Source organism: Ruditapes philippinarum, unplaced genomic scaffold, assembly GCF_026571515.1.
Source record: "Ruditapes philippinarum isolate M1 unplaced genomic scaffold, ASM2657151v2 ctg3955_1_1_1_1, whole genome shotgun sequence".
Lineage (NCBI taxonomy): Eukaryota > Metazoa > Mollusca > Bivalvia > Venerida > Veneridae > Ruditapes > Ruditapes philippinarum.
Genome location: NW_026852939.1, coordinates 4,251 through 76,339, shown reverse-complemented (window position 1 = coordinate 76,339; position 72,089 = coordinate 4,251). Strand labels below are relative to the sequence as shown.

The window sequence follows — 72,089 nt, the reverse complement described above, 5'->3', positions numbered from 1 at the left end:
TTTCTTTTTTGACATTAAAATTTGAAAGGCTTTCTTTAAATTTTGTGTACTGGCAGAATTTAACAGAAAGTACGGAAAATATGTTTGACTGCAGTGAAAAATAAATTTTTATAGTGAAAATACGGAAAATGAAAATACGCATTTTATTTCATCATTATTTCTCAGTATTTCATTATAAGTATATTATAAATACAACATTCCCTATTAAATAATCTTCATTCATATGGATAATTTCAAGTTTACCCATCAATTGCCATTTTATTTATACTTAAGTATTACACTTTTATCCCTTTTTTCATAGTAGCTTGGTAATAGTATGGAGTGCACTTATAGGAATGGTGATGACAATGGAATTTCTGTCTGTTATAAATTAAACTCAAGAATGAAGCCATGCAGATGACACTGTAGCTCATGTCATACCAATATACAACCACTTGCTTGCACCTAGGCAAATTGTCTAGGTAATTTATGACACTTTACTGTTGTCTTTGTTAATTTCTCACCTGCTGTATTTTAGGTTCTTAGTAAAAAAAGACAGTTATTTAAAAATTATTTTTACCATATGTGCTTATAATGATCACCTGATATGATATTTAAATAAAATGTCTGAGTTATTGAATTATTATTATGATTATACATTAATAACTGTCAACTAAATTGAGATTTCTGTAGTATTTTAAGGCAAAAAAACTCATCTTTGTAGTATTTGCCATTATTTTCCTCTTTTGGGAGTATTTTCCAGGCCGGTAAATACCCTGGTTTATTTATGTGCTATCTCACAATGACTTACTTCCAAAGGTGCTTTACTTTTTAAGTAAATGTGTGATTTTTTTAGAGTGTGAGTACAATACAATACTTTGCTTCTATACATGTAAATATGTGCTTTCTATACATGTAAATATGTGCTTTTTTAAGGGAAGGAGTCTGGTAGACTATATTGACCATGTGAAACTAGCCTAACTGACTTCTGTTGTGTAAATTTTTTTTATTACATTGTTGTTCATACTTTATAAAGATTTCAATAAGATGTGGGACACAATGTATTGATTTTCTTTATGTATAAACTTTTTCTGCCCAAAGTCATCATAACTACAGAGTTTTTTGTGTAAATATTGAAATTTTGTTTGTTTTTTTAAATAAAAGAAAATGAATTCACAAAATCTTGTTTTATATGTTATTTATTGACATGCTTATACCCAACTAAAATGTATTTAACACAAACAAGTGGTATGACAAGCGTATTGTTCAATAGATCAGTTTAGTTTCCAGTTAAACTTGAAATGAGCCGTGTCATGACAAAACCAACATAATGGGTTTGCGACCAGCATGGATCCAGACCAGCCTGCGCATCCGCACAGTCTGATCATGGTCCATGCTGTTGGCTATCCATTTCTTTACTTGTTATAGGGTCTGTAAGCGAACAGCATGGATCCTGATCAGACTGCGCAGATGCGAAGGCTGGTCTGGATCCATGCTGGTCACAAACCCATTATGTTGGTTTTGTCGTGACACGGCTCAAATATAAAAAAAGTTTGAACATAACATCACAGCATTGAGTCAAATAAGTAGAAACAACAAAATACTGTTTATTTCTTTCAATGAAGGACTTACAAGTGTCATATTAAACCTTACCAAATGTTTGATATTCATTTTGACAAAAATTTAAATTGATTTTAAAGTAAGTTTCCCAGTGTACAACTAACACTTAGTATGTTGCTATTCAGCCATCACTGTCTTTAATCAGAACCAGGACATGAAATGATTGGCTCCTGGAATAGAGTCAACAAGGCACAGACAGTCCAGATTTGATTAATTGTTCCAAATAGAGATACTGGAATGGCCTGGTCAAATATGTGGAAATTTTTTATTTTATTGATGGCTCTCTCAACATGTATTCTCTCAGCAGCAATACTTTGGGTCTGAAACACTTCAATGTCTGTCATTTGCCCATACTTTCCAAGAAACGGTGGGATATTCAGTCGTACTCGTTTCTCATCCAATAAGTCCTGGATATCAAACCCTTTGTCTGCCATTAAACTGTCACCCTCATTAAAAGGAAGATCTAAGAATCCACTCCTGATGGTAATTTCTCTATCTGATATACTACCATGGTACAATTGGCTAACAAATGTAATACTACCACAGGGGGCGATGCCAATTAAGCCCTTCAATGTATTTGTGCTTTTATAGTTACTGTATGTTTGACTTTTCAACAACAATGAAGAAGGCATATTCACTTTTATTTCTGTACAGTCTATGATTGCACGAGTAGATGGATATTTCATTTTGAATGAACTGGGCATAGACTTGTCTACCATCTCACGTGAAGGCCAGATAATCAATGTTCCTAGCCTTAAATAACAAAAGTTTGCCCATGAAATAATTATGTTGCTGACAGTGGAAACAGAAATGTTAAAACGCCTTGCAAGATCCATTTCAAATAATCCTAATTTAATTCTGCATAAAAAAAGGAAAAACTGATTTGAAGGAGACAATTTTCTTGACCTAGTTTTCCTTTCGACATCCCTTACAACATTTTCTTTCTCTTGAACAACTGAAATATTTTCTCCATTTTCACCTGGATTTAGAAGCCCAAGTACCACATTAAAAACATCTTGAGATTGAAATCCTGTATAAAATGGAAATTCCTGTGGCTTCAAATTTTCAACACAGAAAACAGACTGATTCAGATCATCTTGAAGAGCTTGGTTATCAGTAACGAGCTTAAGCTGCCTCTGTTCCAAGAAAGCAATTTTGTTTTCAAGTAATTTTATATGCTCAATCATGTAATTATTTTGCAGTTCAACTTCACAAGTCTGAATTTCAGTCATAGGGTTTACATTTTCCTTATTTAAGTCACTTAAGGTGTCACTTTCACTGTTAATTTCAACAGCTTGGGGCATCTGATCATCTTCCGTTAAGTTAATGGTCTTGTTTATCTGCATCTTGTTTTGTGGTCTTGTACGAGTTGGCTTGTATATGTGCTTTATGTCCTTCCAGCATTCGAATATTGTTGGCACAGCTCCAGTCAACAGACACCTTCTTTTACCGTAACCCGACACTTCTGTCATATCTGTAGGAAAGTGAAGGGAGCATACCACTGTAGAGCTGTTAACCTGAAAAATAGTGTTTTGTTTTGTTTAATTAGTTGTACATTGCAAAGTAAGAATGTATATGACAGTTAATTGAGAAAATATATAAAACTAGGGAAATATTGGTTTTGAAAAAGAAAGATCTAACACAATATTCAGTGATGTTTCTCTTAAACAGTGTGGGATTAAAATCTGTATATATGTTATGGCAAATTTTATACAGATTTATATTTGGTCACAGCATACTAATGAACAAATCTTCTAACTTTTCTGGCATTTTTTAATATTTATTTTAATACGATTTGTTTTCAATGCTTCCTGTACAGCCATAACCTAATGAACCAATAACTGTTTAAAAAACACACACACTATTTCTACCTTGAAAAATTCTCCTTCACTTCGTCTTATTTTCTGTAACCACACCTCCCGCAAAGGATTGCCAATTGGGGGGAATCTATGATAGCTGGGTTTGCCATGGCCTTCTATCACTTCGTAGCCTGTTGTATGACAATGTGGCACACAGCATATGCGTTTACACTGAAAAATAAAATTTTGATATTATAAGGCTGTCCTACAACAATTGTAATGGCTTTCATTAATATATATATGTGAAGTTGGTTGAATGAAATCTACAAAAGACTAGCAATATTTTAATATTATTCAAATTTCTAATACAATGTAAGCTAACATTAGTCTGAATAATTTAACAGAAAACAGCTTATTTGATGTTATTTGTTTGTTTTGATAAAATCACTATACTCTACTGGGGATACGGACAAAGTCCCCCCCCCCCCCGGACGAAAAATGACAAGGTGGACAAAAGCCCCCCCATGAATTTTCCACATACATGTAGGACAAAAGCCCCCCCATAAAAAAGTAAAGGTAGGACAAAAGCCCACCCCCCATGGTCCATCACATTTACATGTAGTGTCAATGAATGAATATCTGCCTTTTTTCAATTAATTTGGTTATTTCATCATCCACCAGAACAGAGTGAAGGCTCTTTGTCAGCAGTTCAACAAGGGTGAGAAGACTATGGCACAATTTCTGTATGCCATGTCACAATGTATCATTTTGAACAAATTAACAAAATAAACAATTTTATTGAAAAAACATGCATATACAAATACATGTATATGTTTTCTATTTGTTAATTAAATATATATAACAAAATAACCAAATTAATTGAAAAAAGGCAGATATTAATTAATTGACACTAAATGTAAATGTGATGGACCATGAGGGGGGGGGGGCTTTTGTCCTACCTTTACTTTTTTATTGGGGGGGGGGGCTTTTGTCCTATGTGGAAAATTCATGGGGGGGGGGGCTTTTGTCCACCTTGTCATTTTTAGATGGGGGGGGGGGCTTTCGTCCGGGGGGGGGGGCTTTTGTCCTACACTCAATATATGATTTATTTCCCTTACCATAAAGTAAGTTTTTGTACATAAAAATATACCTTTTGTTTCTTGGAGATCCATGTTTATCTGATGCTGACTGTGGTAAGGTAATAGTAATTGGTGTGGCAATGTAGATCTCTTCTGATTCTTCAGAGAATTGACAGTAGTTGTGGTCTAAGCTATAGTCTAGGTCCATCTTGAATCAGCCTACAAAAACATTGAAATCATGATTTGTGTAACACTTTTTCTCGATCAATAATTTTATACAAGAGCCTACTGCAGATGTTTTTAAATAATTTATTTCTATCATATAGTAAAATTCACACAACGATCCAAAGAGCGTTATCGGATTTTTTTTTATTTACTATGCATGTCGCGAAAACATGTGACATTCATAATGTTTTAGCGTTAGACGCGATTCGATATAAAACCGAAATAAAATTACTCTGGATAACAATCGAGTACTGCCATAAAAATTGATATAAGTCGTAATACTACCTACAAGAATTTCCAATAGCCCTGTTTTCGAGTTTTTATGACAGCTTCGCCATATTTTGCAGTAGTCCTCATTTGACGTCACACAAAGGGAGGTAATTTGCGACCCGCTTATTTGGAAGAGTGTGATGTTGAAAATAATTTCAGTAGAACTTCACAGATGGTTTAAGTTTGTAAAAAGACTTACAGTTTTGCGTTTTTGCTAATCTGTATTTTTTATCAAATTTTGATAGGGGTGTAAATTCTAACTGAGAATGGCCGTGAAGCTGAATAGAATCCCTATGAATTTCGAAATATATCTTTATATGAACGTCACCACAAATTCGCATTCTGAAGATTCCTTCATTGCAAGTTTCTATCCAGTTCCGTAGCTTCAAAACACCTGAATGACATGACTCCTACACGTATGTAGTTATGATGATCCAGATTTTTTAAACTGTTAACAATCCGTCTCTTTATTAAAACATTGTTAAATTTGTGGATTTATCTGGGTTAGCAAATGAAATATGTAAATGAAACACATCATAATTCAGCATGTTCCAAATCCATAATTCAAGAACGGCCCATCAATTTTAGTTGTTAACATCACAATGTGAATGTTTAACTCTTGAAAATGGATTCCTGACGAAAAAAACTTTCAACAACAATTTACGAAATATATGACGTAACAAAAATGCCTCGCGCTTCCAGTTGCGGCATTGACAGAGGGCGGTTAGGCCAATGTAACCTCAAACAAATAATTTCAAGCGTTGAGATAAATATGCCTTGATTGCATTTTAAATAATTTTTGTAAACCCAAATTTTGCAACTTAACTGTAAAAATTACACCTCCAATTCATATATTAATAATAAAACTTGCGATAACATTTAAATATTTTTAAACTCACTTAATGACATGAATCTATAACAGTACAATACTTCTTCCATTAATTACATATATATAACATTCGTTTTGATTTTATGTTTTTAAACTATTTTATATATTTCTCAGAAATGATTTCCCTACATATTATCCCTTATTATTAAAGACTTCTGTTAATCCTACTCTTTAAGTTACAAAATATACAATACGCGTTTTTTTTCTGCCGCGAAAAATATGCTAGATCAATTGTTTTTTCACTGAATCTTTTCAAATTTTAGGAAGGCTAAAATTATTGAGATTCTCTTTGACTCGACCTCCCCTTCATATTAACATAATAATTATATGTAACACTTTGAGTCTGCAATAAAAACCGCACTTATTGTCGCTTATTGAACACTCCAATTCAAACTTAATTTTAATAATATCAAATCACTGCCGGTATTTCTGGACATTTTGTTGAATTGTGAGACGGAAAGATAAATCTGTATTTACGAGCTTAAAGTGTATAGGCCTACGTTTGATTGCTTAAACTAGAAAGCGTGATATTATATTCTTATAATTTACAATTTCCTCGGACGCGAGTCTGTGTTCTCTCGTTAGCGAGGGGGTAAGTTAAAGTAGACACTGTGGTAACAAGCAAACCAATGCTGAACGTATAGTGAATCAGTTCTCTTTTCTATATATTTCTTGTCAGATTTGCATGATAATGTATTATTTGTTAGCGATTTCTTGTGAAGGAAAGGTTTAGCACACAAACATCGCACCCGAAATAAGAAGGGTAACATATTTTTGTATCTCATCGAACCTGGTCAATTCTAATTATTTTTGAATAGACGTGACACATATTAATGGACAGAATTCAGACAACTACAGAATTATGTAAATTAAACATTAATTAGCGAATAACCATTTTATAGTCTTCTAGCTAGTGTTCCCGCTCCCCTTCGACGAGTTGCGGTATTCAAGATAGGCGCTTGATTGATTTAAACATATTTTATTGCCAAAAATAAGACATATACATACATGTAGACAGTTACAATACAATGACATGACATATTTGGCAAAAGGGTTGACCCACAAGTTCTCTCAACATTAGCAACGGGTCTTCCCTGATGCAATAAATTACAATAATTTATTTTACAAGAATGACTATCAGTTAGATAGAAGTAACAAAACTCACACATATATAGTACTTGGCTTTAAAAATGATTTTAGGTAAGAAAGAGCAATAAAAATGATTAGGTGTACATGTTCTCTAGCTTGAATGGTATAGAACGATGTTAGCTGATTTTTATATATTTGCGTTACAATGACTTAGACATCATGTACATTTGCCGAAAATAACAAAAACAAAAATAGATTTTGAGAAAATGAAATATAGAAGAAAAAAAATAGAAGAAGAAAGGAAAGAATCTTGTCTATTGTTTTGCAAAAATGAAAGAAAAATACATTAATATTTATTGGGATTGTGCTTGTTTGTTTTCAAAATCAAAAGCGTTTGCTTACTTTTATGAAATGCTGAACAGTCAAAAATATTTTATTATTATTTTCTAAAGACAACTCTTTGTTACCAACTAAAAGTAATTGGACATTTAAAGGGTGAAATTGCCTTAATTCGTTAAAAAGATCAATTCTCTCATTTCGATATTTCGGACAAGTAAACAAAAAATGGTTAACATCTTCTATCACATAGCCGCACGAACATTTTGCATCCTGTGACAAATGATTGCAGAATAAGTGGAAATTTAAGTTACTGCATGCATTTCTCTGAGAGTTTTCTTTCACCTGTAAGGTACCATTTTGGAGTGTCTGTAGATCGAAAGGTTGATTTTTTTAATAGAGATTTAAAATGTGACAGAGTTTCTACAGATCTTGTTTCAGGTTGCAAGTTGTTCCATAGCATTACGGACGAAGGCACAAAAGAAGAAGAAAATATATGAGTCCGTCTGTTTAAAGTTGCAAAGTCTTCTGAGTTTCTAAGATTGTATGGTGTTGTATTATGAACTCTTTCTGGAAAAATATTACTTAAATAATCAGGAACGTCTCCATTATGAATTCTATATGTTAAAATAAGTTTTTGGTACGTTCTTCTATCAGATAGTGAGAGCCAATTAATTTCTTTATATAAATTTTGGAGAGAAACTGAACGGGTTAGGCCGCTTACGATTCTGGCTTCCTCATGCTGTATTTTATCTAATGTATCTTTTTCATAATTTGTACACCCACCCCAGACTACAGAAGCATATTCTAAAAGAGGTCTAAGAAATGAAATGTAAATTTGGTTTAGGGTTTCCCTGTTAAGGGAATATTTCAATTTTCTCATTGTACCTAGTAATTTAGAAGCCGATAATGTTATACTTTTAATATGATCGTGCCATTTTCCATTAGAACTAAACGTTAAGCCTAAATGTTTATGACTTTCAACAAATTTTACCGGTATGCTATCAAATTGTAATTTTGGATTGTGAACGTTGGATTGTAAAGTAAAAATAATCGCTTCTGTTTTGTTAGGATTAAAATCTACAAGCCATTTTTTAGACCATAAGTTTATCAAAGCTAAATCATGATTAATAATTCCTTCTAGATCGATTAATGATGATGTTGTACAAGACAAAGAGGTGTCGTCTGCAAATAAACGAGTTATACATAGCAAATTTTCTACAATATCATTAACGTAAACAAGGAAGAATAACGGCCCAAGCACCGAGCCTTGGGGGACCTCTGCGTTTACAGTCAGTGGTTGTGATAAAGAAGACCCTACAAAGACCTTTTGACTTCTATTAATTAGATAACTTTCAAACCATTTCAACAAGTTACCTTTGATACCATTTTTCTGAAGTTTCAGAAGTAAACCCTTGTGCCATACTCTGTCAAACGCTTTAGATATGTCACAAAACACTACACAAGTAAATGTTCTATCATCTAAAGATTTAACTATTTGGTGATATATATCTAATAATTGAAAAATCGTTGAATGACCTTGAAGGAACCCTGACTGTTTTGAATAAATCAAATTATTGGCTATTAAATGATTGTATATATGTTTTTATTTCATGCTTTCCAGTGTTTTATTGTAATATATCAGATGATTATATTCTGATAAACCACTAGTGAAATTTATAAAATATAATTTTCACTGTAGCCGGACTATATCTGAATGCGGATGAAAAGAAAAACATAACTAAATGGAATAACAGGCAGAAATAAATGCTGTCCTTCGTAAATTTTGCTTCTTTTGGAAAAGAAAGTAGATGTCACCATACATCATGTTAAAAATGTAACAAAATTAGAGAAATTTAACAGAACTATATTTCAAAATTATTGATGTGACGTCATGATGTGATGACGTCACAAAGGAGAATGCGCGACGTTACGCGGCAAAATCAGTAAAAAATACTTGAAATCACTTAAAAAGCATGAAATAAAAAGAAAATTTATTTGCTTTACATATACGATTGAAATATATTTCATTCGTGAACACCAGCTATTATATTTTCACTCGTGGCTACGCCACTCGTGAAAATATTGCATCTGGTGTTCACTCAGTGAAATTATATTTCAATCTTACATGCAAAACAAACCTATATAAAAATATCCTCTATATAAACAATTCTCTCCATTAATTTTCCTATTCAACTTAATAATGAAATCGGACGATAATTTGAAGTTAAACATAGGGGTTTACACACAGTACTATATATATTTTTGAGCAATTTATGACTAATAAGATCTTCACCGACTGCCTTATTAACATCTAAATTCCTTATAATATCAATTATTTCGTTTTCGATTATAGCTATTTCAGAAATATTACAATGCGTGTAATCATCTAAAGTGGGAAGGGTCTTGTCCGTATCGTTTAAATGAGAAATGGACGCAAAATATTTGTTTAAGCAATTGGCCTTCTCTAAGTCTAAGAAATATAATGATTCTGTTCCATCGTTATTTGTAGTCTTCAAAGGCGGAATAATTTCTGAAGATCTTTCTGTTTTTATGAACTGGCGTATTAACTTCCAATATTGTTTAGGATTATTTGCATTTGTTTCTATTAAAGTGTTCTCTAAATTAGAATAAAACTTTTCTTTGGCATTTTTCTTTAGGTTGTTTAATTTGTTCCTTAAATGTTTATACATTGTCCAATGGTTAGTATTTTTTGTAGAAATTGCTATTGATTTTTGTCTATCCCTTTTTCTTGAATATAATCTAATTTTAGAGTCGTACCATGTATCATACGGCCGAATTGTTACTTCTTTATGTGGAATAAATTTCTCCGTAATTTCGATTAACTTTTCTGTAAATAGAACAGCACCATCGTCAATATTCATATTATTAATAAAATTCCAATTTGTATTTGATATACAGTTATTTAAACTATTAAAATCAGCTTTATTGTATAACCAGACTTTTCTTTTTATTGTTTTATGACATCTTAAAGGAGATTTTAAAAATATATTTGTTGCTTTATGGTCGCTAATGTTAGAAGGAACTGGTAACACGTCACTGTGTAAACATATTAAACCATCAGATATGAGTATAGGGTCTATAAGTGTAGATGTTGAATTTGTTACTCTAGTTGGAGACGAAATAACATTTGTAAGATTGTATAAAAGCATGATTTGTTTAAGATAGGTATTGTCTATTAGTTGGTTCTCATTTATGTCACCTACAATTGCTATGTTTTCATATTTATCTAAAGCATTGTCAATCATTATTCCAAAATCATTCCAGAAAGCTACGGGTTTGCTGGGAGCTCTATATACACAACAAAGTAAAAAGGAAATTGCACGCGCTTGATTGAAAAGCTATCTAATCAAATCACTTCATTATCCTTTTTCTCTTAAAAAGAATATAAAAATACGACAGTATGTCATGGTAATTATAGAAATATTTGTGTGTTAGAATTAATAAAGCGGTTACTGATATTTTCACTTCAAATGATTTTGATTATTTTAAATAATGGTTTGCTAGTAAAATTGTCTTTTTGACACCAACTTTGTTTTCATTTTTCATTTTAATGAGAACATTTAGCTATTGATCAGTAAGTAATTAAGAATAATCATTTTTTGTATAATTACCGAGTACATTTCACGCTAATTGTGAGACGAACCCTAAATGACGTCTATATGGGCGCCGCCATTTTGAAATGGACGTCACGTCAGGTTACAACGTAAGTCAACGGGGAAAAATATAATTTTAACATTTCGACCATAATATGAAAAAGGCAAAGCCTCAAAGCGAGCTCGATGTACTTTTAACGTGAAATAGTATGAAATAATCGCTCATTTTTATTTCAAATGCAGTGACGAGTGCGTGTGACGTCACACGTACTGTGTTAAATATGGCTCCGCCCCTGTCGTTAAATGAATAACGAGTTTTGAAAACGTTGATAAAACTTTGTTTGTTTATTTTATTTCACTCTATAATTTTTCAAGCGAAATAAAGATAATTAAAAGTGCAATAAATGTAAAACTTAACTCGTTTGCGACATTAAAATAGCGTACTTGATTTGATTGTTTTGCACGTGCTGTTTGGCGCTACATTGTGACGTCACGTAAACAATACTTTAAACGTCTGTACAGCGTTAACGACTGATTAAAAGATATTGGTGTTCGGATTCATTTTCTTAGTTATACCATTTTCTTTCATTCTAAATAGTTTTCACAACAAAATTCGACAAAAAAATATTTTTATTTATCAGATTTTTCAAACAAAATGGCGCCTTCAATTTTCATTTTACATTTTCCGTTTTAAAACTGTCATTCGATATTTTATACACAGCTTCCGTTATTCTGGTTCCCTGTCCAATTATGGGTCCCATTAGACGTGCGCGGGTGATTAGTCTACACATCCGTTTTCAGTCATAATTCCTCAGTTTTTATCGTTATCTTTAAATTCGAAAAGTTGCGATGTGTCCAATTCGGTACTTCGGACGAAAGTTTTCAAAACCATCACTTAGCAGGTACTCGCGTTACCGTAAAGCTCGCTTTGCGAGCAGGCCCTTCGGGCCAGCTCGTCGAGCTCGCTAATATGAAAAAGGCAAAGCCTCAAAGCGAGCTCGATGTACTAAATAGTATACATGTATGAAAACTTAAAACGTTTGCGACATTAAAATAGCGTACTTGATTCGTTTGTTTTGCACGTGCTGTTTGTCGCTACATTGTGACGTCACGTAAACAATACTTTAAACGTCTGTACAGCGTTAACGACTGAATAAAAGATATTGGTGCTCGGATTCATTTTCTTAGTTAGACCATTTTCTTTCATTCTAGATAGTTTTCACAACAAAATTCGTCAAAAAATTGTTTTTTTTTATCAGATTTCAAACAAAATGGCGCCTTCGATTTCGATATTTTATACACAGCTTCCGTTATTCTGGTTCCCTGTCCAATTATGGTTCCCATAGACGTGCGCGGGTGACCAGTCTACACATCCGTTTTCAGTCAGAATTCCTCGGTTTTTATCGTTATCTGTAAATTCGAAAGGTTGTGATGTGTCCAATTCGGTACTTTGGACGAAAGTTTTCAAAACCATCAATTAGCAGGTACTCGCGTTACCGCAAAGCTCGCTTTGCGAGCAGGCCCTTCGGGCCAGCTCGTCGAGCTCGCTATTAATGACTTTATGAAAAAATTGAAAAACATGCCTAGAGATAGTGACGTCAGGGTTAACATGACATTAATTTAAATGATTTTACTATTATATTAAATAAAAAATGAAATGTTCAAATTTGATGGGACAGACTATAGTGAAATTTATAAAATATAATTTTCACTGTAGCCGGGCTATATCTGAATGCGGATGAAAAGAACATCATAACTAAATGGAATAACAAGCAAAAATAAATGCCGTCATACGTAAATTTTGATTCTTTAGGAAAAGAAAGCCGATGTCACCATACTTCATGTTAAAAATGTAACAAAATTAGAGAAAATTTAACAGCACTATATATCAAAATTGATGATCTGACTTCATGAAGTATTGTCGTCATACAGGAGAATGCGCAAAGTTACGCAGCAAAATCAGTAAAAATACACTTAAAAGCATGAAATAAAAAGATAATTAATTTGTTTTACATGTAAGATTGAAATTTATTTCATTCGTGAACACCAGCTATTATCTTTTCACTCGTGGCTACGCCACTCGTGAAAATATTGTATCTGGTGTTCACTCAGTGAAATTATATTTCAATCTTTCATGCAAAACAAACAAATATCCTCTATGTAAACTTCTTAAAGCACATAACTTTTCTTTAACATTGTAAAATATGATAAACAAATATGCGTGTGTGTATTAAGTTTATTGAATACATTTCAAGGAATATGTTAAAGTGCTACTTCCGACTGAAATTGATGCCCTTTCATGGATTGTTTATTAACACCTACAAAATATATCTGACTAAGCCATGTTTTGTATTTTCCAAACATGAAAAAACTGCACCGCGGACAGTTCCAAAAATCATAAGATGAGTAATATTATTCACATATACGTATATTTACTGGTATATCACACATGGTATTTTTCCTATAGTTGTTTAGACCTGACAGAGTTGTTCAATCGTTGAAATCAAATTAATTAAAGACTATTATGACAAGCTGAAATAAGTACGAGTACATTCGAGGAAACAAACCAGGCAAAATTTGTATATAAAAATTAATATACTTCGCCATATCATAAGAGGAAATTTATTGCAGAAAAAACAACAACATGTAGTCGGGGCGTCATGGTCAGGTGTTTAATTTTCTTTACATCAGTATAAAGCACAAAGCTTTAAACCTAAGGAGAAGCTCGCGTGTTATGACCGATATGCGATTTGTTCCAAACAATATTAAGTGTATGAATTTCCATAAATTAATTGGATTCAACCGTTTAATAGTATTATATAAACACCATTTGTGACTCTAGCTGTTGCGGATTAGCAATTACAAAAGTTCGGATGTTCTTCCATCTTTTCTGTATAGTGTGTAATTTTTTTTGTAAATAAAAACATCACTTCCTGGTGTAAACCGTTTAAACACCATTTGCGTCATTCCGTTGCATTAGGTTGGAGGTTCTCTTTTACATTTATATAAAAATCTGGAAATAAAGTGATCCCTTGGAAGCATTAATAACAACAAAATTACAAGAGAATTGCAGACTCGGTTTGATTGAGTCTGTACATGAGGGATAATGAATAAGTGCAACATTCCTCACGCCCCCTAGCACCGGCTTGAGCGGAACTCAATTCTCAACACTTAATAGTGCTGGCATCAATGATCCCAAAGGACCAGAAAAATATAACAACACTGAAGTGAAGTGCGGGGCAACTTTTTACAGCTGCCACACAGCACTTGACACCTGCTTTTGTGAAGTATAAAAATCTGGAATTAAAAGTGATCCCTTGGAAGCATTAATAACAACAAAATTACAAGAGAATTGCAGACTCGGTTTGATTGAGTCTGTACATGAGGGATAATGAATAAGTGCAACATCCCTCACGCCCCCTAGCACCGGCTTGAGCGGTACTCAATTCTCAACACTTAATAGTGCTGGCATCAATGATCCCATAGGACCAGAAAAATATAACAACACTGAAGTGAAGTATAAGCCACAATCTTCTCACTCAAGGAAAATGGCATCGAGTAGCTCGTTCGGCATGCTTTTTTTGTAAGACATGGAAGTGTTATTTATAACATACTTTTACAGAAGACATCATTATCCTTCTGAGTCAAGGTATGAGAGTCCAGTGATTTGTTACACTCTGCACACTTGAATATGGGTCACCTGTGGTCAAAAACTAGGTCACACCGCCCAAATATGGAAAATCTTTGTTACTACTCTAGTGGTTGCATTTTTGACTTAATTGTCATCAGACATGGTCAGGAAGCTTGTATAGGTATCTAGGTAATTGCTCGGATGAGTTCGAACATGGGTCATCTCGTATATAGGAGCTAAAAATAGAAACAAATTGTTCACACTCTAGTGGCTACTGTTTTGATCCAAATTTTCTGGAAATTGGTCTGAAAGTTTGTTTTGATGATCTCTAGGTCAAGGTTGAATATGGGTCACCTGGGATCAAAAGCTAGGTCACACTGCTCAAGTATGGAAGAACCTTGTTCACACTCTAGTGGTCACATTTCTGACTCAACTGTCATAAAACTTGGTCAGGATGCTTTTCTAGGTAATTGCTTGGATGAGTTCGATGGGTCAGGTGAGCAATCTAGGGCCAACTTGGCCCTCTTGTTTTAAGTGTTTGAGTAATGGGTTACAGTATATATTTTTTACTTACCGTGCAGCTCTTTAAAAATAACAGATGATCTTACCTTAATCACATGTTTCTGCGGGGATTTCAAGAACTGCGTCTTCACCTAGTCAAGTTTCTTACATGTCACATTTAGATAAGCTAAATAAATGGCCCTTTCAGCATATTTTTACAGAAATGTCTTATTAAGATTGCCCAGAATTTATACCTTTTCCTTAGCAATATATACGCATTTACATATATACGCATTTATATATATATATATATATAATGCAAAAATGTTAACTCATTTTAATGTTGTTTGACAATTACGCAAAAATGTTTACTCATTTTTTAAAATAAAATAAAAATTGTTACTGCTTCAAATATAAGTGATGTTCATTCGGAATTAGATAATGCAATTTAAAACTTAAAAAGTTCGTTTATTTTGCATAAATTCGGAGCGTATCGGTAAGCCGTACTGAGTAAAGTCGGAACCGTACGTACTCCCTTTAAATTCTTACGACTTTTTAAACAATTTTCATAATATAATTGTACAAGAAAAGCATTCATGCAAAGTATTAAAGGGCGTCCAAGCAAGAAATGAAACAAGTAATAATGATTTACACACTTATTGACTAATAAAATACGCTTAAACGTGCCGAAATAAGCACAAAAAACACACTGGCAGTAACAAAAGTTATCATAAGAACTCCAGTACATATTTTGAGTTATCACAAGAACTCCGTGACATTTGAAAAATCGGGTCTAAATTTATAACCCTGTATGTTTGCAACACTCCACTATAATTAGGTACTTAAAGTATAGCAACGAAGAAGATCACGTATGAAAAGGTCAATATGTAGGAATGAGGAAGTAATTTGGAAATTTTACTCAAAACTACCAGATGTTTTTAAAAGGCGATGAAAAAGGTTTTTCTGAAACATAATACAATATGTAGGGCAAGCTTAATTATCATAGTTAAATTTAGTACCTCAATCTCCCCATTTAAAGGTGAAAATTAGCATTTTTTATGTCTCTCCAAGTATATAGAAATGTTTTCCACAGAAATCCGTAACGTTTTCCAGGAACTCCGTGACAGTTATCATAAGAACTCCAAACAAGTTATTATAAGAACTCCAACCTCCGTGTAACTGTTCCTCCCCCGTGATGTACGTAAATAAGTGTAAAATGATAGCCGAGGTGTTCCGGTTGCCTGTCCATAAATCGAAAGCAGGAAGTTAAGTAATTTCCGTCACCCATAAGGATATAGATAACGAACTGAAATGGAAAAAGCAACAGAAAATCAAGCACAATACAAACAAAAAGAAGAAGGTATTGATGAAATTAGCTTCGGGGATAGCTCAGGCGAATGTGATTTAACTTTAAAAGTTGAGGACAAAAAGATCCTCGTGTGTAAAGCCGTGTTGTGTATAGCGTCACCTGTGTTTAAAGCAATGCTGAAAACAGAGTTCAGGGAGAAAGGTCAGGCAGAAATTGAACTACCGGGAAAGAAGTATGAAGATTTCGTCGAGTTCCTGTGCTGCATTTACCCCGATAAACTGAAATTAATAACAGGTTTTTTTTATACTTTTATATTAATTCTTTTTGTCGCTTCTTTGGAAACGAATACAGGTATACGTCTTGGAGCGATGCCAGCAATGCCAGATGACTCGGCTGAGACATCATTATTTGAAAATCGGTCCGTTTCTGAACCATTTTATTTAAAGTCCCTGATTGACCGTTTAGCTCTTTTTATTCCTTAATCTATTTAAATGTAGTTATCATAATCTTTTAAACGAGTTATTAATTCTGAAAGAACAAAAGCATGTAGATCTTGTACGAAGTGCACCAATTAAATTTCAAACAGTCATTCAAAATTAAAGGTTTGTAATCAATCTGACTAAAGTCCAGAAGATCTACATTAATTAGTTATTTCTTACATGTATATCTGATTGTCGGTTTTGGTTTCGCCTTCTTTGTTGTTCGGATTTCCCGATATGTTATTTTTAGCCCATCGTCAGATTAGTCCAACTAATTGTACTGCGCGACGACATATTGTCCAGCCTACCTTTTCTGTGGTGAAAGCTTGGGCACCGCTAATATCACGTGACAAACACACTGTTGATAACTACACTGGTGTGTAACCGGTACTGCGTTACTGAGAACTGACGAAACACACAGGTTTTATTTTACATGTTATATTGAAAACTTCTGTAATGATCAAGATGTGATAAATATATAACATAACTGTATTTTTACTTTAGAAGCCAGTTTACAGGCTCAATCTGATATAGATACAGCATATGTTGAGTTATGTCAATGCATTAAAATGAAATGTTTGTTAAGCTGCCTGGGATGAAACAAAAGACTCTTAATTCAAATAACAATAAAGGTAAAAAATGCTATAAACCATGGTGGTCTGATGGAATAATGTATGTAATGCTGAAAGAATGTTTTGTAAATGCACCAATGTCTAAAATAAGAAACGTCTGAGACAATCCTACTGCCAGGAAAGGAAAAATTTTAGTAGAACTGTACAGAAGGCTAAAAGGTATTTTTGGTACAATTTACAAAAGTCTTTTAAATGAGGATGAAAAAGATCCGCAGTCATTTTGGAAAAATATTGGTAGAGTTGGTGTTGTTTCTCATAAATCCAAAACTATTCCTATGCAAATTGTAAATGATGATGGAGATTTAGTATCCGATATTCCATCTGTACTTGATAAATGGAAAACATCTTTTGAGAATTTATATAATGTTAATAATAATGTAAGAAACAACCTTGTACATGTAGACCGGGCTGATGATACGCCTCCTGGACAAAACACATGTTTAGAATTTGAAAGGGAGATTGGTGTTTTAGAGGTCAGGAATGCTATTAAGCGGGCCAAAAATAACAAGGCTAGTGGGATAGATGCCTTGCTGTATGAGGTATTTAAAAATGACGCCTCAGTCTCTTGTCTCGAAATTCTTTTTAATATTTGTTATTCCAAAAGAATGGTTCCTTCTGATTGGGGAAAGTGTATCATCAACCCGATCCCAAAGTCCAATACTCAGGATAGGAAAGACCCTATGTCATATAGGGGTATTGCATTAGCTAATACAATGTACAAACTGTATTGTAGTATTCTCAACCAACGTTTGTCAACATGGGCAGAGTCGAATGCCAAGCTTGAAGATGAACAAAATGGCTTTCGGAAACGTCGTAGTACAGTTGACCAATTGTCAACCTTGACCAATATTGTTGAAACACGATTGAAATCCAAGCGATCAACATTTGTAGCATACATAGATTTTAGCAAGGCATACGACTCCGTCAGTAAGGACATTCCTTGGAAGAAATTAGCCAATGTTGGTGTTAATGGTAAAATGTTCTTAGCTGTAAAATCTATTTATTCTAATGTAACAGCTTGTGTACGAGTAAACAATTTGCATACAAACTGGTTTCAACTGGTAAACAACGACCTTTGTCAGGGCTATGGCTTGTCACCAATTCTTTTCAATGTCTATGTTAACGATCTTGCTGTGAGACTAAAGGCATTGAAGGTGTTGACATTGGAAACGAAGAAAAGTTGTGTATACTTCTATATGCTGATGACATTGTTTTCATTGCTGAAACTGAGGAAGATTTGCAAAGTATGTTAGATGTTCTGTATGAATGGTCATGCGCCTCTCATATGAAAATTAATCCGACAAAGAGGAATGTAATGCATTTTAGACCAAATAATGTAAATAGGACCAATTTTGTCTTTATATGTGGACCGGATAATCTTGAATGTGTTCCAAAATATGTATACTTAGGTTTAACACTTCAAGAGAATTTAGACTAATCTGTCACAGCAAAGTTTGTTGCTCAGTCAGCCAGCCAAGCTTTAGGTCTCTTTATAGCTAAATACAAGTCTCTAGGGGGGATGCCTTACAATGTCTTTACTAAGTTTTTTTACTCGTTGGTTTGGTCTATGGTAGCATATGGATCAGCTATATGGGGAAACAAATCGTTTTCCAGTATTGACTCAATTCAACACCGTGCTATGTGTCTTTTCTTAGGGACATCCTGTTTCTCTCCGTCAGCAGCCCTGATAGGCGATATGGGCTGGCAACTAACTTTCAGTAGACAGATGATAAGTGTTTCTATTTTTTGGCACAGACTATGTATGATGCCTAGGTCCCGAACAAACTACAAAGTGTTTATGTATGCTAATTCATTTGGTAGTACAAGATGTAAAAACTGGTGTTTCAGAACAAAACACATTTTTTTTAATGATCTTTGAATGTACAGAATTTTGTAATATTGATAATACGCGTATCAAAAAGCTATGTTAGAAAAAGTTCAATCTAGAACAATGCAAAGTTTTATTGCAAAGTGGAATGTTAATGTTACATCTGAAAGAAGTAGAAGGGGGTCGGTGGACAACAAACTGCGCGCACATATATGCAGTTTAAGACAACTTTTGGGAACTGAGGAATATTGCAAAATCATACTTCCGCGTTTAGCCACAGGTCCGTTTTTGCTAAGTTCAGATTGTGGAACTGCACCCACTAAGAATAGAGACAGGTAGATATGAACGCCTACCAGTAAATGAAAGGCTTTGTCCTTTTTGTAATGACAAGGTAGAAAGTGAATTTCATGCTGTAAAGGAATGTTTTATGTATGAAGATATTCGTGTAGATCTATTTAAAAAAGTGAGTGTCAAAAACCCACAATTTCACACATTGACAACTATGGAGAAGTTTACTTTTATATTCTCAAATACCAGTTGTGCAAGGTATATTGCCAAAACCTGCTTTGACATACTTCAGAGCAGGATAACTTTCCCTTACATATAAGAACATCCAAATTGCTCTCTTTTTCCTTTTTCTGATGTGTCTTTTTATATGTTTTTATTTTAATTTAAAATATGTACATTGTATATAAAATATTAATAGGTAAATGGTTTTACTGAAATGTAGGTTTTAAGATAAATATTTTAACGAGACTAAGACTGTGGTCTCACATCGTTATAAATTTTTCAAAAAGTGAATATTATTTTATAGTTAATATAGTCCTAGATAAATTTAATTGGACAGTATAAAAGATTTATAATAAAACAGTCTTAGTAAATTTTATTTAGCAGGATATGGTTTTAAAAATGTCATTAATTGACTTATATAAGTTTTAATGGCCATATTTATTACATATTGGACAAATATATGTTGCTTCTGTATAAAACATCCATTGACTAAGCCAATATATTGTATAGATAAAACAGATCTTCATGTAAATTATGTTGAAGAAAACAAATCGTTGATATACTGAAGTTAGTAATATTTTGAGATTGTAAAGTATCAAGTGTAAAACATGACATACTTTCCAAAGTTAAATGATATATAATGGTCAATCTTTCTTCTTACCATTTGCATTTAAACATTTTAGTATCGTTTTATTCATTGTACCACAATGTAACCTTCTGTAGGAAAAACATGCAATAGTTTGAATATATTGAGGTCTTGTTTTTAAAATACAACAACCTTTTAATGAATGATAATGATTATATGAAATTTGTGTAGCTAGGGGGGATAACTCCTCAGCATAAAACAGTAAAATGCTGTGATATGGTCTGTGGAGTTGTCTCCCTTAGAGGTAAAAAATAAATAGTCTCTTGTTATTCTTTTAGAATGGCTTTTCATGTATTTTATGTTTGTGTTTTACGTTTTATATGTAATTTTATGTATACATGTAAAGATGAGACTGAAATAAAGAAATTATATATATTTAAGACATTTATAAAAATACGGTGCATATCCATATCGGTACCCTCTTTGCGAAATCTGCTCAAACGGTACCCTCTTTGCACATGCACAGGTCATTCTCTGCTAAAAACAAACCAGCGATGGATAACAATCCAGTAAATTTTCAATGTAATAAGGAAAGGAGGTATGACACGTAGAAAAGGTTTATACCACGGAACACTAGAATGTTTTATTTATGTGCTGATTTGTAATGTGCCCATTTTTCATGTACTGCAACTTCACAATAAGCTACAAAAAATCGACATGTCTTGCCTCGCCCATCACCTCGACTAATTTTTTCGGGCTGAAATGAACCTGCGGCTTGATTATGTATGCATATCAGGGTCAAATGCAAGAGTACCAGGTCAATGTTGTTGATAATAATGCAAAAATGTTTACTCATTTTAATGTTTTTGGGCAATAATGCAAAAATGTTAAATCATTTTTTAAAATAACAAGATAAAGATTGATACTGCTTCAAATATAAGAGATGTTCATTCGGAAAAGAATATTAAAAATCGGCTAGACTTAAGTTTTTTTGGCTAGACTTTAGTTTTTTTTTCAATCAGTTTTAAAGTTTTTGTTATCGAATGAAAGTTTAAATTTAGACCTTCAAGTATATTAAGATAGAAAATCAAAAATAGTACCCAGGAATTAGATATTGCAACTTAAAACTTAAAAAGTTCGTTTATCTTGCGTAAATTCGGAGCGTTTCGGTAAGCCGTACTTAGTAAACTCGAAACCGTACGTACTCCCTTTAAATTCTTACGACTTTTTAAACAATTTTTATAATGTAATTGAATTATATAGAAAGAAATTTAAGATTATTGTTTTGAAAATAAATCATCTGGTATATTTATAATTGTTAATTAAAATAAATAATTACAATAAAAAAAAAGATAAATACAATAAAAAAAAAATAACTTTTTTTCCAAATTTGGACCGTTGGTCTATCATCATGGAAAATGTTTTGTTGTTTTTTTTTTCGGAAAGAAAACACGGATGCAATTAAAGTTCTTATTTTTAGTTACACACCTCCTCTATTGTTTGTGACAGGTCTATATTTTTCGGAAAGACCTGTTTAAACAAAAGAAAATCCGTTATGAGGTCTATCTTTTGCACGTGCTCAGGTCTGTTCTACTCAGACAGACCCGGTCATGAAATACACGTAAAAAAATAGACCTTCCAATGCGCAGACAAAGAAAACATGAAATGCAATCAAAAAATATAAATTGAAATAAAATGTAAACGATTGTCATAATGTTCCTGTCTTACAAAATCGGGATACATTTTTTAAACAAGATAATGTTTATTGAGTGCACTAAGCAATTATTCCAGCATCCCTATATAAAATCGTGGAAAAAAAAAGGATAACAAATAAAAGTTAGGACACATTTAATATTTAATTAAATGCGTCATTTTTCAAAGTAATAGTAATCTTAGTGGTTCTTCTGTCACTAAGTTCACAATGTAACAAAATGGACGTTTCAAGTTCAATGAAACTATATAGCGGTAATCACAGCACACTTATTACGATTTTAAAATGTTAATAAAGTTATGAGTGAATAAGTATAAATAATTTAGTGATGAACGATCATTCAATTATAGAACACTTTATAATCTGCTATGTAAAATAATTAAAATTTCGGTTCATGTATCTCCCATTTGCATGTGGGTCTTTCGTGGTCTGCTGGATATCCGGACATTTGCCCCTTAGACATTTGCCCCCTTTTTGCGGTGGCAGTCACTTGCCCCCTCATATCTTTGAAGGGGCAGACATTAACCCCCTCCTTGTTTGTTTGTTTGTTTGTTTCATTTTACGCCCTCCCTGTTAAAATATTTTATTGTTGAATCGTTTGGTACCAAATTCATCGCCTATTGTCGAAATTACATTGTACTTAAATACTCTCGCGCAAATTTGTGAAAGTCAAAATAGCATCCATAAATAAATGAACTGTAATGTTTCCATTGGCATACAAAAAATCTATACACGAGATGGCCTCTGACAAGTGACAAGTCACAACAGCAAAAAAAAGGAGGCAAACGTCTGGGAGGGGGTTGGGGCAACTGTCCGAGGGTAAATGTCTTAGAATCTGCATTGTCTGATCAACATAATTATTCATTCTTTTACAGACCTATTCACTTTATTATTGACAAATTGCACATTTAGCTTTTTTGATTATTATTCAAAAGGGAAGAGCAAAGTTAAATGCAAAATATATATTATTTTTAAGCAGAACATTGATAAAATCTTACCTGTAAATACGTTGTGTTAAAAATAATATGTGTGCATCGGATCAGCCATTGCTCAAGCCAATATAGTTTTACGGTGTGTAAGTTGGATATCGGCCTCGTACATCGATCTTTCTGTTTAGGAAAGACCTGGTCACGAATTTCATGAAACACCTCGAGCGCTACGCGCTCTCGGTGTCACATGAAATTCGTGACAAGGTCTTTCCTAAACAGAAAGACCTCGTACTCGGTCGATATCCTATACTTATTATTTATTTACTTAAAACTTGACTTAACACAAAGAAATCAAGTTAAGGAAAAAGAGGACTGTGCATCAATAAATAATAGTGTCAACATTTTCGTAGTCATTTTTGGCCGACGTACCGGTGTCGGCGTTGTGGAGTAGATCTAGTTGAAACCTTTAAACAATAAACATTAGGTTGAATATATTTTCTACTCCGGGACAAAATCATCTCCGGAACATCTCTTAAACAACACCGGACCATTTAATGGTACATAAATACAGGGTTTTTCAAATACAGGCAAACGAAAAATGGCCGCTTGAAGTAACGATTTATTTCTTTTCTGAAAATTGTCGAAGGATGAAAAATTATCTTAAGAAATTTTCATTCAATTAAAAAAAGCTTTCCTAGAATGGAAAACAAAACTTGCCTAGGCAAAGAATTGCTATTTCTAATAGATAGATAGATAGATAATTTTATTGACGTATACATTCAGTACATAGTCATATTACACACATTTATATAGTACAATCAAACACAATATCATGGTACATGAACAAAGTTGTAGCACAAATTTTCAATTTGCATGTTTTTGGAGAATGAACGTTAACACCATTTAGTACTAAAGTGAGCTTATCTATTATAAAGCGTTTACATTCTTAAAGATATAAAAAAATGGATTTTAAACTTAATCATATGCTGTGATAAGATTCCATTTAACAATGTTTCATACTAGACACATTATCAAGTAATTTCAAGAAATAAACAATATCACTTTTAAATACAACGAGACAAATTTATACATTGATTTACAGAGCATTTAGTAGTTCAATTCGATGTTTTGTAGCATAATACAAATATTTACCTAAACCTATTAATTCAGACTTCTTTTCAGTACTTAATAATTCAATCAATTTGAACATACTTGGTCTTCTGTAGTAGTATTGCTTAATGTAAAGAGAACGTATATTAGAGTAACTATTTACAAACACATATAAAATGGAATTCATCTTCTATTTCATTACTATCGCAAAGATGACATATGCGTTCCTCTCGGGGTAATCTATTAGCACCATATCTACCTGTTTCAATCCGAAGTTTATGTGACGATAATCTTAATCTTGCTTTGCAATTTCTATAAGTTTCTGTTATGGAGAATTTTCAGGTAGTTTGCCATTTCAAATGAGTTATGCAAATGTACATATATATTACTTAACAATGGACTGTTTGAAATATCGCTAGAAAGTTTTTGCAAAAAGCAGTCAATCATCCTTTGTTTAAAAATGTTTAACAAAATATTTGGCTTCGTATTGAAATGGGTTGTTTCCAAACATCAGAAAACCCGTACTCATTTAATATTCCATGTACTTTAGAAGCCCAACATTGATTGTTGTTTTCATGTAATTCAAACGAAGCGTACATAGCAGTTTTTCAAAATGATATTATCGCTATTAATTATTTTTAAGCCAGTATGTAATAATTTGCACATATCGTTTAATAAATAATGGATAACGACCTAATTCGCTATAGATTGCTGCAGTACAAGTACTTTGTTTCACTCCTAATATAGATTTACAGAATTTAAGATGTAATCGCTCTATATCCTTTGATTTAGAAAATCCCCAAACAGCACTAGAATAGCTGAGCACTGAACCGACAAAAGAGTCAAAAAGTTGCAACGCAATGCTAGGGGTTAACTCATATTTATTAATGCTCTTTAATAAAACAGACATTGCCTTTAAACCTTTACCAATTACGTATTGATTATTAAGCGTAAAAGACCCATTGTAATTAAAAACTACGCCTAGATAGTTGAAATTTTCAGCAATTTCTAATAGAATATCATTATAATACCAATTTTCATTATCTTTTAAAGGCCCTCTTTTCCTAAAAACCATTATTTTAGTTTTGTTTGTATTCACCTCTAAACCCCATTTCATACAATATTCATATAATTTATTTAAACTGTTTTGTAAATCCATAGGAGTTTTAGCAAGAATAGCCATATCGTCTTCAAAAAGCAAAATAATTAAACACAAATCGAATAATGAAATACCACTATCAATATTTTCTTGTAGAAAAAGTTCAATATCCTCTAAAAACAGAGAAAATAAAATTGGCGAATTATTTAGGCCCTGTTTCAAACCAAGCGAAATATCGAAAAATTCTGTAAAAGTGTTACAATGTTTTATACATGACTTCACAGTAGCGTACATTGCTTTGAATATTCTAAGTATTTTTCCATCCAAACCAACCTTACAGAGCTTAAGCCATAAAGCATTCCTGTACACAGAATCAAAGGCCTTCTTTAGGTCTATAACAGCGCAATAAAGGCGTAACTTTTGTGATAAAAAATATTCGATTAACGAATTTAAAACGAAAATCGCGTCGACTGTACTTGCACCGTGACGAAAACCGAACTGAGCATCCGAAGATATGTTAAATTCACTTGACCAATTTTCAACACGCTTTGTTAAAACACTAGTGAACAATTTTCCGAAGTTGCTATTAAGTGTTATGGGGGCAATACACAGTTTTCAAGGCTTCTCGGCAAACAACTGACTGCGCCACAATCAAAACCTCGCACACAAGTCTGTAATCACACACCTGAAATAAATGCATTTCATATTTAACATATATATATGTATCTCACAGCAAACAATTAAAAATACATGTCCACCTTCTAGTTTTCTGGCACACAGCCCTGTGTTTTTCATTGTTTTGGTCGCGAAAATCAACGACAAAATAAGCGGATTATCCCTATACGCAAAATACAACAATATATTAACGTCAAAAACTTAAATCACAAGCTATAGTGTTTCTTCCTTCTCAAACCATGCACAATCTGAAAATAACATCCAAACGGGATGCCATCCACCTACTTTTTTCACTATTCTAAGTCTTCTGCATACCCTTCAAATTGAAGAGCTGATTCACCGGCTAGCTCCAGAAACCACACGTTCGCATCCGACAGGTACTCTCTCATAAAAACAAGGGTCAACGCCACTAAATTCAATTTTACTAAATAACTGAAATACAATACTAGTCATTGAAACTTGAAATATAGTAACTATAAACATTTAGAACCTCAAATATCCACTTCAATTTCAAAACTGTCTCTTATTTGTGAATTCCACCCTGGCCAATTCGAAACTAAACAGCCGAAACTGTGTACTGCCTCCTATTCCTCTGTAGTTATTGGGAGCATTTTTGTCCCTCTTTTTATAAATTGGGACGATATAACCATATGACCAGGCTTTAGGAAAAAGACCTGAATCAAATATCTTATTAAAACAGTCGGTTAGATGTCCTGCAAGTATGTCTGCAGTTTCTATAAAATACTCATTAAGTAAATTATCAACAGGACATGAGGTTTTATTACGATTCATACGACTTATTGCTTCACGAACTTCTTCTGTGGTTATCGGGATATTCAAAGACTCAAACGTGGGATTATTTACGTTAAAATCATTATTATTTACAAAGTTTTCGATTTCTTCAATCTGTGTCGCATGTAATTCGTTAAACATATTTGAAAAGTACTCATGAAATTCTGCTGGCGTAATATTGCTTGTATTATCCTTTTTATTTTGTTTAAAATGTTTCCAGAAGTCCCGGGGTTTCTTATGTCGTAAATCACTTAATTCTTGAGACTTACGTAACTTAAATGCCCTTTTCTTTTCTCTTATCAATGATTTATACTTGCATTTAGCATTACATAGTTAATCCCTGTTCGATTGCGTTTTATTAAGATTAAAGGAACTGAGAGCCTGTTGATACTCTTGTCGCGAAACTCTGCATTCATTATCATACCATTCTTTGTTACAATTGCTATAAACATTACAATTCGAATAATGTTTAAAATATGGATCAGCAGTATTTTGAATAAGCGCAGAAAAAGAATCAACCATTTGATCAATATTATCATTAGTAATATTATCAGTGTTTATTTTAGACAAAATTTCATTAAATTGCGGTAGCTTAGCGATAACATCATTTCTAAATGCAGATTTATGCGCAGCATTCCACTTATAGTGTACCGTTGTTTCAAAATTGATATCACAGTTTTGCTCGGTTTGATTACTGTTTACTTTTAGTGAGAACGTTATCGGCGCGTGATCGCTATACAGATTAAAAGGTAAGACAGTGAACGAATCAATCAGTGGAAAATCTCGTGCAGATAGAACGAGATAGTCAATAGTAGTGCACGTATTTCTCTTATAGTATGTAAACTCGCCAATATTATAATCGTTACCGATTCTACCGTGAGCAATACGTAATGAGGTTGCTTTGCAAAATTCGAGCATTTGTGTACCGCGCGAGTTACATATTTTATCGGAAGAGGCCCGTCCCAACGAAATATCTGGGGTATTATTATCATAATCTAGGCCATTAACGCATGAATCAAAGGAAATTTTTAATACGCAGCAAGTTGTGAACAACATAACATATAAATTATAGAAAGGGTGCTAACAATATAAATTTCAATCAAGTACAGTATATTTGTATATCCAGTAAAAAATATGTTTATCAACAAAAAATCCATGATAAGCTTTAAGTTTTTCCGCGTTTTTCTTAAATGTAGCAAGAAATATAATTCAAGAACAATAAACAATGTTTAATACTTTTTCATGTTTTTATTCTTATTGCCACGGAAAACAAATATTTGACCACATTCACCACAATTCTAATATTCTATTTACGTTCAGTACGGGATTGGACCGAGCAATATTATACAATTATTGACAAGTGAGCAATTGAAAATCGGATAGACCTGTTTAAACAAAAGAATGTCCGTTATGAGGTCTATCTTTTGCACGTACACAGGTCTGTTCTAGTCAGACAGACCCGGTCATGAAATACACGTGAAAAAATAGACCTGCCAATGCACAGACAAAGATAACATGAAATGCAATCAAAAATTAAAATTGAAATGAAATGCAAATGATTGTCATAATGTTCCTGTCCTACAAAATCGGGATACATTTTTAAAACAAATGATAATATTTATTAAAAGCACTAAGCAATTATTCCAGCATCCCTATATTAAATATTTGAATAAAAAAATAACGTACAGCATATCAAAGTAAGGACACATTTATCATTTATTTAATCGCGTCATTTTTCAAAGTAATAGTAATCTAAGTGATTCTTTTGTCATTAAGTTCACAATATAACAATATGGACGCTTCAAGTTCATATCAATGAAATTATATAGCAGTAATCACAGTATAACTATTACGATTTTAAAATGTTAATAAAGTGATTTAGTATAAAAAAATTATGATGAACGATCATATTTTATTCTAAAACACTTTATAATCTTCTGTATAAAATATAGTTTCGGTTCATGTATCTCACACTTGCAAACAATATACATAAAAATTATGTAAGTATTTCGTGGTCTGCAGTGGGTATTCGGACATTGCCCTTAGGACAGTTGCCTCCTCGGAAGCTTGCCCCTTTTTGCAGTGGTGGACATTTGCCCCTCATATCATTGGAAGGGGCAGACATTTGCCCCCCCCCCCCCCCCCCTCCCTGTTTAAAAATGTTAGAATATTTTATTGTTTAGTTGTTTGCTACCAAAAATTCATCGCCTATTGTCGAAATTTCATTGTGCTTAAATACACAAAAATTCTCACGCAAATTTTAGAAAGTCAAAATAGCATCCATAAATAAATGTACTATAATATTTCCATTGGCATACAAGAAATCTATACACGAGATGACAAGTGACAAGTTACAACAGCAAAAAAAGGGGGGAGGGGGCAACTATCCAGGGAGCAAATGCCCTAGAATCTGCATTGTCTGATACGAAATACTATCAACATAATTATTCATTCTTTAACATACCTTCTATTACAGATCTATTCACTTTATTATTGACAAATTGCACATTTAGCTTTTTGATTATTTTTAAGGGAAAAGTAAATTTAAAAGCAAAATATATATTGTATTTAAGCAGAACGTTGATAAAAGCTTACCTGTATATTCGTTGTGTTAAAAGTAATATTTGTGCATTATATCAAATGCTTCTGATCAGCCATTGCTTAAGCAAATATAGTTTTACGGTGTGTAAGTTGGATATCGGCATCGTACATCGATCTTTCTGTTTAAGAAAGACCTTGTCACGAATTTCAAGAAACACCTCGAGCGTTACGCGCTCTCGGTGTCACATGAAATTCGTGACCTGGTCTTTCCTAAACAGAAAGATCTCGTACTCGGTCGATATCCTATACAAAAAAAATCACAAATGTACAACCTTATATACATGTACAAATTTTACCTCGTTGAAGCGCGGGAAAAAGGACGCACGTGTTAGGCGTGCAGCGACCATTACGCACAAAAATAATTCAAGTTTATACTGTAGCCTTTAAGTATAGTAGTAAAATAATGATATTTTAATCGAGAAATATGCCATAAAGAACAAAAAGCGACAATTAACACGTGTAATTAATAGTCTACGGTGTATGATTATTGAATATGAGTCTCAATCTATTGGGAAAATCCAATTCAGCCAGTGAATATGATACTACTCCCAGTGAAAATGAGTTTATAAAAAGTTCTGTTGACTACTGTTTGGACCAATGAGATTGCAGCTATATTTAGATCATATAATAACGATTTTTAGCGTACATGTTAATTACTGTAGCAGCATTAAAATATGGCGGCGTTGGTACACAAAATGAGACGGTGAAATGAAACTAACGTGGTTTACTTTCTTCAAACTCGGTAGAGCACTTTTTGTGTCGATATTGCCTTATAATTATATTGTTGAATAAATTCTTAGTTTTAATTCGCTGCATTTTTACATTTACACCGAAATCCACGTTTCACCACAGAAAGGTCTCCTTTTGGTTTTGATTCTGCCCCAGAACAAAAATATCTCAGAATGAAGCTTTGGCACGTCAATATATTTGCTATACTACATTTCATATTATACCGATATATAACCTGTCAGCTATACTACATTTAATATTATACCGATATATAACCTGTCAGCTATACTACATTTAATATTATACCGATATTGGGTAAATAGCCTGGGTTAACGAGGATGATTTTAGCGTCCTTATTAGATAGGCATAAGACGAAGTATCAAAATATCGATGTCCGTTGAAGTAAAACAAATTGTTGATTATTGTTAGAAGAATTTTGTAAATAACGATTTTTAAACCCTAGGCAAGATTGTTTGCCAATTTACCTACCGGTTATATGGACACGAAATCGTGAAAATTCCCTACTTAGCATTGAAACAGAAACCGGTTTAAATTATGAAAAATCACCGATGATTGGCTGTTTGAAAGGTCACTAGAGGGTGACTTCATATTGGTGCCCGTCAGATCCTAATGCGTAGTATATAATAATCTATTAATATGTTATATAAAATGTCACATTACTTCATGTATGTAAATAAATGTATGTATGTATGTAACGATGAACTGTAAATGTTCAAGTTAGACAAATAAATTTTCTGTTCTGTTCTGTTAATTAATTAGGAGCCGATCTTAATCAGATTGTGTTTGCATTCGCATGATTTCCAATAAAACAAAATAGTTTCCTTTAGAGGAATCACAATAGTTTAAAAGTTTTACTTTCGTAAAAGCAGCACACCTCCAGATTCATCCTAATTTTCATGAAAATTTTGAAGATGTATTTAAAGTTAAAATATTGTGAAATCAACAAAGAAAGTACTTGACACATTACAATCGGCACTTAAAATCCACGTAAATTACCAAAAAGAGGTCAAAATATGCATAATTAGCCCCTACTGCGTTAGTAACGCAGTAGAAATATGGTGATAAATACTATAAAATACAGTCATGAATTGCATATAAGATATAAATTATCCCGCGAATCTTTAATTTGTTTACTTTTTCAAAGTTTTAGTGTGGTTTTTCCAAGTTTAATTTTCTTTAAAAATTTTGGGTCATCTGGAGGCATGCAGCTTTAAAGCTGCAAGCCTCCAGATGAGCCAAAATATTTCAAGAAAATCAAACTTGGGTAAAACGTACTAAATTGTAAGAAAAGTAAAACGATTTAAAATTCAAGTTACAATTTATATCTTATGTGCGATTATTGTCTGATTTTGCATTATTTATCGCCATATTTCTACTGCGTTACTAAGGCAGTAAGATTTATTTTTGCATATTTTGTCCCATTTTTGGTTATTTACATGGATTGTGAGTTGTTTGCAATGTGTGAATTACTTTCTTTGTTTACTTCACAATATTTTACTTTTAAATACATTTTCAAAATTTTCATGAAAATTAGAATGAATCTGGAGGCGTGCTGCTTTAAAGGATTATAAACACTTTGACCGGGTTGTCTTGTTATTGAAATCAATACATTGTGCGAATTATGCCAACTTCAAACCTATGTGCAAAAGCCTTGGGTGATCAAATTGAAATTGACATCTTTAATCAATGTATTGACAGAAACATACAGTTTATTACTTATACATGTGTGTACCTGTATTTTAAAGACGAAAGAACCCAGTCAAATGAGAAAATCATAAAATTTTAACAATTTTGGATATTTTTGAAGAGAGCGGTCAATTTTAACAATAGAATCATAAAAATGCCATTCTTGCTCAAGTTGCCCCTGGCGTATCACATATGAGAAGAAGCTTATGTCAAATATTGGATGCAATAAGGTCAATATGTTATTCGTATGTGAACGTACCCCAATTTTATATATAAAATGTCGATTTTATTTTATTGTTAACGAATTGTATTGAAGATTCATGTTTTCAAACATGTTAAAATGCGAAATACTTACATAAAGTAAAATACATTTTTTTTTCTTTTTCTTCAGAGACAAATGTATACAAAGTTCTGCCGCTCGTTTCGGAATATCAGGTGAGAATTCTTGAACAAAGAATTCATAAGCTTCTTATACAATTAGTGAACGGAAAACACAAATTGAATAACACAGAGATGTACAGGCATCTACATTTAGCTGAACTATACAATTTAGATGAACTGAAAGATCAGTGTATCGTCTTAGCGTCCGACTTGAGTCTTGCAAAAATGGAAAATGGTGCGTCTCAGTTTTGCATCTCGGATAAATCAGTTCTACAAATAAGATATATGGCCTTGCAAAAGAGAGAGAAACTTCTACAAGCCAATGAATTGGATAGGGAAGATGATATGTATTTATTTAAAACCTCGAATAAATGGGTATATAAGACTACTGGGGAAACCGTTAGGTACAGTGCTTTAATAAAACAAAAGGTGGAGATTTCAGTCGAAAGCTGTTCTGAAATTTTAAGAGCAATACGGTTATGTGTCCGTTACTTTAATAACGAGCCACATTTGCTTGAAAGACACATTTCCACACTTAACGCGAAAACAAATGTTGAACTTCAAGCGGTTGAAAGAGAATTGAAACTTCTACCAGAACATGTTAAAACGTCTATAAGAAAGTATAACGTGAAGTAGAATAAGAAGAAACATAGAAAACTGAACATTGTGAATTTTAACTGCTTTAATTAAACACATAACTTTTCTATAACATTGTTAAATATGGTAATAGGACGCCCGTAGTCGAGTGGTTCAGGTCGTTGACTTCAAACCACTTGCCCCTAACCGCTTTGGGTTCAAGTCCCGACATGGTTTCTTTCATGTGAGGAAGCTATCCAGCTAGCTTACGGAACGTCGGTGCTTCTACTCGGGTGCCCATTAGTGTCTGAAATAATGCATGGAAGGGCATCTGAGGTCTTCCTCCACTTGTAAAGCTGGAACGTCGCCATATGATGTATACTGTGTCGGTGTGACGTAAAACCCAATTAAATAAATAAACAAACAAACAAATATTGTAAAACCAATATACGTGTGTGGATTAGTTTCATTCAATACACGTTGTAACATTACACGTTGAAGGAATATGTTAAAGCTATCTGGTGTGCAGCTTCAGACTGAAATAAATACCTTTTCATGGATTGATTATACTACAAGACAACTACAAGACATATCTGACTAGAGCTTTTTTGTATTTTCCAAACATGAAAGAAACTGCACCGCGGACAGTTACAAAAATCATTTATTTTTTAACAGTTGAGTTATACTTTTCACATATATGTATATTTACTAGTATATCACATATTGGTAATTTTTCTATAATTGTTTATACCTGACACGGTTGTTCAATCGTTGAAATCAAATTCAATTAAAGACTGTTATAAAAATGTCATGCTAAAATAAGTAAGAATACAGTATAATGCAAAGAATCATTCATATTAAACACAAGGAAACAAACTGGGCACAATTTGTATATGAAAATATATATGCTTCGCAATATCATAAGAGGAAAATTATTGCAGAAAAAATATGAAGTCAGGAGTCATGGTGAGGTTTTTGATTGTCTTTACATCAGTATAAAGCACAAAGCTTTAAACCTAAGGAAAATCGCCTCGAAAAGCCCACGTGTTATGGACATTTTTTTTAGATATGTGATTTGTTCCAACTAATAATTATAAAGTGTATGAATTTCCATAAATTGGATTCAACCGTTTAATTATATATATAAACACTATTTGTGACTCTGTTGCGGATTAGTAATTACATAAGTTCGGATGTTCTTCCTCCTTTCTGTATAGTGAGCAAATTTTTTGTTGGTAAAAACATCACTTCCTGGTGTAAACCGTTGAAACACCATTTGTGTTATTCCGCTGCATTAGTTTGGAGGTTCTCTTTTACATTTATATCAGCCACAAACTTCTCACTCAAGGTAAATGGCGTCGAGTAGCTCGTTCGGCATGTTTTTTTCCTTCTTTTTTGTTGCTGTTTTTTATCTGCAATTTGTTCTTTCTGTATATGAAGTGTACAAAAAATTTTTAATTTTGTACAAAAAAAAACCCGCCACTTTCTAGTGCAAACCATAAAACACAATTTATGTTATTCCGTTGCCGATTAGCCGGTTCTTTCTGTATATAATGATTATGAATTTTTGAAAAACACACTATTTGTGTGATTCCGACGCGGTCTAACCGCCTCCGTGGTCGAGGTGTTAGAGTCGATGACTTCTAATCCAGTTACCTCTCTGGCGTCGGTTCGATCCCCGGGAGATGCTTTGGTAGTTTAGCGCGGAGGAAGGTAGTCTAGTACTGGTGTAACTCTCCAGGAACGATGGTTAGGAAACTACCCGCCTATATGACTGAAATACTGTTGGAAAAAGGCGTAAACTGAAACAAACAAACAAAAATGACAAATGCATTAGTTCAAAGTCGTTTCATTTCTTTTACAACAATATAATGAACATAATGAACAAAGCTTCCCTCCCCCAAAAGAGGCCCGTGAAGCATGGTCGTATTTTAATTTAGGAATTTGTTCCGCCTGATATAAAGGGTACACATTTTCAAAACAATCACCATTTTTCTGGTGCCAAACATTAAAACACCATTTGTGTTATTTCGTTGTGGTACCTTGGAAGATTTCTTTACAGCAATATTAGACACAAAGGGAAATGGCCTTTATTACGTCGAATACTTATACTGAAAAAAGGGTCATGATGGCCTTGAGTCGCTCACCAGAAACAACTGCTTTTCAGTGTTGAAATGTCAAAATATTCTAATATTAAATTTGAGCATGGAATATGTTTAAACAATAAGTTGAAGAAATGCCATGACCTGGGGCATTTAAGCTTTAGCTTAAACGGGGCTAAACAAATTAATATAAGCAAACTTGATAAAAGACTATCTAAGAATGCCTCAAAGTTTGGTGATCATCTATCAATTATTTCAGTAGGAAATGATGTTCGAAGGTTTTTTTCTATTTTTAGCTTTAGTGGCCCCTAAACGGGGCTAATCAAATTAATATAAGCAAACTTGATAAAAGAGTACCCAAGAATGCTACAGACAAAGTTTGGTGATCATCCATCAATTGGTTCTGAAGTAGAAGATGTTTAAAGGGTTTTTTTTTTATTTTTAGCTTTAGAGGCCCCTAAAAAGGGCCAATCAAATTAATATGAGCAAACTTGATAAAAGACTACCCAAGAATGCTACAGTTAAAGTTTGGTGATCTTCCCTCAATTAGTTCTGTAGAAATAGACATTTAAAGGTATTTCTATTTTTAGCCTTTGCGGGGCCAATCAAAATAATATTAGCAAACTTGATAAAAGACTACCCAAGAATGCTACAGACAAAGTTTGGTGATCATCCATCAAATAGTTCTCTAGAAATAGACATTAAAAGGTATTTCTTTTTTTTAGCTTTTGCGGCCCCTAAAAGGGGCCAAACAAATTAATATGAGCAAACTTGATAAAACACTACCCGATTTTATTTTATTCAAGAGTAGTTTATATAGCATCATGTCTCTATCGATGAAATCAAAGCATTTCTTGAGGTCAATAAACGCTGTCATTACGGACGTATTATTCCTTATAATGCTATCTAATGTAAAGATGTGATCCTCACATGAGCGATCTGCTCTAAATCCATTCTGTTCGTCGGCTAAAATATCGTGTTCGTTCAAACAAACCGTAATTCTTTTGTTAATGAATGCACTATATAACTTGCTAATGCATGATAGTAGACTGACCCCTCTATAATTCATAGGTAATCGTGCGTCAGTATTTGAGTCTTTCAAAATGGGACAGATTATTGATTTTCTCCAGGGTGAAGGTATAATTCCAGTATCCATAATTAGTTGAAATAATTGCTGCAAGACCGCTATTATGCTAGGAAATTTAATTACAGCGTACGGGATCATATCATAACCGGATGCAGATCTTGATTTCGCTTGCATGACTATGCTAGAAAGTTCTTGAATTGTAATATTTCCATTCAGTTGTGTATTGGGCGTGTATAAAGGGTCCAACATGTCTAACTCGATTAATTGTTTATGAATCTTTTTCTGACTGAAAAACTCTTCGTCAAAATCACTGACATTTTCACCATTGTATAAGTTTTCAAAGTCACATTTCCATTTTTCAAAGACTCGATTTTCGTCGGTAATGATATCTCCATTTTCAACTATCTCAACAGGTATATTTTTATTCTGCCTAGGTCCTAATCTCCGGATTTTATCCCAAAAGTCGTTAGGATTATTTGAAGATAAACCTTCTATTTCTAGGGCGATTGATTCACGATACTGTCTTTCTGCTCGTCTTAGTGTTTTATCAAACATGTTTCTTGCATCAATATATTCCATACGTAAAGCGTTACGAACGGATTTTATGTCTTTACATTTCAAGTATGCCCGTTCTTTAACATTCATATTGTTCCAAAGCTGTGACAAATTTTCATCCCAGAACGGTTTTTTGTTCTTAAATCGTTTGCTTGTGTGCTTTGATGAACTGTATTTTGGCACTGTATTATTCATTTCGGTTATAAGTGTCTCACAAAATGTGTCGTAAATTGTGTCAATATCACACTGTGTTTCTCGGCAAAGATCAATTCTAGTAATTATATTTATCAATGCTGTCCTAGAAAGTTCGCTCCCCATAAAGTCTGAAGGTATCCTATTTAAGTTGAAACGTGTCGGATTAATAATATTCTTGCTACTAACGTTATCACAGTCTTTCATTGTAACGGTATTTGTCACGCTAAACTCCGTTAATATCATACAATGATCTGGTAACCGCGACCTTTCACCTATTAATCCGTGTAATCCATATTTGTCAACAATAGACTGAACAGTTTGCACACTAAAATTCGAGCATATCTTCAAAACGTCGTGTGGTACACATATGTAATCAACAACAGATTTTCCTTTTCGTGATATGGATGTGAAATTGTCGTCTGCAGCGTCGAATCTACCATTAAGAACACAAAATTTTGCGTTACATAAGAATTCTAAAAATTCATGACCATGTTGATTTACTGTAAAGTCTAGAACTTGTCTGTTTGGTAAAGAGTCTACTCCACTGATACTATCCGGAAGTGAACCTATCCGTGAATTATAATCACCAACTAAGAATAATGCGTCACTGTCACTATTTAAATATACCTGTGCTAACAAATACGAACAAAATCCCTCGGAATCTCTTCCTCTGGTCGAATTCTCTGGCGGCAGATAACATGCGCATACGACAAATTCATAATCACACGATTTGTGAACAAATTTAACAACTAAAATTCCGTCATACGATTTATCTATAACATTTAATTCGTACTCTTCACAAATAGAGTTTTTCACTAGTAAATCTACTCCCCCAGAAGCTTTAGGAGCGTTCCTGTGTAATTCCGTTCTATTATGTCCAAACCATGTATAATTCAATACATTTATTCCATCGTTCCCCTTTAAGTGCGTTTCGCAAATTGACACAATGTCAGCATTAACGGATTCAATTATACCCGACCTAAGCTCACTATTATCATTTGTCCAACCACATACATTTATGTGTGCCAATTTAACTATGACATTTAGACAGGGTCCTTCCTATTTCTGTTTATCATCTTGTTGTACTCTGTGCATGATACGTCCATTTGCATTTACCCTTAACGTGTTGCCTTGTGGTAATTCCTTTAAAATAGCTCGTGCATTCATTTCAATCAGTCTTTCAATACGCGACTTGTAACTCTTAATGTAAACTTCTTTATATCTGTCTATATCTTTAAGTGCCATTTTATGCCTCAGCACAAGTATTTTTTCGTCGACATTTTGAAAGCTTATTTTGACTAACGGTGGGCGGTTAACGTACCGTGTCGGAAGCCGCGATACACTAGTAATAAGAACATTCAAAGAAACATCATCGCCTAAAGCACTTATCAAGTCATGTGCTACCGCCATTAAATCTTCCCCCTCAGTGTATTTTATACCACTTGCCGTTACTGTTAAATCTGGGTCATCGCTTGGATTAAACTGTCCATGTTTGTGTTGATCCGTGCTATCACGTGACTTATTTTCATCTGTCTGGCGTGAACTTGTCGTCTGCTCTATTGTAGTAATCCGAGACTGCATAGCTTGAACAGTTTTCGCGACTTGTTCTAAACGATAACTCTCTCGGTTGATATCCATTGACAACTCGTCACGTAAGGCCCGTATTTTCGTATCGATGCTCTCCATCAGGTCAGATCGGAATTTTTCTAATTTCGATTCGAACATACGTTTCATGCTATCCTGACTTTTCTTAATATCCATAACTGTCTCTAGTAACAAGTCCAATTTAGTACTTTCACTCGTACCTGTTTTAAATAATTCCTTAGTATACTCTTGTTTCGAAGACATTGTAGAAGTTGGGCTCTTTCTTACTATATCGCTAAAAGAAGCCATACTTTGCATCTCCTTGTTGTTAGCACTAGCTTTGCACTTTATATTATTTCTCTCCACTTCACAATGTTCAGAGTCAAATAGAATAGCATGTGTCTCATTCAATATTTCACTTACATTCAAATTGTCAGCTGTACCCTCTGAAGGGCCTCTTTTCTTTGTTGCTTTTTTTGGGGTTCAATATCTCATCGGATTCGCTTCCACTACTCCCTTTATTCCTCTTTCTTGTCATAGTTTTAAAACATAGCACAATATGTATTCCTTATTCAAACTTGTGTGAACATAAAAAAGTTCATACAGACTTCTATATCAACTTTAAATCCGTTTTTCTGTAAAAAATATCGAGAGCTCAAAATAACATGTCCGCTTGTACTCCGCTTGTACTCCTATCAATTAGTTCTGTAGGAGAAGATGTTTAAAGGTTTTTCTATTTTTAGCCATAGAGACCCCTAAAAGGGGCCAATCAAAATTATATTAGCAAACTTGATAAAAGACTACCAAAGACTACCAAAGAATGCTACAGACAAAGTTTGGTGATCATCCATCAATTAGTTCTCTAGAAATAGACATTTAACGGTATTTCTATTTTTAGCTTTAGCGGCTACTAAAAGGGGCCAATCAAAATTAAAATGAGCAAACTTGATAAAACACTACCCAAGAATGCTACAGACAAAGTTTGGTGATCATCCATCAATTAGTTCTCTAGAAATAGACATTTAACGGTATTTCTATTTTTAGCTTTAGCGGCTACTAAAAGGGGCCAATCAAAATTAAAATGAGCAAACTTGATAAAACTCTACCCAAGAATGCTACAGACAAAGTTTGGTGATCATCCATCCATTAGTTCTGTAGAAGGTGTTTAAAGGTGTTTTTTTAGCTTTAGAGGCCCCTAAAAGACGCCAATCAAATTAATATGACCAAACTTGATAAAAGACTTCCCAAGAATGCTACAGACAAAGTTTGGTGATCATCCATCAATTAGTTCTGTAGAAGAAGATGTTTAAAGGTTTTTCTATTTTTGGCTCTGCTGACCCCTAAAAGGGGCCAATTGGAATGACATGAGCAAATTCAAGTGTGACTTACACAAGGATGCTACAGACCAAATTTGAAGCAGGCGCGTAGCTAGCCTATAAAGAATGTGGATTCAAAATAATCTAGGGGGTCAGGGGGCATGCCCCCCCCCCCCCCTGAAAATTTTGAAATAAATGGTGCAATTTGGTGCGTTTTGGGGCCTCCGGAGAGCTTTCTTGACCCCATGTATCAATATAACTAATCTACCAAGAAGGAACTATTTCAAAAATGCAGAGTAATACGACAAATGCACCAGAATTATTCACATTTGCATCATGAATTCACTGATTCAGGTTGGTTAGTTCAAAATGTTATCAGTCTCGCTAGAATCGGTTCACAGACATGGTCAAACATGTCATTACTCAACAAACAGACCGAAACAAATAAACACTAGGCATACATAGTAACATTTTAGTTATAATTATCTCTTTTCTAACGCTGATTCTGCGGATGAGTTCTTTAAGAACTCGATGTAAACATTTGTTTACATTTCGAAAATACGGCGCGTGCAAACTCCCGACTTTGAAGAGCTGCAAAGGCCGACAACTTTTCAAAAAAAAATACTACGGTATGGTGTACGATTTAGGCTATATGATTTATAAAGTATTCAGTGTGGTAATTATCAGATCCGGCGAACGCGGCTGAATTTCAAACCACATTTTTTTTACTAAAAATTTTTTTTGGTCAAAATAATGTGGATTCAGCTGCGTACTCGCGTATAGGCAGCTACGCGCCTGTGAAGTAATTCTGCTTAGTAGTTTCAGAGAAGAAGACGATTGTTGACGCATGACGACGGACGATGACGCCGGAGCATCCCCCCTTTGATACTAATAGAAAAAAAAAGAAACGTCCCTGCATTTAAGTGCAGATATACACACATATGAAAATCAGGATTAAAGTAGATTTATATGTATTGAAAGAGTATTTTATTGCGATTTTTTGTGAAAAAAATATTGCTGAGGGTTTATCCAAAGTAGTGAAGTGGTAATTAAAATGCAGAAGGGGTCGCCCAACAAAATCACAAATTCATATCGGGTATGACCACCTTTAGTATGAATGACTGCCTGACATCTTTTGTGCACAAAATTGATGAGCGTATTGATTTCGGCTTGTGAAATGTTGTTTCATTCCTGAATTAAGGCTTGAAGCATAAATAGAACTAGTCCAGGAAATTGCCAGGACAGCATTGTTGATATAAGAAGGAATTACAGTCAACCCGGTCCCAAGTTAACCCAGCCCCAAGTCAACCCGGCCTCAAAATTGGTCAACCCGGCCCCAAAGTTGGTCAATCCGGCCCCACAGTATTTTTATTTGGTCAATGCGGCCCCAAAATTGGTCAGTGCAGCCCCATAATCGGTCATTCCGGCCCCAAAATATATATTTTCAAAGAAAACTATTCAGGTCATTTTGTTGTATGATGGAATAAAAATGATTTATTATTAATTGAATATTATTAACTATAGAACATTAGTAAACATGAACTGGCATAAAAGTGTCAGTAAATTTAATTGTGCCGATTAAGACTTTAACAGTTTAATACGCAATAGTGATAATGAATAATTATATAACATCAACAATTATATGTACATCAACATTATTTCAGATGTGATAATCAAACAGGCTGTGAAAACAAATCCTTTAAATAAGTTGGTAGTATCTTTCATGTCTTTATTCGATGTAAATTAAAGATGGTTTCGTGAGTGTTCATGCGATAATTAGGAAGAAATGCATAGAATTAAGTTTCCAACAATCTTTTTTCAGTTCATTTGAATGATTTCATTGAATACGTTCATCAGTATAATTAATATTTGTTTCGTTTTTTATCAATTTATTTTCAAAGAATATTTACTGTGTAAAAAGTATTGGAATATATAAGTGTTTGAAAAATTGATAGTGTTTTGTGTTTAATCACTTTATGTCATTATGACTGATAACTGTATTGATTGTGGATATATTGTGCGTGACAGACAGGAGGCAGTGCAGTGACCTGCGATACCTGTGATAGATTGCAGCATCTCTATAATTAATCTTACTTAAAAACACTTTAGTGTGCTTTTGGTCATTTATTTTTTTTAACATACAATAACATAGTAATGATTTGAACACATTAAGGTTTCATTTCCATGATATGTCAATAAAAAAAGTTTAGTTTTTTCTTAAAACTTCTATCGTAGAGAGGTTAAGGTTGAAGACAGATGTCACCTTATTTTCGCGACGGTAAAAACAGTAAACTATGCATGTGTTGCTTGTTTGTTAATATTGATAGTTTTTATATAACATAAATAATAAAAGATATCAGCGTTAAACTTTTTTTGTTTTTGTTGTGAATTTTTATTTCATTTCTTGATAAGTGTTTATATTTTAAAGCAAAATATATAATAAAAAAAATGGGTCCGGGTTGACCAGAAATGACATTGGTTTGGGGCCGGGTTGACCAATTTTGGGCCGGGTTGACTTGGGGCCGGGTTGACTTGTACCGATAAGAAGACATTCTACGGCTGATGCTACCATTTAGTATACACCTTTAGTTTTGATAAGATTACAGAATAAATCTGTTTTGAAAATGAATGAGAACAATTGTCTGTTTTAATAGTTTATTACATATAAAGCGTGTACAAGACTAGAAAATGCTCTACTATAGTTAACTATATTCAGTACTCAAGGTGACAAAAACAGAATATTAATAGTTTTTTAAAACAAACAACACATTTCTGGGAAAGCTATTTCTTAGGCTTGCTCGAATCACTTTATATATGTCGTAATAAAGAACATTTTCTAAATTTTCATGAAATAGAAATGAATTACATGTATAAGATTGTGCTGCTTTTATAGCAAACATCCCTGGTTTGTTTTATAACCAAACAGGAGAAATATCGAAAAATATCAAATATGAATAAAACTTTCACAACCATGCATTAAGATGTAGTAACTAAATGGTCAATAAATTGTTATATAATATAATGCAATAAACACTTGGTCCAAGTACATTAGTATATGAATGTGTACCATTTATATAAAAAAAATCTGAAAAAAAAAGAAAATGTAAAATATATACCATTTTTTTACCGTAATGTTTCTTTAAAAGATGAACATTTATATTTATAATGTATTTCTTAACATTTATATTTATAATTATATTTGTGTATTTACAATAAATTGGCTATAATAAGCTTCCTGTAAAACTCCTGATAGTATAATATAAAATGTACGATTATCTATTACACTTTTTTTCCAAAATATGTTTGTGTATGTTCTTATATGAAAATGAAATAATTATAAAGACAAAATTAACATAGTTTCTTCCCTTGAAACCACTATTGAAAACACAGTTCACTTAAATCTGGTAAGACAAGAAATGGTTTCATGATAATAAAATGACTTCCATGTATAATATTAATGTCAAAAATGTGACAGCAGAGGTTTGCCTCTTTCAAATGAAAATTGTGATATTTTTAGATACAAGATAGTTAAAAAATATATACTGTATTCTTCGAGAGATGATCACTAATGTCACTGAAAACATTAAATATATACAGGATGACAATAACATAATAAAAACATCATGTTCTCTTTTTTAGAAAATTAAAAAAATAATCTATTTACATGAGCTATCCCTGTTAATGCCGTTATCCTGTTAACACAACATCATAAAGTAAATATTTTTATGTTCAGTAAAACACTGTGTTTATATAACCCAATTAAATATTTGAGAGCATATGGTGATATAACAGGTCAATGTCAGTATTATAGAGCCATACCAGGCTTAGCCAATAACTTCTAGTTGTGTGTTATAGAATTAATGAGGTTCATAAGCCTAAAACCATAAAATTTGAATTTCTTACATAAGAAAGGGGGAAGGGTGGGGGGTACACGGGACACTTGAAACAGACACTTATGCCAAATACATAAAGAAATATACTTGGAAAGAAATTAAATATGTCAATTTTGTGCTATTCTAAGCCCGATTCAAGTTTAAAGCGTTCTAACACTTTTCAATTTTAGGTCATTTTTCACAATTAGAATAATTATTCTGAAAAATAGAAATTCTGCACACACATTAATGACCTACACCTACGTCAAATTCAATGGAACATTTATCTCGCAAAATTATTTCTGATCATCATGTAAAACAAACCTCAGTGAAGTCCGTTTAAGCTACCAACAGCATAAAGCCTGATCAAACGCTAGGTACTTTCAGTTCCAACATGTTATGGGTTTATACTGAAATTGGAGGAAATGCATATGTATAGTTCCAAATTCAAAACAGGACAATTCATTCCACATACAACTAGAGGTTATTGGCTAAGCCCGGACAAGTTTATCACATAAATGCTGTTAAAATTTTTAAAAGAAAAAAACAGCATGCAACAATCCTTTACACAAATTTACGAGATTTTTCTCAAGTTGAACACAGATGGTAATACAAAGTCAGGAAAGAGATTTCACAGTGTATGCTTATGTTTGAAAATGATTATCATATATGAGGATATTGGCAGTAAAATAACCTGAATGAATGTAGTTTATGTCTGTAAATATGTATATATAACCTTGTTTTACCAACTAAAACTTCTCCAAAATCAAAAATGCATAAATATTTTAGTGCTGTAGTGAAATTGGATAAATGCAGTAAAATATTAATGTCAAAGCCAGAAAATCTGATAAGTCTTCCGAGGTATTTCATTCATTATTTTCTTAAATAAAGTCAGTACATGTATATTTTTCAAAGCAAGATAAAAAGAAGTGCTATCATATCTTGTTGCGGAGAACTATTTGCTATTTGCTAAGACTATATGAACAACGCATTTTATGTCAGTTTACATTATGTCAGACTATATTTCAGCTATGGAATGACCAAATACACTGACATCTGCTATTCTAATGTTAGTTAAGACATATACATTTTAGCTTGTGTTTTAATAAAGCTTAGAGCCTATCTGAACAACACTTTAAATTCCCTGACTGTACTATGGTCATATAAATAAGCATGGTTTAGACCACAGTAGGGCTTGAACCCAAGATCCCTGGGTTAACAGACAGATACCATCTTTAATTATATCTAGTGTGCATTACATTTCCCCTCTATTTTCCAATTAAAACAAATCTCCCACCACTGAATAGTGATATAGATTTCCCCTTTACAGAAGTTATCTTTAGTAACCAAGTTCTCTAAATAATGACCAAATGACCATACATATTACATTATCAAGTTCTTTTGTTTTAAATTTTATTTTTTTTTTTGGTGGGCTTTAACATTATATAAACACTATTTAATTAATGTCATATGGCAACTTTCAAGCTTTATTGGTTAGGGGAGGCCTCCCTTCATGCAATATTTCAAGCACAAAAGCAAGAACCACCATTCTTCAAAATGTTAGCTTGATAACTTCCTCACATGAAAGAATCCAATGTCACTGGCAGGATTTGAACCCACAGCGGTGAAATGCAAGCAATTCCAAGTCAGGGACCATAACCATTCCACCATAATAACTCCACATTGTTATGTTATCAGAAGATAATAATTAATAACAAAGTATCAGAGCTTGCTTCATAATGTAAATTAAAGAATATAAAAAAAATCAACCTTCAAAACAAAAAAAAAACCTAACATTCTTTACACCGCATCCTCTCTTAACTAAACTAGAACACTGTTAATTTACATATGATATATAAAAATAAAAATATAATAAGAAAAAGCCCTAGCAAAGCATCAAAACAATGGTGTTGAAAGTATTTAGAGTTGCCTAATTAGCACATGAAAGTCTTATCATCTATGCAAAAAATTCAACTTCTGAGTACATACATCTTGTAACTTATCTTGCCATTTTTGATAAAACACAGTCAAAAGATCATGTCATGCACGCTTACAAATATATAAACATCAAATTAAAAAATGAAAATGTATCTCCTTTCAAAGTAATTGTTAAACATTTCATAAAACAATACCAGTATCTTTATGTAACTTTCCTTTCTCACAAACAGATCCAGGTTTTTTTTCTAGGGCAAGGCAGTGGCCCTTTTTATCTCAGTATGATTTTTCGATTGTCAGACTGTTTGTAATTCTATGTTATTAACAAAAATTGTCAATGTTATTTTACCAGAGACATCGTAAATTCAATATGTTGCCAATTAGGACAAAGAGCAAATGTTTACCAAGATCAAATAAAGACAGTGTAGACCCTTTTGTTCCTGATACCCCCTGGATCTGCTTATGGATATATCCACTACCAGTTCTTTTCAAAATATCGTAAGACCATTACATTTTTTTCTAACATTGTCAATGAAACATAAAACACAAGCTTCAAGCTTTTTCCTGTAGGTCACTTAACAATACCCATGACTGTTTGTGTCATCCCTCCTCAGAAAAAAAAATAATTCTATTAACAAAACAACAAACATACAGTAACTATGTTCCAGTTCATGTGCACATGGTCTATATATGTTGTAAGGCAGATCCAAACGCAAACCCTTTTGGTCCAAAATGTTTACTGTAACAATCTATAATATAGAAAATTTACATAGAAACAAAACAAATCTATAAGCTTTCTTTAAATTCTTTTATAGTCATATTAACATATTTGATGACCTTCCAGCTTGTTACTGTTGGGTGGAAGATTCAAACTCTCTCTGTATTATGTCAGGCACAGAAGCTGGAATCTGTGTAGAACCACAGACATTTTGCAAGATAAACTTCATAGCTTTCTCAAATGAAATAGTTCAACCTTTCACCCAGGATTTATTCTACAGCAATACGGAGATAATAATTGGAACATAAAGGCCGTACCCACCAAGCAGCAGAAAGCCCAAATTATTAGTGTATTTATATACACTGAATGATATTTTTGGTTGTTTTTATTTTAGCTTGTATTTTCTTCTATATCATCAACATTTCAAAGATAATAATATGCTAGGTTTGGTTTTAAAGTCAAACTTGCACTGTAATGGTCATATAGCCAATTTCAAGTTCTACTGGATGTAAAATGTAAAAAGTACTTCATGCACTATTTCAGGTATGAGCAGGTACCTCAGTAGAACCAATAACCTTCCATAAAGTACATGTAGCTGGATAGCTTCCTCACATGAAAGTATGAATGTTCCGGACTAGACTTCAACAAACATCGGTGAAGGACATTTAATTTGAAATCAAAATCTATGACAACTAGGCCACAGATCCCTAATGGTGTAAAACATCTTGCCAGAAATATAGATGGAGGAGAAGTACGAAGAATGTTTAATTAATAAAATGTTAACATGTGACTAAATCTTAAATTTTTCAGATTGTCAGTCGCTAATATTTCTGTAAGGAAAAGAAGCTATGTTATAAACAAGAGACATACTTTTACAGAAGACATCACTATCCCTCTGAGTCATGGTGTGATAGTCCAGTGATTTGTTACACTCTTCACACTTGAAACACTGTTTGTGGTATAAAATGTAAAGTAAATACACATGATAAACTATAATGCGTTTGAAACAATACAGTATTGTATATCACTTAACTGAATTGCCTGGGTAGATATAAGAAAATATTGCTTGTAAACAACCTAAATTAGAAGAATAAAAATCCCTTGTGGAATTCGAACCCAAAATAACACTGCTAATCTCCAATTAATTTCAGACAATTACGATGGCTAATTAATGACAAATAGTCATCACTTAGAGTTTTGTCCCTGTCCTATTGATGTGCCTTGACAAAATTACCAAGACTCCAATAATAAGTATATCTTCAAGAGATAAAAAATCGCAATTTTAAAATATATTCTAAATCAAAATGGGGCTAATTGTTAAAAATATTATTGCTTACTGCTATAATGTTAACAACTACGTTTAGTCATAATAATAAAGCTAACAGAGTTCAGATCATTCTACTTACAAGCAGAAGATGACAACATTTTAAGTTTCACAACTGTGTACCCAATATAAAGTTGATTAGTTTTAAGCTCATCGAAGCTTGCTCAGGGTGAGCTTTTAGGATCGTTGAATGTCCGTCGTCCGTCCACATTTCATGATTTGTTCATTAACACTCTAGCGGTCAAATTTTTGCCTCAATCATTATCAAACTTTGTCAGGATACTTGTCTAGGTAATTGCTCAAATGAGTTCGAACATGGGTCATTTCTGATTAAAAACTATTTCACAGGCGCTTAAAATATAAAACAAATCTTGTAAACACTCTAGTGGCTACAGTTTATTCAAAATATCCTGGAAATTAGTCAGAATTTTTGTTTTGATGATTTCTAGGTCAAGTTCGAAAATGTGTCACCTTGGGTCAAAAGCAAGGTCACACTGCCCAAATATGGAAAAACCTTATGAACACTCCACATTTTTGACTCCACTGTTTAAAACTTGGTGAGGGTGCTTGTCTAGGTAAAGGCTCAGACGAGTTCGAACATGGGTCATCTCAGATGAAAAACTAGGTCACAGGAGCTAAAAGTAGAACAATATTGTTCACACTTTAGTGGCTACTGTTTTGGTCCAAATATCCTGGAAATTGGTCTAAAAGTTTGTTTTGATGTTTCTAGGTCAAGTTTGAATATGGGTCACCTGTGGTCAAAAATTAGGTCACACCGCCCAAATATGGAAAAACCTTGTTAATTAACACTCTATTGGTCACATTTTTGACTCAACTGTCATAAAACTTGGTCAGAATGCTTGTCTAGGTAATTGCTTGGATGAGTTCGATGGTGAGCGATGTAGGGCCATCTTGTTTTACAGTATTTTTTGTCATCAGATATGGTCAGGATGCTTGTCTAGGTAATTGCTCTGATGAGTTCGATGTCATCTCGGATACAGGAGCTAAAAGTAGAAAATTTTGTTCACACTCTAGTGGCTCCTGTTTTGATCCAAATATCCTGGAAATTGGTCTGAAAGTTTGTTTTGATGATTTCTAGGTCAAGGTTGAATATGGGTTACCTGGGATTAAAAGCTAGGTTATACTGCTCAAATATGGAAAAACCTTGTTAATTAACAGTCTATTGGTCACATTTTTGACTCAACTGTCATAAAACTTGGTCAGAATGCTTGTCTAGGTAATTGCTTGGATGAGTTCGATGGTGAGCGATGTAGGGCCATCTTGTTTTACAGTATTTTTTTACTTTCACCGTGCAGCTCTTAGATGGTCTTACCTTAATCACATGTTACTGCGGGCATTTCAAGAATTGCGTCTACACCTAGTCAAGTTTCTTACATGTCACATTTAGATAAGCTAAATAAATGGCACTTTCAATATATTTTTACTGAAATGTCTTATCAAGATTGCTCAGGATTTTTACCTTTGTCTTTGCAATACTATCATGTTGCTGTAAAATGTGTGAATACAAAAGCGAAAAATGATGCCATAAGCTAAAAGCAATAAAGTAAATAAAAAAAAGGAAAAATGTGAGAAAAAAAATATTTTGAGCTTATAAATTGAAGCAAATTCTTTATTTGATGAAATGTATGTAATAGAAAATCCATCGAAACACGAGGCTATAGCCCGCCCCCCCCCCCCCCCCCCCCCCCCCCCCCCCCCCCCCCCCCCCCCCCCCCCCCCCCCCCCCCCCCCCCCCCCCCCCCCCCCCCCCCCCCCCCCCCCCCCCCCCCCCCCACCCTTTAGTGTTATTCAGTTTTGATGTTCTTTCTCTTTTGTATCAAAGTCAAGCATAAAAACACGTTCCCTGTTGTAACAATATGAAACCCCAGAAAAAAAAATAACCAATGAACGAGCATCTGAAAATGAAAATTATGTCGCTTTTCCTTTCTCTGCAGTCTCAATAAGTAAACCCCAGCAAAAAAAGAGCCAATCAAAGGGCATGCTCTGGAGTGCGGGTAACTAATACCTGCACTCCAGTTAACGCACTGTGCATATATATGTATACGATATAACTCTGACACGTTTTCAACAGAAGGGTCTCCAAACTATGATACAATCACTAAATGAACATGATCATTTAAAATCCATTTTGATTCTACTTTTGAAAAACAGAACTTTTTTTTTTGTGTCTTTTCTGCGTACTGAAATTCACAGGTCATGTACACTGAATCAGCAACAAAAAAGTCAGAAAATAAGAAAAATTGACAGTACTATCACATCTTCGGGGCACATGTTTTGTGTCAAACCGGTGTTATCAGTGTCTTGACAGCCACAAACAATCAATTTCAATTCAATTGAATTCTTTTATTCTTTAAAAAAACATTTTCATATCAATATAAACAGCTAACAAAACAACAAGAAACTTCATCAAGCATAGGTAATAAACAATTACAAGTACAATTACAAGACTGACACAATTTCAACACTTATAATGAATAATGCTATATGCAATTGTTGTTATACCATTGTAAAAATTAGAGAATGACAAATGACAAAAAAATCTCATTGAACAAATGACAGACTTTTCTTATTAGCTAATTTTGATCTGTACTGTTCATTAGTAGGCATTTGAGTAACAATAATAGTATTTCTTTAACATTTTTGTTCTGATTTCTTTAAATATATCACATTACAAGCAAAACTTGTAGAAAAATAGAACGTGTTCTAATTTTATCCAAGGAATTATCTTCAAGGATGTCACAGAATTTCTCTTTAAAAATCATTCAAGTAGGTTGTCTACACTTTGCAAGACAATACTTAGATAGAGAATATGATTCTTGAACAGGTGTAGACGCGGCCTTACACAAAAACTTACTATCGGAAACAATAAATATATTGTGTGAACTGGCCGTAAAATCAGTATGCAATTGACAAACAATACATAAAACGGGGGACGAACTGTTACACGAAGGATGGATTTCTTATAATAACTTGTTTAGAGTTCTTATGATAACTGTATCATTTGCACAAAAAATGGTTATAAAACGTTGGTTTAGAGTGTATTTCAGTTCAACAGATATTTTTCTTGCCTCCGTTTCTTGTCTTTTTGTGTTTGTTTGGGGTTGGTTTTTTTGTTGTTGTTGTTGTTGTTTTTTTTTTCATTTTATTGGAATGACTGAAAACATACTTGATATAGAGCATTGACTTACAGGATAAAAATACGCTTTGAATTTAATAGTCAATCATGATTTCTTCATAATATAATACATTAATCCTGGTAGTTTTAGAGAACATTAAGTAATTATATTATCGGTCTGCCGAAACAAATTATATGTAAATGGTTTGCAACAAAATAGGAAGTAGTATGCACTACCTTAATGTAGATTTAATGAGATGGGTGTCATCTTTAGGTATTTAACGGGATACCCTTCACACCCATGCACCCGAAATATATGATCTTTTTATACATAAAAAAAATCAACCGATCAACTATACCTACGGTGCGTAATCGTTTCGGGCTGATTTGGAATATTTCCCCGTTCCTGAACTGATTTGGATTTTTTCACCGAATTTTGATTTTGAGCTTGACAAGGTTAAAAAATATATAAAATAAACATATTTACAACTGTTTGTCTTCGAATATTCTACTTGTACGGAACATTGCAATGTTTAAGGAATTTTGTTTGCAATGTTTGCAACACTCCACTATAATTAGGTAATTAAGTATAGCAACGAAGAAGATCGCAAATATGTAGAGCGTTGTAGGGTATATGTGAACCATCGGGTATTTTGGACCGCATCTCATTATAACGTTTAGAAGTATAATTCCATTAAGTTCTTCAATTAGAAATGACAATCAATCGTCCTCTTTTCTGCTGGCTTCCACATAGTGCCTGTACATTAAGTGAATATTATTATTTTTTGCATGATGAGGAATTTAGGAGAATCATGCCACTGTTTTATAATAAGCTTAAGAAAAAATAGCCAATACTTAAATTCATAAAACCTGTTTATGATATATTTTGTAGAAGTAAACTATAAATTTAGGATGAAAAAAATCCCCTGATCAACATGTGAGCATATTTTAGTTGTTAATACTACTTGATTCATCATAAAATGTGGTTCCAAAACTCCCGACAACATTTTATTGATGTAGGGTGTTTTGGGACACGTGAATATCAAATGTTTATTATGTTATTAGATATTATAGAAACGTATCATTAACTCAGTGAAGTTGTGTTTGTATGTCAGATATGTTTTTTAAAAAACAAAACAAAAAAACATCTTAAAACAAAATTATAGAAAGGGCAGAGAAAATGAGGATAAAACAAAATGACTCAGGCTTAAAGCCGAAAAAAACTGAAAAAGGAACCTTACTCCTTAGAGATTCCGAAATATCAGTTTATTGTGATGACAATGATCTTACAGATATAGATACTAGCATTACACTTAAACATACTACTCCTGCAACATTCCTTTTCTTATTAAAAGTGCTTTCTAATATACATGTACCAGCACGTTTAAAGCATAGCAAAATCTATGGTATGAAGACAAGGAAATGAGGAATTGCCGATTTGACGTTTATTGTCCAAGAAAATAACTAATAAATGCACTTTTTTCATGCATTATTAACATTTGCAGAAGCCCTCAGACATTTTAAATCCCTAACTGTGCTGTCTCAGACTTTGATTGTGTCTTCATGCCTCTGAAGATGTTAATGCATACAGAAAGGGGCATTAACCCTCTTATAGAACTTAATCGAAATGAACAGATAAATAAGACCATTTGACCTCACATACTCTATAGATCTATTATGCATCATAAAATAGTATTATATTTGATTTAGACTTGTTATTTAAAAGAAATTTTCAATCAAATTTAACCATGCAAAATAAGATTTACTGTTCTATGTTTTGTTACAGAATTTTTACACTAAAATTAATGTGTCCCAAAATGCCCTTCTTTCTGTCCATAAATACCCGACGTGTCCCAAAACTGCCTCCTCATGCTCTTCTGTTTAAGAAGGTATATCGCGTTTGTTTTGCATATGCTTATGATAATGGCCCATTATAGACGATAGTCATACAGAGCTTATCCTAAGTATCCAATGCCAATAATGAAACAAGCATATTTAAAATCACAGTAACAAATATGCCTTAGATGTCCCAATATACCCGACATCGCTCTACGAATGAGGAAGTAATTTGGAAATTTTGCTCAAAACTACCAGATTTTTTTAAAAGGCGATGAAAAATGGACTAAAAGGTTTTTCTGAAACATAATACACTATATAGGACAAGCTTAATTATCATAGTTTAATTTAGCACCTCAAACTTCACCCTTTTTCATGTGAGTTCTCCAAGTATATAGAAAAGTTTTCCGCAGAAACCCGTAACGTTTTTACAGTAACTCCGTGAACTCCAAACAAGTTAGCATAAGAACTCCATCCTTCGTGTAACAGTTCCTCCCCCGTGATGTACGTAATAAAGCCCGTAAATCGAAAGTAGGCAGTTAAGGTTTACGTCACCCATAAGGATATAGATAACGAACTGAAATGGAAATCACAACAGAAAATCAAGAACAGTACCAACAAAAAGTAGATGGTATTGATGGAACAAGCTTCGGGGATAGCTCAGGCGAATGTGATTTAACTTTAAAAATTGAGGACAAAAAGATCTTCGTGTGTAAAGCCGTGTTGTGTATAGCGTCACCTGTGTTTAAAGCAATGCTGAAAACAGAGTTCAGGGAGAAAGGTCAGGCAGAAATTGAACTACCGGGAAAGAAGTATGAAGATTTCGTCGAGTTCCTGTGCTGCATTTACCCCGATGAACTGAAATTAATAACAGGTTTTTTATACTTTTATATTATAGTTTATATCATAATCTTTTAAACGAGTTATTTATTCTGACAGAACAAAAGCATGTACGAAGTGCATCAATTACATTTCAAACAGTCATTCAAAATTAAAGGTTTGCAATCAATCTGACTAAAGTCCAGAAGATCTACATTAATTAATTATTTCTTACATGTATATATATCTGTCAGTTTTTGTTTCGCCTTCTTTGTTGTTCGGATTTCCCGAGAAGTTATTTTTAGCCCATCTTCAGATTAGTCCAACTAATTGTACTGCGCGACGAGATATTGTGCTATTTTCGTGTTCAGGGGCAATTTCTCGCCTCTACGTACCTAAGTACCTTTTCTGTGGTCAAATTTGCGCCGAACCATCAAAATATAGACTATAGAGATTGCCGCTAATGTCACGTGACAAATACACTGTTGATAACTACACTGGTGTGTAACCGGTACTGCGTTACTGAGAACTGACGAAACACACATAAAATATCAAGTTTTATGTTATATTTAAGACATTTATTTATGCAAACATAAATAATTATAAAAAGATGAAAATATTATTTCATGGGACAGATTCACAACTAATTTGTTTTGTCGAAACGTTGGAGATAGAAAAGTTTGTGTAGTAGATAATTATTAATTTGTTGTTGTCAGAGCGTTCTTAGAAACATCAGAGTGACTATTATTTATAATAAGCTACTCTGGAAATTTACGCCATACTAAAACTATTTCTTGTTAAAAGTACAGGCATTTTGTTTATCTTTGAAGTGATATACATGTAGGACATGGGAACTATTGTTATTGTTATAATACAATTTTCCCGCGATTGTGATAAAAATATGGATATTTAAATAGCAGGCACATTAGGCTTGTAAGCAACGTACAGATTCCCAGTGTTAAATCGGCGGAAAATCAGAATGCAGAGAACAAATGGGCTGGTTATCTGTTACTTATTTTTCTTTAAGCATATAAAGTAACTACGAGAAAAACAAATTTCTACGGAATTTGACAGTCTGTTATTTGTAAACAACGTGATTAACATCCAAACGATACTTTCATGTACAAATAATTTTTATCAATGATAAAACGAATAAATGTTTAACGCAGTGCCTCGACGACATACATTTTTGCCTGTACGATATTTTTCGATGAAAACAACATTCCATGTAAATTTCTAAACCAAATATCTACGCAGAGCCATAAGTATGGGTAAGAGTTCGTATTAAGACGACCGTAGGGAGTCTTATCGGACTCTTACCCATATAACTGCAAATCGGCTCTTACAACTCGATATCAGATAAAAATATAGAAAGTGTCACCTCTTTAATTAAGCATAACATTATTTTTCCCCAGCAGTCACGTACAAACAAGGATGGGGTCCAATTACTTAATCTGGCATGTAAAACAATGAGTTTTCAACAATACCTAGTATTTTTGATGCAATTCATTCCTGTCATATGAAACAAAATAATGTTTTGCTTACTTTTTCTAGAAAATATAAAACAGTCAGCAATTAATAATTGACATTTTTCATAGAGTTTAAAGGATATCAAAAAGTTACTGTGTCTGCGAGCTGAGCTCCACGTGCATTATCTATGTAATAAATTTGAATGTATCCTCACATTGCTACAGTGTTATCAGCCTTTTTAGAAACACCTGACCTGGCTAATTAGAATATGCCAATCACAATTTTCAATATCAGCACTGGTTTCTTCATGAAATAGCGGCTACACTAATTACTGCCGAGTAAGAGCCGATTTGCAGTTATTTCAGGATAGAGGGAAAAACATAAGTCTGAAATAAAAAAATAACTTTTTATCCAATTTGGACCGTTGGTCTATCATCATGGAAAATGTTGGGGTTTTTTTTTCGGAAAGAAAACACGGATGCATACGGTGGCATATAGGTGACATTTGCAGTTTTATTTGATCTCGTAGCCACGACTTATTATCTTGAGGCCTCAAGATATTATCTCGTGGCCACGACTTATTATCTTGTGGCCTCCAGATATTATCTCGTGGCCACGAGTTATTCTCTTGTGGCCACGACTTATTATCTCGTGGCCTCGACTTATTATCTCGTGGCCTCGACTTATTGTATTGTGGCCTCAAGATATTATCTCGTGGCCACGAGTTATTATCTAGAGGCCACGACTTATTATCTCGTGGTCACGACTTATTATATTGTGGCCCCAAGATATTATCTCGTGGCCACGAGTTATTATCTTGTGGCCACAACTTATTATCTCGTGGTCACGACTTATTATCTCGTGGCCACGAGTTATAATCTTGTGGCCACGACTAATTATATCGTGACCACGAGTTATTATCTGGTGGCCACGACTTATTTCAGCCAATGAAAATGGTCGTTTTATCTTCACACTGGCCTTAACTTGCTTGGGAGGGGCGAGTCAAAACGCACCATCGTAGATTCACTTAAGTAGTCTTCAGTAGCAGTAGTAGCAGTTGCCTAAACATTTACCCAGAGACATGCTGAATTTCAGGAAGGGCTTATCAGCTAGTATATCACTATAAATTGTATATATATCCCATTAACACATCCACTGAGTAGAGTCTTGTCATCACTAATTGGCCCTCTGTAGTCTAACGTTGGAGGATCAATTTTCTGTAGAATATGCAATCACTTTTATAAATGATATTCACCAGAAGGAAGTTAGCAGTAGCAGTGAGCAGAGACATTAACAAAATTATAAAACGTGAAATAGGCAGTAGCAGTGGTACATCAGCAGCATGTAGCAGTAGCAATCATATGTCATTGAAACATGTATTCGTCAGTTTTTTATAGAAAAAAGAAAGAGACTCAGAAAACCCTTCAGACTTAGTCATTTATCACTTTGACATCTTAATATATCTTCAATAATAACTATCTAGATACAAATCTCCAACGGGACTCGAATCCACAGGAAAGGGGACGAGTGATTTGAATCAGTGACCTTAAAAGTTTACATCAACCGCTTCTATTTCTTAATTAAATTATTTAAAGATATACTGTGCTCCTTCTTGAGTAAACTATTTTAAACACAGAAATTTATTTAAATATATGAAATTTGAACTTCATGTGTCTAGCTTATACTATCCTATTACAGGTCAAATAAAGTAAAAATAACTGACACTATATATTCATGGTGACATATCTATTTCATGTGAAGTCAAAACATGTTTATATTATGTTTACAAAGAGACTGTGTAACTATTATCATTATTTTCTAGTATCATATTTAAGCATAGTATATATATAAAGGAGAATGAAAAAAACACCTGGCCATACAAAAAAAGAATAAAGAGGTACAATATTAATTATAAACGTTCCCCTTATTCACCACCGTAGCGTTTGACCCGCCACCCCTGTGAAAGCTATGACCAGTGTGATATTAACTTTTGTTAAAGATGAAACGACCATTTTCATCGGCTTAAATAAGTCGTGGCCACAAGATAATAACTCGTGGCCACGAAATGATAAGTCGTGGCCACAAGATAATAACTCATGGCCACGAGATAATAAGTCGTGGCCACGAGATAATATCTTGAGGCCTCAAGATAATAAGCCGTCGCCACGAGATAATATAAAACGGCAAATGTCACCTCTATGCCACCGTAATTCTTATTTTTAGTTATTATTTATTTACTTAAAACTTGACTTAACGTAAAGAAAAAAAGAGGACTGTGCATCAATAAATAATAGTGTCAACATTTTCGTAGTCATTATTGGCCGACGTTCCGGTGTCAGCGTTGTGGAGTAGATATAGTTGAAACCTTTTAACAATAAATATTAGGTTGAATATTTTCTACTCCGGGACAAAAATCATCTCCGGATCATCTCTTTAACAACACCGGACCATTAAATTGTACATAAATACAGGGTCTTTCAAATACAGGCAAACGAAAAATTACCGCTTGAAGTAACGATTTATTTCTTTTCTGAAAATTGTTGAAGGATGAAAAATTAACTCAGGAAATGTTCATTCAATTAAAAAAAAGGCTTTCCTAGAATGGAAAACAAAACTTGCCTAGGCAAGGAATTGCTATTTTTAATACGCAGCAAGTTGCAAGTTAACATATAAATTATAGAAAGAGTGCTAACAATATAAATTTCAATGAAATACAGTATTTGTATATCCAGTAAAAAGTAAGTTTATCAACAAAAAATCCATGATAAGATTTAACTTTCTCCGCATTTTTTTAAATGAAGTAAGAAATATAATTCAAGAACAATAAACAATGTTGAATACTTTTCATGTTTTTATTCTTAATGCCACGGAAAACAAATATTTGACCACATTCACCATAATTCTAATATTCTATTTACGTTCAGTACGGGATTGGACAGAGCAATATTATACAATTATTGAGTAGTGAGCCATTGATATGATGTGATATTCACCGGCAGATGACATATTGACCGAGGCGATAGCCGAGGTCAATATGACTTTCTGCTGGTGAATATCACATCATATTCAATGGCTCACTAGTCAATAATTGTTTTATTATATGAATATGCTAAGAAATTAAAAAAAATCACAAATGTATAACCTTATATACATGTACAAATTTGACTTCGTTGAAGCGCGGGAAAAAGGACGCACGTGTTAGGCGTGCAACGACTAGTACGCGAACGCTGCGCATACAAAAATAATCCAAGTTGGTGCCCGTCAGATCCTAATGCGTAGCGTTAATTAGGAGCCGATTTTAATCAGATTGTGTTTGCATTCGCATGATTTCCAATAAAACAAAATAGTTTCCTTTAGAGGAATCTCATTAGTTTAAAAGTTTTACTTTCGTTAAAGCTGCATGCCTCCAGATGAGCCAAAATATTTCAAGAAAATCAAACTTGGGGAAAAACGTACTAAAATTGTAAGAAAAGTAAAACGATTCAAGATTCAAGTTACAATTTATATCTTATGTGCGATTATTGTCTGATTTTGCAGTAGTTATCACCATATTTCTTCTGCGTTACTAAGGCAGTAAGATTTATTTTTGCATATTTTGTCCTCATTTTGGTTATTTATATGGATTGTGAGTGTTGTTATGCAATGTGTGAATTACTTTCTTTGTTTACTTCACAATATTTTACTTTTAAATACATTTTCAAAATTTTCATGAAAATTAGAATGAATCTGGAGGCGTGCTGCTTTAAAGATTTAATACTTTGACCGGGTTGTCTTGTTATTGATATCAATTCATTGTGCGAATTATGTCAACTTCAAAACTAAGTGCGAAAGACTTGGGTGATCAAGTGACATCTTTAATCAATGTATTGACAGAAACATACAGTTTATTCCTTATACATGTGTGTACCTGTATTTTAAAATTGAGAAAATCATAAAATTTTAACAATAATGGATATTTTTGAAGAGAGCGGTCAATTTAAACAATAGAATCATAAAAATGCCATTTTTGCTCAAGTTGCCCCTGGCGTATCACATATGAGAAGAAGCTAATGCCAAATATTAGATGCAATAAGGTCAATATGTTATTCGTATGTGAACGTACCCCAATTTTATATATCAAAGCGCGGCGCCTCTTATGGAATGAGAAAAGGTGGCAGCAACTTCTCGGGCCTTTTTGTCGGTCATGATAGCCGATCATTCCGATTGAAATGTCGCGAACAATGAATAGCGAACTGGAGAATTTCGCAAACATATTCAAATGAAATTATCTTATCCGTCAATTAATCGCGCTCTTCGGGGGTTTTTTTATTAATCATTTTGTAGTACACACAGTGGGTTATTGTGTATTGCTGTACCTATAAAGAGAATGATGACCTTAACATTGTAAAAATAATCTATTTATAGAAGTAGTTTAAGTTTAACGAAACGGTCATTTTGGGTCGCGCTATGGTTATAAATAACGAGCTGGAGAATTTTGCAGGAAATGAAATATGAAAAATGAAACATATTCAAACAACTAATTGCACTTTGGAAATTATAGACCTGTATATTTTTGATATTATCGTTAATATTATAGAACTTCAAGTTCCTGTGGAAAAAAAATAATATTCTAATCTCTAGCTTGCCTACTAAAGTTCATGATGAACAATGTTTTTCGTCCGCCCATTCATAAACATTATACAATTCTGGTAAAAGCCAATTAACCATTGAAAAGTTTATAAGAATATCTCGTCATCAGATGTCTACTAGTTCATCTTCACTTGCTGCATTTATTGCATGGACGCCCTTTGATGCTTTGCATCAATGCTTTTCTTGATAACGAATTGTATTGAAGATTCATGTTTTCAAACATGTTAAAATGGAAATACTTACATATAGTAAAATACACATTTATTCTTTTTCTTCAGAGACAAATGCATACAGAGTTCTGCCGCTCGTTTCGGAGTATCAGGTTAGAATTCTTGAACAAAGAATTCATAAGCTACTTATTCAATTAGTGAACGGAAAACACAAATTGAGTAACACAGAGATATACAGGCATCTACAATTAGCTGAACTATACAATTTAGATGAACTGAAAGATCAGTGTATCGCCTTAGCGTCCGACTTGACTCTTGCAAAAATGGATGATGGTTCGTCTCAGTTTTGCGTCTCAGATAAATCAGTTCTACAAATAAGATATATGGCCTTGCAAAAGAGAGAGAAACTTCTACAAGCCAATGAATTGGATAGGGGAGATGATATGCATTTATTTAAAACCGCGAATAAATGGGTAATGATGAATGGGGAAAACGTTAAGTACAGTGCTTTAATAAAACAAAAGGTGGAGATTACAGTCAAAACCTGTCCTGAAATTTTAAGAGCAATACGGTTATGTGTCCGTTACTTTAATAACGAACCGGATTTGCTTGAAAGACACATTTGCACACTTAACGCGAAAACAGATGTTGAACTTCAAGCGGTTGAAAGGGAATTGGAACTTCTACCAGAACATGTCAAAATGTCTTTAAGAAAATATAACGCGAAGTAGAATAAGAGGAAACATAGATAGCAGAACAATATGAATTTAAACTTCTTTAATAAAACACATCATTTTTCTTTAACATTGTTAAATATGGTATAGGGGCGCCCGTAGTCGAGTGGTTTGGGTCGTTGACTTCAAACCACTTGCCCCTCAACGCTTTGGGTTCAAGTCCCGACAGGGATCTGGTTTCTTTCATGTGAGGAAGCTATCCAGCTAGCTTACAGAACGTCGGTGATTCTACTCGGGTGCCCGTTTGTGTCTGAAATAATGCACGGAAGGGCATCTGAGGTCTTCCTCCACTAGTAAAGCTGGAACGTCGCCATATGACCTATACTGCGTCGGTGTGACGTTAAACCCAATTAAATAAAAAAACAAACAAATATGGTAAAACCAATATACGTATGTGGATTAGTTTAATTCAATACACGTTGTAACATTACGAGTTGCAACTTTATTTCAAGGAATTTGTTAAATACCTTTTCATGGATTGATTATAACAACTACAAGAGATATCCGACTAGAGCTTTTTTGTATTTTCCAAACATGAAGGAATCTGCACCGCGGACAGTTACAAAAATCATTTAATCTTTTAACAGATGAGTTATACTTTTCACATATATGTATATTTACTAGTATATCACATATTGGTAATTTTTCTATAATTGTTTATACCTGACACGGTTGATCAGTCGTTGAAACTCAATTAAAGACTGTTATAAAAATGTCATGCTAAAATAACTAAGAATACAGTATAATGCAAAGAATCATTCAGGAAACAAACTGGGCGGGCACATTTGTTTTTTTTTTTTTATTATTATTATACGCCTTTTCCCACAGTATTTCAAGTCATTATAGGCGGGTAGGTTCCCTAACCATCGTTCCTGGAAGAGCTACACACACCGACTACCCAAATTTTTATTTCAAACGGGGGCCAAAACTACCAAAATCCCCCGGGGAGGGAAACCCCGCCAGAGAAGAAACCCCGGGGGAATTAAAAATTTTCTAAACAAACTCTAAAAAAAAAAACCTTTTTTCCAAACCAACGGAAGGGGGGGTTTTTTATATGAAAAAAAATCCCCCCCAAAATACCCCCAAAAAGGGGAAAAAAATTAAATTGCGGAAAAATTTTTAAAACAGGCCCCTGGTGGGGTTTTTGATTTTTCCTTTTTACATCGTTTTAACCCTAAGAAAATCAGGGTTTTTTAGGGGCAATTTTTTTAATCCCTTAATTTGTTTCCAAAACAAATAATTAAAAGGGGTGTATAAATTTCCATAAAATTGGTTTAAACCTTTTAATTATATATATAAACACTATTTGTGACTCTGTTGCGGATTAGTAATTACATAAGTTCGGATGTTCTTCCTCCTTTCTGTATAGTGAGCAATTTTTTTGTTAATAAAAACATCACTTCCTGGTGTAAACCGTTAAAACACCATTTGCGTTATTCCGTTGCATTAGTTTGGAGGTTCTCTTTTACATTTATATCAGCCACAAACTTCTCACTCGAGGTAAATGGCGTCGAGTAGCTCGTTCGGCATGTTTTTTTTCTTCTTTTTTGTTGCTGTTTTTAATCTGCAATTTGTTCTTTCTGTATATGAAGTGTACAAATTTTGTACAAAAAAAAAACCCGCGACTTTCTAGTGCAAACCATAAAAACACAATTTATGTTATTCCGTTGCCTTTCTGTATAAAATGAGTATGAAGTTTTGAAAAACACACCATTTGTGTGATTCCAATGCGGTCTAACCGCCTCCGTGGTCGAGGTGTTAGAGTCAAATTTTTTAAATTGTCGAACGGGGGAAAAACCAGGGGATTTTTACATATTTTTAAAATATAAAAAATAAAAACACAAAAATGACAGGCGGAATTTCAAACCCAACTCCCCGTTTTTACTTTTTTGGAAAAGTATATATTTTAATAAACCTGTCAAAGGGAACTTTTTTATAATTTTAATAAAAAAACAACTTTTGGGGTTTACATATATTAATCATTTTGACATAAGATCAGTCCGTGTGTATCCTGCACTATAATATTCATAAATCATGTCATGTTCCATAGTGCACATTATGAAATAAAAACCTTAATATATGTATATACATGTTGACTTGTCATTCTTTTTGAATATAGCGTGTATGACTCATTAGCCTGTGCAACCAGCTATACGACAATTCCTCCTTTACTTATATAAAAAAAATTAAAAAAAAGTATTAAACAAGGTATTATAAATATCAAATATTTCAAACTCGTTCTAACAAATTAAAAAAAAATCTAAAATCAACTTGACATCTGTTTTACCCCTAAGGTAAGGATGTTTTACATCAACCTTTTGTTACTTTATTCTCAAAGAAAAATCGCCGAAGGTAATATCCGGTCAGAGATGTCCGGTCAGAGATGTTATCTAATGACTTTTTATTACTTTATTTTTAAAAGAACAAATCACCTTACGTCATATCATCTCTGATTGGTCAATTGAATATCGTGTGTAACCTTTTCATGTTTGAATTCATTTTAATAGAAAAATTTGGATAGATACAATGTAGCACAGGTAAGTTTACTTTTGATATTAGTTTTAAAAGTTTTGAATAAGTAAAATAATAATTATTGTTAAATGTTCGATTAATCTTTATGCAAAAAAATACAAAAATAATATGTTTAAGTAACATAAGGTAAATATTATAGCTTTATAAGTTTTTCAATAAATATTAAATTTCCTTTATTTCATCATAAAAAAAGAAAAAAAAAAGTTAATTTCTAGAGATCAAGGAAACATAAAAAACAAACAAATAAGTTAACAATTTTCAAAGAACAAATTATTTTAAGAATATTAATTAGAAAAACTTTAATGTATAAAATTTAACAGAATTATATGTATGATAAGAGTAGAAAAGATATTTATATACGAAAAAGTTTAAAAAATATTATAAACAATTGATAAATTAAATTGATAAAATGTCCAGGTGTTTCATTTCCTGTAAAACGTGTATTGTGCATGCGCATTGAACACTTCCTGTGACGGGTATATTTTTGTAACAGGTACTTGCTGACATCAGTATGGCTTGGTCGTTTGACGTGTCGGGAATTTCAAATCGCTGGTATGTAGCTTTTTAAAGTATAATTTTAAATTGACACTCATAATTGTTCATAAAATGTTTGATGTTCTTGAAGATTCTTTTAAATTAATATATATGTATTTGATATGTGTAAACGTAGACTTTATACACACGTTGATAAAGTTATATTCGAATATTTATTGGCACATCTGTAAACGCTGTTCTTGTTTTGTCGTTGTAAAAAGAATGTCTTGTATTGAACAATACAACAAAGTGATGATAGATCTGTAATTCTTCATTTATGTAGCAATGTTTTTGAGTAATAAGATAATTAAAATTAATAGTTTACTGTTGCACGATTCTCGCAAATGTTTATGTGATATTTATTTTGGATATCTCTGTCGCGCACAAATAATATTTTTGATAAGAAGTTGTCATCAGTATTTCTCTGGGTTTTTGTTTTTAATTTTTATATAACACATAGAAAAACCCCATCTATTGATAAACGGAAGTTTTCGGCTTCTCTGGTTGAAGACAGGAATAAAGTTTATTTGATTCCACAATTTGTTGTTGTTGTTGTTGACGGCTGTAACAGCATAGTTATGTATCTTAAACATCGTAGACGGTTATGTCATATAATTTTACATCGAAGAAGGTGTTTATGGTTATATCTGCATGGTTTTGCATCGAAGAAGATGTTTATGGTTATATCTGCATGGTTTTACATCGAAGAAGGTGTTTATGGTTATATCTGCATGGTTTTACATCGAAGAAGGTGTTTATATCTGCATGGTTTTACATCGAAGAAGGTGTTTATGGTTATATCTGCATGGTTTTTTGTTGTACATAGTTTGACATCGTAGAGGCTGACTGTAATATTTCTAGTCAGGCGGTGTTTTACTGTACCGGCGAATTCGCTCGCACCTCTCTGTCTTGGCTGGACGACAAGTGATCGTTAGACCAATATTTTGCATTTTCGTCCGTTGTCAGATCGGTAAATAGATATTATATACAATAAACATAATTTTGTTTCAGATATATGAACAACAAGACAACTGTCATAAAATGCATAGGATAACAATTCCAATGAAAGATGTTCTTAAGTGTAAGTATTTTATTTATGTAATACTTGATATTTAAAAATTTTCTGTCATATTGGATTTTTAGACATATAGACATGTTTTGTTAGTTTTAACTAAGCTATTAACTTTAGTTTATTTCGACAATAAGACTTATCCCAATTTAAACTTTATTTAATGATTGTGCGTTGACAGTTGAAACATGTATGTATACACGTGTTATTCTAATATGAAATAAAGTAAATAATCAATTTGAAACTCATGATTAAGTGCTGTCATTTACTTAAAAATGCATTTTAATTAACCGATCTATTAATAAACATATAGCGAATAACGATCATTTCAAACAATAATAAAAAATCTAAGATATATAGTTCTAATAAAAAGAACTTGAAAATTAATATAAATGAATACAACCACCAAAAAATATAAAGATATATGGTTAAATAATGTAATTTTCTGTTTTGTTTTATATTGTTTTCTTTTAACATATATATTTTCTTCTTTCTATAATAACTATTTACAATGCCTGAGGTCAATTCACCGAAAATTAGTATAACATATAACACGGAATATAACGTTCTATAGCATACTGGCTAATCCTTGTAAAAACATTTTAACATTCGGTTTCAAGCGTTTATTATTACTATGTACCTTTGTGTTTGCTTTACCAGATACTTTATATCGAGGTTTTACAATACTTTTCTTTTTTCGTAGAAATAGAGTTTATAAACATTTCATTATCTGAATCATTATCATCAGCCATTGAATCTGACTGAATAGCATTATATGCTGCTTGTGACTGAGGATTGCTATTTACTTGTATGGAATTTGAGTCTGATAATTCTGAATCAGTCTGCGATTGCATTTCTTCTGAATGTGCATTACTTGAGCATTTTCATTATTTGAAATTTGTTGTTGTCGAAAGATGTTTCTGTAATTCAGCTAATGGAATATCATCTTCACTATCAGAATTTGACCTTTCTTTTCTTACATTCTTAGCAACTTGGGTAATACTGATTCTGGTATTTCTGAAGCATCATCAGTATCGCTATTTTCAGGTGTAATACAAAATGTGGCAGTTCTTTTTGGTCTGCCAGTATTATCTGCTTTTTGGTATTGACCAGTCATTAATATTTGCAAGCCTAATTTGTTCTGCATGGACTTTAACTGTTGAATTGTCAATTGATTTTTTATTATATAAGTTAATGGTGGACCTTTTCTCCATAATTCTATAAAATGGCTTCCAATTCACATCTAGTTTGCTTCTTCTTACGAAAATTCTTATAAAAATACGGGATCGCCTATTTCAAATTTGATATCTTTTGCGGTCTTATCTGCATAGCTAGCTTGTTCTCGTTTTGCTTTTTTTAAGGTTCTTATAAACAGATAGAAAAGTATTATGTTGTTCTTGTAATGCAATTTTGTGATACTCTTCGCCATGATAGCGCTGCCTTGGTTGTAGCAACAGGTCGACCGGTAATATGGCCTCACGGTTATATAACAAAATAAAAATGGACTATGCTTTGAAGTCCTAGAGACATTGAATCTAAGTGCGGCTAGTGTCATGTTAAGATGAATATCCCATTGTTTGAGATTTCCCTGGATTCTTTTAGCTACGATATATGTATGACATGGTGAGAACGTTCATTTTTTCGCGTTTCCGGCAGCATGATAGGTAGTCGTACGCACGTGGATCAATTTTTAACTCTTTAAGTGTTTCTTTAAAAGCATTACTTGTAAAATTCTGATCCATTTGTCAGTGACAATTTGTAATGGAAACATGCGTATCTAGGGTAAATGTCTTTCTAATAGTAAATGTATAATTGTATCAGTACTTTTGTCAGCAGTAGGGAAACACTCGGATAACCACTGTAAAGGTCAATAAAAACAAAAATGTAGCGGTTACCACTCATTGTTTTTCTCATAGGGCCCTATAACGTCGATACTCATGGTCTGGGAATGAAATACATTGTACTCTTGTTTCGCCCATAGGTGCTTTTATTTTTGTAAGATTACGTGACTGACCAATCAACACATTTAGAAACATATTCATACAATTCTTTGAACATATTTGGCCAAAATATTTTTTGTTTTATTGTTGTAAATAACCTCTGTGTTCCTGGGTGACCATTATTTAAATGATAATTGAGTAATGACAAGGTGTTTTAAGTGTTGCGGAACAAACAATCTTTAAGATAGGATTATCATCTACATTAGACAGATAATAAAGAACTTGGTCATTTCTTAAATTTTTGCTCTGCACTGATTTAGTTGGCTGTCCGTTAGGACGTAGTAACATTTTTCAGTTCAAGAATAGTTTGATCTTTATCTTGCTCTGAGGCCATATTTAATTTTTCGAATTTTGTTTAATATCTTTCTACAATTGGCTCTTGAAATTGGAATTCTTTGTTTGCTATTTCTTTGGCTTTTAAAGTTGCGGAGAATCAAAAAGGAAATTTACTTAAAGGGGGCTTTCCCAACCCGGGGTTTTCACAGCATGTAATTATCTTTTATTTGGGAATTTAAAATTGGGAATTTGAAAACTTTTATTTCGAATGGAAATTGCATTTTTATTTTTCAGGGGGGGGAATTAAAGTTAAATTTTATAAAGGGAACTTTGGTTAGCTTTTTTTATTTTCATTCAGGGGGAGCGATTAAAAAAAAAATCGGAAATTTAAAATTTATTTTCCGGGCAAATATTAAATTTACGTTATGGGAAAAAATTTAAAACCCCAAAAGCTGAATTTTTTTTTGTTTTGCATAGGTGTTTCCCTAGAAGTTTTTTTTAAAAAGGGTTTTTAGGGTCTGAAAAATATAGTAAATCGGGCATTTATGTAAATAAACATTCTAATTTTTTTTAACGCAATTATGAATACTGAAGGCTTCTTTTTCTATATGGTACTGTTACTTTCTTTGAGATTCACTTAATTTATGAGATAAGAAGTATATGGGTTTTTCAATACCAGATTTGTCACATTTCTGACTTTAAACATGCTCCGACCACTAAAATCTGAGGAGTCCGTGTATAGAATATAAGGCTTATTTGGGTCTGGGAATGCTAAAAGTGGCAATACGTGTTAACATTTTCTTTAATTGTTCAAAACTTTCTTGACATTCTTTTATGTCCATTTAAACAAAACACCGTTTTCTTGTTAAGATTGATTAGAGGTTCAACCGAATTTTAGAATATTTAGGGCAAAATCTTCTATAAAAAACCAGCAGCACCAAGTTAAAGATCTGACATCTTTAACACATTTTGGTTTACCGGAAGTGACCTAATAGCTTTACTTTTTCTGGTCTGGTTTAAAACCCTTAATTTGATAATTAAAAAAACCCAAGGTACTTTGTTTTTGTTTGTTTAAATTTTAAAACTGCATTTTTTTCATTTTTAATTTTTAATTTTTTGCTTTTTAAAAGCTTTAAATTTTTCGTTTTTTCTGTTTTTAAAAATTAAAAAAAATTTAAATTTCATTTAAATGATTTTTCGAAAAATATTAAAAATTGTCGTCAAGTAATGACAGCAAAATGCTTTTTAAAAGGGTTTTTGTAAGCCCATGGGGACATGATTTCCCTTTAAAAACCCGGGGCAGAAACAAAGGCCCAAAAGGTGTTCTTTGGGAAACCGAACAAGCCTGGGAAATGTCGAAAAACCCGGTTTTTTTCCTTTTTTTTCTTTCTTTTTTGTACGGGTATCTCCCAAAACCCTGAGGCAGGGGTCTATTTTTTTTGTAAATTTTATTTTTGAAGACCCAAAGGTTAAAAGTTTAAAAAATCTTTTAAAATTTAAAGGGGAAGGAAAAATGATGTTGGTTTGTAAATTTTATTCAATTTTTTCTAAAAATCAAACAAAAACCATTTAAACTCCCGGGCCCAGTTTTCCGAAATAACAACAGGAAATAAAATAAGGGCTATGACTTTCCTTAAAATATTAGATCAAATTTCTCATCTTTTTTGCGTCCTCATTAAATTTTTTCTTTTGGTTTAAAGGTTGCGATATGGTTTAAATTTTGGGATTGGAGGATGTTTTTTACCTTTTTGTTGGTATTTTCCCCTTTGGTTTAAAAATCTGCCCCGTGAAAATTTTAAAATTCTTATTTGGAAAATATTTCTATTTCCCTTTTAAAAAAGTCTTTAAAAATATTAAAATGCTCGGGAAGGGTGTATGAATTTTTAAGGGTTCGAAACCCGTTTTTTTTTTTAATTTGGGGGCAGGGGGAAAAAAGGGTTTTGGGAGTTTTTTTTAATTTAAATCCTTTTTTTTTTAATCAAACCCAATTATCCCAATATAAAATATCTTTTTCGAGGGGTACATTTTGTATTTTTTAACCCTTTTAAAGGGAAACCCAAAAATCAAAATTTTTAAATTCAAAAAGCCAGGGGTTTTTGATTTACCCAATTCAGGGCCCTTTAAAAAATTAATTTTTTTTTTTTCATTTTGAAACAACAAAAAGAAATTTTTTTGAGTTGTTTCCCGGGTTTTCCCCCTATTTGAAAATTTAGTTTTAAATATAACCATCTAAAATGTAAAAAATTTTTCCGGGTCAATTTGAAACTTTAAATTTTTATTTTTTTCTGGTTTTATGGGGTTGGGGGGTTTTCTTCAATTTTCTATATATTCTGCGATGCAGAAGACAAACTTCAAGCACCTGAATTCTACTAACGGATCTGTATTTATAGTTTTCTATTTTAATTTCAAACATGAATTAGGGCTTCCAGCTAATTTGCTATACTAAATTTTTTTGGTATTTTTAATCGTTCCTGTCAATGGGACCCCTTATTGTGACAGGGAACTTGCTAGTTTTTCCTGAAAATTTAATTTTGTTTCTGTCGTAAAAATTTTGTTTACGACATTCTCGGCAATAATATGCCCAAAATTATTACATTTCCAGCACTTAATCTTTGATTTCAAACTATTATTAAAGTTTATTGATTTTTCCCAAATCGTGGGAAAATTTTTTTTTCGGTGAAATACAGAAATATATTTCATTTTTTCCTAAATCTAAACTACGGCACATGGTGACCTGGTCTCTTACAGTACACGGCAAAAATTTCTTGTATAATAATGATTAAAAGTTATTTGCTTTGTAATTCATGTATTTTTGCGGTGATTTTGACGAATTAGAAAATTTTACTCTCGGCCCAGGAAAAATCCTAGCTCTGAAAATTTCTGTTCATTTTCATTGCGCAAGTAATTGCTTCTTGGAATAAAGTTTTTGGCTTTTCTCTCATAAGTTTAAAGTTTTAAATAATTATGCGGCTAAAATTATCCGTAAACAATTCTTAATTAACTTTAAGTTTCAATTAAACTGATTATCTTCCTAGTTTATAATTTTCATAAGCGGTTTTCAGCACAATTAATAAATTTTTCCCCACAAAAATTTGAACACCTTTCTCCCAAATCTTGTTTTAAATTTTCCAAAAGATAAAATTCATGATGTAAATCTTTAATTTCCCCAAAAATCTAGTTAACTTATTTCTTCTTTTAATTTTTCCACGAAATTACGAAGGATTATCAACGCAAACTAATCTACACTATAAAATCGCTTACGCCCGATTTACTTGATTGAAATGCGACTAATTTTATTTTTTATCATCCAAACCTTTTTTTAAAAAGGGCATATTTTTCTATAGGATTTTATCCAGTCAATTAAAAATTAATTTAGAATTTCCATCAAATTTTTGTACTATTTCTTAAACACCCTGTCTGTACCTATGACAAGTTGAAATATTGTCTAAATCTATCCGCGAACAAATTTTCAAAATTGTAGCTATTTCTTAGATCTGCATCTTTCAAAATTAGCAAATTACAGGTATATAAACGATCACTCACCTTTAATTTTCTATTTTTATTTACTTCGTTGGTGTCCCGCTGTCCAAAAATCGTGCTTCGACATCGTTGGTCTTGGGCGAAAATCAACCGTTGTCGTTTTAACGGGGGAAAAAAGAACTAAAGGGTTTGTTACTTTTATTTTTAATTTATAAAATTTTAAAAGGAAAAACACAATAGTCTTTTTGGAATAAAGCCAACCCAAAAAAAACCTTCCCCGCTTTGCCATTTGAAAATTTTTAAGGTTATATTTTTTATAACCTGCCCTAAACCATTTTATTTTTGTATATAAAAAAAACACACTTTTTAAGAGTTATGAAAAAAATTTATCATTTTTTGAATAAGTTTTTTAGCCCCGTGTGTTTTCATTCCACTAAAAAAATTTTTAAATCATTTTCATTTTCCCCAAATTTTTCCCCACCATTATAAAATAAAAAACCTTAAAATATATGTATAACTGTTGTTTTTGTCATTTTTTTTGAAAAAATAGGTGTTTTGCCCTCATTGCCTGTGAAACCCCAACTAAAAACAACATAATCCAGTTCCTTTTTGCGGGGACCCCAGTTACCTCTGGCGTGGGTTCGATCCCCGGGGGTTTTCTTTTGGTTTTTTGCGCGGGGGAAAGGAAAGTCTAGTAGGGGTGTAATCTCCAGCAAAGGGAAGGGGTTGGGAAACTTCCCCGCCTATATGATAAAAATCTTTTTGGAAAAAAATCTTTAAAATAAAACAAAAAAACAAAACTGAAAAATGAAATTATTCAAAACCCCGGTATCTTTTCTTTTAAACAACAATTTTAATTTGAACTTAATAAAACCCAAAGGGCTTCCCCCCCCTCCCCAAAGGAGGGGCCCGTGAAGCTTTGGTCCAATTTTTGGATAGAAATTTTTTTTTTTCCGCCTGAAAAATAAAGGGGACCACATTTTTAAAAAACAATCACCATTTTTCTGGTGCCAAACTTTAAAACACCATTTGTGTTATTTCGTTGTGGTACCTTGAAAATTTCTTTACAGCAATATAAGACACAAAGGGGAATGGCTTTTATTACGTCGAATACTTATATACTGAAAAAAAAAAGAAACGTCCCTGCATTTAAGTGCAGATATACACACATATGAAAATAAGGATTAAAGTATATTTATATGTATTGAAATTGAAAGAGTATTTTATTGCGATTTTTTGTGAAAAAAATATTGCTGATAGTTTCCAAAAGTAGTTAAGTGGTAATTAAAATGCAGAAGGGGTCGTCCAACAAAATCACAAATTCATATCGGATATGACCACCTTCAGTATGAAGGACTGCCTGACATTTGTGGTGCACAAAACGGATGAGCGTATTGATTTCGGCTTGTGAAATGTTGTTAAGGCTTGTAGCATAAATAGAACTAGTCCGGGAAATTGCCAGGACAGCATTGACTTTGTTGATATAAGAAGACATTCTACGACTGATGCTACCATTTAGTATACACCTTTAGTTTTGATAAGATTAAAGAATAAATCTGTTTTGAAAATGAATGAGGACAATTGTCTGTTTTAATAGTTTATTACATATAAAGCGTGTACAAGACTAGAAAATGCTCTACTATAGTTAACTATATTCAGTACTTAAGGTGACAAAAACAGAATATTAATAGTTTTTTAAAACAAACAACACATTTCTGGGAAAGCTATTTCTTAGGCTTGCTCGAATCACTTTACATATATATATTTTTTTTTTAAAGAAACGAATATGGGGAAACCTCTTTCTTATACGAATCACTTTAAATATGTCGCAATTAAGAACATTTTCTAAATTAACATGAAAATAAAAATGAATTAAAAGGTTGTGTTGCTTTCATAGCAAACATCCATGGTTTGTTTTATAAGCTAACAGGAGCAATATTGAAAATATCAAATATGAATAAAACTTTCACAACCATGCATTAAGATGTAGTAACTAATTGGTCAATAAATTGTAAAATAATGCAATA

At 32.9% G+C, this 72,089-nt stretch overlaps 3 protein-coding genes across 3 annotated transcripts; 2 read left to right on the top strand and 1 right to left on the bottom strand.

The window, feature by feature from the left end:
- Positions 1-1,160: 1,160 nt before the first annotated feature.
- LOC132728800 (uncharacterized) lies at positions 1,161-3,778 on the bottom strand. The gene is made up of 2 exons (XM_060714474.1): positions 3,471-3,778; positions 1,161-3,116 (listed from the first exon to the last, which is right to left on the bottom strand). Exon 2 carries the CDS (start codon positions 3,069-3,071, stop codon positions 1,737-1,739), a length of 1,335 nt encoding a protein of 444 aa, XP_060570457.1. The 5' UTR covers positions 3,072-3,116; positions 3,471-3,778; the 3' UTR covers positions 1,161-1,736.
- A 12,514-nt stretch (positions 3,779-16,292) lies between these two features.
- On the top strand, positions 16,293-33,889 carry LOC132728788 (kelch-like protein 8). Its single transcript, XM_060714465.1, has 2 exons — positions 16,293-16,638; positions 32,124-33,889. Exons 1-2 carry the CDS (start codon positions 16,347-16,349, stop codon positions 32,747-32,749), a joined length of 918 nt encoding a protein of 305 aa, XP_060570448.1. The 5' UTR covers positions 16,293-16,346; the 3' UTR covers positions 32,750-33,889.
- An 18,986-nt stretch (positions 33,890-52,875) lies between these two features.
- LOC132728778 (BTB and MATH domain-containing protein 38-like) lies at positions 52,876-60,927 on the top strand. Its single transcript, XM_060714454.1, has 2 exons — positions 52,876-53,223; positions 59,546-60,927. The coding sequence occupies exons 1-2, from the start codon at positions 52,932-52,934 to the stop codon at positions 60,166-60,168; spliced, it is 915 nt and encodes a 304-aa protein (XP_060570437.1). The 5' UTR covers positions 52,876-52,931; the 3' UTR covers positions 60,169-60,927.
- Positions 60,928-72,089: the final 11,162 nt, after the last annotated feature.

Coding starts and splice junctions, on each gene's coding strand:
- LOC132728778 (XM_060714454.1), top strand. CDS start 52,932: ATGGAAATCACAACAGAAAATCAAGAACAGTACCAACAAAAAGTAGAT. Junction 53,224..59,545: donor TGAACTGAAATTAATAACAG/GTTTTTTATACT, acceptor CTTTTTCTTCAG/AGACAAATGCATACAGAGTT.
- LOC132728800 (XM_060714474.1), bottom strand. CDS start 3,071: ATGACAGAAGTGTCGGGTTACGGTAAAAGAAGGTGTCTGTTGACTGGA.
- LOC132728788 (XM_060714465.1), top strand. CDS start 16,347: ATGGAAAAAGCAACAGAAAATCAAGCACAATACAAACAAAAAGAAGAA. Junction 16,639..32,123: donor TAAACTGAAATTAATAACAG/GTTTTTTTTATA, acceptor CTTTTTCTTCAG/AGACAAATGTATACAAAGTT.